Source organism: Cervus canadensis, chromosome 5, assembly GCF_019320065.1.
Source record: "Cervus canadensis isolate Bull #8, Minnesota chromosome 5, ASM1932006v1, whole genome shotgun sequence".
Taxonomy (NCBI): Eukaryota; Metazoa; Chordata; class Mammalia; order Artiodactyla; family Cervidae; genus Cervus; species Cervus canadensis.
Genome location: NC_057390.1, coordinates 59,796,926 through 59,869,014, shown reverse-complemented (window position 1 = coordinate 59,869,014; position 72,089 = coordinate 59,796,926). Strand labels below are relative to the sequence as shown.

The 72,089-nt window shown below is 46.4% G+C and overlaps 1 long non-coding RNA gene and 1 pseudogene across 1 annotated transcript; both read left to right on the top strand.

Moving 5' to 3' along the window:
* The first annotated feature begins 47,071 nt into the window (after positions 1 to 47,071).
* On the top strand, positions 47,072 to 47,585 carry LOC122442631 (annotated as a pseudogene).
* Positions 47,586 to 52,293: 4,708 nt separating this feature from the next.
* On the top strand, positions 52,294 to 54,314 carry LOC122442630. Its single transcript, XR_006269680.1, has 3 exons — positions 52,294 to 52,778; positions 53,447 to 53,522; positions 54,021 to 54,314. It is a non-coding gene; the product is annotated as an uncharacterized LOC122442630 (long non-coding RNA).
* Positions 54,315 to 72,089: the final 17,775 nt, after the last annotated feature.

The following is a 72,089-nucleotide window of genomic DNA, read 5'->3' as shown; positions in this document are numbered from 1 at the left end:
GTGAAGGAGAGAGATGAGAATGAAATGAGAGAACTGTTTGGGAGGCTATTTGTAATCATCTAAGCAAGACAGTCCATGGCTTCTAGGGTGCCCATGGTCCTGATTTGCCCAGAACCAAGAGAATTCCCAGGATGTTGGACTTGCAGTGCTAACAATGGGACAGAGTCAGGGAAATTGGGATGGTTGATCACCTGAAACTATAAAGGAAAAGACTGATAGATTTCATTGAGTAAAAATAATATATGAGCTAAAAGATAGGAAATAGTCTAGATACATCAAAATTTCAATGTTTCTCTATGGAAGAAAATTAAGTGAGACTTCTTGACTCCTACCATCCAGCTTCCCTGTGCCCTGGATACCTTCATTATCAGGTGATGAATTCCCAAATTTCCACATCCTACTTTAATCAAAGCCATTCTTCTCTTCAGCACTCTCTTGCTCTTTCAGAGCGCTCCAATATCTTCATCGCTCTTCTTTCTCCCTTCTGTCTTCACCTTCTTTATCTAGCAACCACTCCAACCAACTCAGTCCATGTCATACTTCTGGTTCTCTGCCCTTGGCAAAACTTTGGACTCTGGATCAGTTCCAGCCTCTATCCCCCTTCTACGCAAAGACTGTAGATAGACCTTGGATGAATGCTCAATGCCAACCATCAGTGTGTCTTTCTGTTCTTCTCTCCCACTTCCCCACATGACCCTTCAAGTGCTGCTCTACCACGGATATAGCTGTGTGACCCCGGGCCATTGTGAGGATTCTGTATCAACATGCAGAAAATGGTTAGCACAGTGCTTGGCATGTGGTAGGTACCCCCATGAGTGTTAGCTTTTACTCACACAAGGAGTTTGACTTCACCCTTAGGAGCATTGACTCATTGTCTCAAGTAGTCTAGGTCACAGCACTGTGGTGTTCAACAAATCAGTCACAGGACACAAAATCACTGTGCAAAATTCACCTTTGCAAAGATTTAAACAGACTTTTTGTCAAGTAAGATAGACATAAGCTCGTGAGAGGCTGCTCAACGTCACTAGTCATTAGGGAAATGCAAATTAAAACTGCAATGGTCTCCACTACACACATATGAGAATGTCTAAAAGTTTAAAAACCGATCTTACCAGGATGGGCAAGAATGTGGAGGAATTAGATCTCTTATACACTGCTGGTGGGAATGTAAAATGTTTAGAAAAACAGTTTCTATTTTCATTTTCTGCCAATTTCTTACAATGTTAAACAAATAACTACCATGAGACCTAGCCACTCCCTCCTAGGTATTTAGACAAGAGAAAAGGAACATTGTGCCCATCCAAAGATGTGTACAGAGATGACTAGAGCAGCTTTAACTGTAATAACCCAAAGCTGGAAACAGCACAAATGATCCTCAAAAGGGACATGGATGCACAAACAACTTGGGTATATCCATGCTGCGAATCTAATCTTCAGCGATATAAAAGAATAGACTACTGATACAACAATATGGATAATTCACAAAATTATTATGCTGAGTGAAAGAAGCTAAAAGATTACATACTGCATGATTCCATTTGTACAAATAGAAAATGCAAACTAACCTATAATGACAGAAAACAAGTCAATGGTTGTTGGTAAGTAAGGAGGGAGGTGAGGAGGGACCAGAGTAAGTAATTACAAATGGACTTGAGAATACTTTTGAAGGTGATGAATGCATTATCCTGATTGTGGTGGTGGTTTCATACATCTATATATCTGTCAAAACTTGTCAAATTACACACTTTAAATATATGCAGTTTGTGTGAGAATTATACCTTAACAAAGCTATTGAAAAATCACTTTTGCAGATGAAGAGTCTCAGCTTTTAGGAATACCAGTTGCACAAAGGGAACCTGGCTGCCTTGGATGTAAAATGAGTGCCACCTTGTTGCTTAAACACCCCAAACAAGTGAAATAAGGAGATCTGCCAAAAATCAACAAGAATGTAGAATTACTGTTTGAAAATATTTCTTATAGTTCTGATCTTATAATTGCATCCAGAATAAACCCCTAAGATACATATTTTGTAATGCTAAAATATTTGCCCTTTGAACAGGCTTGAATGGATTATTTTATTTCTAAATGATAATTATACATTAGTTTAACAATGTGAGTGCATGCTCAGTCGTGTCTGACTCTTTGTGATCCCGTGGACTATAACCTGCCAAGTTCCTCTGTCCATGGAATTTTCCAGGCAAGAATACTGGATTGCCATTTCCTCCTCCAGGGGATCTTCCTGACCCAGGGATCAAACTTGCATCTCTTGTATCTCCTGCATTGGCAGGCAGATTCTTTACCACTGAGCCACCTGGGAAGCCACAGTTTAGCAATAAACCTGGGATTAAGAGAAATATAAAATTCCCAGGTGGCTCAGTGGTAAAGAATCTGCCTGCAATGCAGGAGACCTGGGGTTCAATCCCTGGTTTGGAAAGATCCCCTAGAGAAGGGAATGGCAACCTACTTCAAAATTCTTGCCTGGAGAATTCCATGGACAGGGGAGCCTGGTGGGCTATAGTCCTTGGGGTCTCAAAGAGTTGGAGATGACTGAGCAACTAACACTTTCACTTCACTTTAAGAGAAATATATCTCAGAAAGAAAAAAAAATGAAACAAACGTTCACAATAGCAATGAGCATCAGTTTAGTAAAATGAAGATGAGGATAGTCGGTGACTCCTTGAATGGAAGCCATTTTCCTGTGGTTTCTTCCGTCACTTGAATGGTTGCCTCTATGGCAAACTCCTTTTCTGATTTAATTCAGCCTTTCACAAAGAGCAGCAGCTGCTAAGGAGCTCTTGGGCTCGTGAGACAAATTGTAAGTAGATGGCTGCTAAGAGGTTGTTTTTTCCCAATGGGGAAAGTGCGCCAAATCTGTTTAGAAGAGGGCGGTCAGCAGAGGACTGAGAGATCGCCACAGAGCAAGACAACCATAAGGGAAACATGCTTAGGCCTGAGTGTCCTCAGCAGACCCCAGAAACTGATACAAATGTTTCCCATAGAAGGACAGCGAGGGGCTGAGAGCGCAGTCACCGGCCAGCCCTGTGGTGTGGGTGAGCTGCAAGGCCCTTCCTGGCCTTGGTTTCCTTGCCCATCAAATGGGGATGCTGGCACCTACCTCACAGGGTTGACGAGATGCTCAAAATTGCTGAGAACTCTGAAAGTGTTTTTTTTAAGAAATATGTATGTGTCTGGCTGCGCAGGGTCTTAGTTGTGGCATGTGCGATCTTTAGATGTGACATGTGAACTCTTAGCTGCAAGCAGCATGTGGGATCTAGGTCCCTAAACAGGCATTGAACCTGGGCCCCCTGTATTAGGAGGGCAGAGTCTTAGCCACTGGACCACCAGGGAAGTCCTTGAAAGTGTTTTTTTAAAAACATTTTACAAATTAGCACCATTTGTGTACCTATCAGAAACCAGAGGGAACTTGGAGAAATTAAGTTGATATCGAGCTTCTCCATACTTTTTAAACAATATCCCACCAACCAAGAAAGCTGAGCCTTTATTTTCTGCCTGTAGCTTTATGTAAAGAAATAGATATTTGTCTTGTTTCACCGATCATACACACTCCTGCCCCTCTGGAGATCTCAATCCATTTCCCTGGCCCTAGCCCTCTGATGTGTCTGAGTAGATTCTAATCTAACTGAGCCTGGACTCAAGGACTGAACTGTGGTTGGTGTTGAGGTTTGTCCGGAAACTGGCAGTCCCACTTGAGCGCTTACCCCTTGTCTCATTTCCTCCCCAGAGCCTATGTGTCAGCCCCCACCTCTGGTCCCAGCCAATTGCAGCCCTTAGGCCATCCTGCCCCATCTCTCAGTCATGTCTGACTCTTGTGACCCCATGGACTATAACCTGCCTGGTTCCTCTGTCCATGGGATTTTCCAGGCAAGAATACTGGATTGGTTGCCATTTCCTTCTCCAAGGGATCTTCCCGACCCAGGGACTGAACAAGGGTCTCCTGCATTGCAGGTGGATGCTTAACCTACTGAGCCATCCCGTCTCTAGCAATCTGTCTATATATATCAGCAGCCTGTATTTTAAGTTAGCAAGCAAATTCCTTCCCAGTCTTGTTCCTGAGTCTCAGTCATCATAAATCATCCGGGAGCTCCCGGCTCTTAGGATGGGTGCTTTGCAACACTTTGATTTCCAGACGCTGTTCATTTCTCTGGCCTAGCCACCAGGGTGGAGTGAGCCTGACCCAGTGGCCAGGCTGTTGTCCTCTGTGAGCAGACGTGCCTGGTGAACTGATGTGAAGGTTGAGGAGCTCTGGATAAAGCAGGTTTCTCAATCTCGGCACTGTTGATATTTGGGTTCAGATAATTCTTTGTGTGTGTGTGTGTGTGTGTGTGTGTGTGTGTGTGGCGGGGGTGGGGGGTGATGGTGGAGCGGTTAGCATTGCAGGGTGTTTAGGAGCATCGCTGGCCTCTACCCACTAGATGCTCCCCTCCCCCGGGTTGTGACAACCTTCAGACATTGCCCGAATTGTCTCCAATTAGGAATCGAAGGGTAAAGCTCCCCTGACCTCCTCCTGGAGCCCCTGTGACTCTGGGTTGCAGCCCCCTGTTGCCCCATGAACACCTTCCACCTCCATTCAGTGAGAACAGCCCCAAAGACTGATTGGCTGGCTTTCCCATCTAAGAGAAATTTGTTGAATTTCTGGCCGCCCAGCCTCTGAACTCCCTTCCTGGGTTTGGGAAATCCCATCCAACATGAGGCGGAGGCAAAGACCACTGGGAGGAATGCAAAGACCACTGCTGAGGTCATGGCCTCCTCCAGCTTCTCTCACAGTGAGGACAGTGGTTGAGGCTCAAGCCTTTCCAGGTCCTTGGAGGATGGGAATGCCTTTTAACAGTCCCTATGAAAATGCTTTTAGAACATCGGCAGCTCCCAGCTTACAAACATGGCTTGTAAGGGAGCCTCCAGAGCATAGGCTGCCATGGAAACTTCTGGAGGAGGCATGTGGGTTAGTTTAGTGTGGTGTCGAGGACCTGTGGATCCAGGAAATTCCTCTCCTAGAAAAGAAGGAATAACTAACAATGCACTTAAACTTGCACGCTTGATTGGAGCACAGAAGCTAGAACCAGACTATATGTCGGTGAGCTCAGTCCCTTCAGCTGTGTCTGACTCTTTATGACCCTATGGACTGTGGTCTGCCAGGCTTCTCTGTCCACGAAATTCTCCAGGCAAGAATACTGGAGTAGGTTCCCACGCCCTCCTCCAGAGGAATCTTCCCTAACCAGGGATTGAACCCACGTCTGTTGCATCTCCTGCATTGCAGGCAGATTCTTTACCGCTGAGCCACTGGGGAAGCCCCAGAACCAGACTACCTGGTTCAAATTCTGTCTCTGCTGTTTGATGTCTCTGGGCCTCAATTTCCCCAGCTGTTTACACGGGGATTGTAAAACGTTTCAGGGCTGTTATCTAGATTAAATATTTGTTAATACTTGCAGAGCACTTACAACAGTGCCTGGCACGTAATGAGCACTGCGTATTGCTATAAATGCAGTGTTATGCAACCCACTCTGGTATTCTTGTCTGGAGAATCCCATGGACAGAGGAGCCTGGCGGGTTACAATCCACAGGATCGCAAAGAGTTGGACTGACTGAAGTGACTTAGCAGGCAGGCAGGTAGTGTTATCTATGATAACAACATACACATACAGAGGAAGTAAATTAAATATCCCATGTTAGGAAAACAAGTAAATCATAGAACATTTATAGCATTTTATGCAGGCACTGAAAGAGTATTTTAAAAGAGTATTTCAAGACATGGTGATGATGAAAATAAGCCTCCCCGCCATAATGAAAAGAACTTTATGTCAGATGTTAGAAAAGTTAAAAGCTTTGAATGAATATCATGATCTCCACTCCCTCCTTTTTTTAACAGACTTTATTTTAGAGCAGTTTCAGGTTTATAGCAAAATTGAGCAGAAAACACAGAGTTCCTATATACTCCCTGCTCCGACTCATGCATAGCCTTCTTCACTTTCAACATTCCCCAACAGAGTGATGCATTTGTTAACACACTGACATCACTATTACCCAAAGTCCATCGTTGACATTACAATTCAGTCTTGGTGCTGTACATCCAAAGGCTTTTGACAAATGTGTGACAACATGTATCTACCATTATAGGATCACACACAGCAGAGTAGTTTTGCTGCCCTAAAAATCCTCTCTGCTCCACCTATTCACCCTCACTTCCCCCTGACGCCTGGCAACCACTTTTACTTTTTTAAGAATGTCATATAGTTGTAGTCTTACACCATGTAGCACTTTCCAATTGGCTTCTTTTACTTAATAATATGCATTTAAGATTCTTTCATGTCTTCTCATGGTTTGCTAGCACAGTTCTCTTTGGAGCTGAATAATATTCCACTGACTGGATGTACCACAATTTTTTTTTTCACCTACTGAAGGACACCTTGGTTGCTTCCAATTGGGCAATTATGAATAAAGGTGCTATGAGTATCTGTGTGCACTTTTTGTGTAAATCTTATTATCAGCTAATTTGGGTAAATATCAAGGAACACAATTGCTGGATCATGTGGTAAGAGTATGTTTAGTTTTGCCAGAAACCTCCAAGCTGTCTTTCAAAGTGGCTGTATTGCTTTGCATTCCCATCAGCATGAGTGAGAGTTCTTGTTGCTCCACATCCTCACCAACATTTGGTGTTGTCAATGCTTTGGACTCTAAGAGATGTGTAGTAGTATCTTGGTTTAATTTGCTTATTTAATTGATTATTACCCCTTCTAAAAATTAAATTTATAGGGACTTCCCCAGCAGTCCAGGGGTTAAGATTTCACCTTCCAATGCAGGGGGCACGAGTTTGATCCCTGATGGGGGAACTAAGGTTCCACATGCTGTGGGGTGTGGCCAAATTTTTTAAAAAAGTTAAATTTAAACTTGTGTCTCTTAACTCTTTAGATGTTTGCTTTACCTTCTTTGGGGTTTCCCTGGTAGCTCAGATGGTAAAGAATCTGTCTGCAATGTGGGAGACCCAGGTTCGATCCCTGGGTTAGGAAGATCCCCTGGAGAAGGGAATGGCTACTCACACCAGAATTCTTGCCTGGAGAATTCCATGGACAGAAGAGCTTGGAGGGCTATGGTCCATGGGGTTGCAAAGAGTCAGACACAACTGAGCAACTAACACTTTCACTTTACCTTGTTTACTGAGATTCTCCTTGTTTCATTTAGAATTATTCCACCTAATTTCAAAATATCTATTGAAACTTGTCTTTAAAATGTCAAATAAAAGTTTATTTACTTATAAGTACAAGACTTCCAGGGCTTTCCTGGTGGTTCAGTGGTAAATAATCCGCCAGCAATGCAGGAGATCTGGGTTTGGTCCCTGGGTTGAGACGATTCCCTGGCGGAGGAAATGGCAACCCACTCTAGTACTCTTTCCTAGAGAATCCCACAGACAGAGGAGCCTGGCATGCTACAGTCCACAGGGTCCCAAAGAGGCAGACACAACTCAAGTAACTGAACACACATGCACACACAAGACTTCCCTCCTGTGTGAATCTCAGCATGACTTCTGGAAGTGGGTATGAGGGCTGGGGGTGTCTGTTTGGAGCCTTGTTGGGGGGGGGGCTTTTATATAAATGAGCATTCATAAAATGCTGAGTTAAAAACTGAGAAAAAGTAGTTAGTCCTTTTAGGTTGCTGACTCCTCCCTTCACTTTTGCCTGCAGAGTTTCATTGAACTGCTAAAGTCACATTTCAAAATAATTTGAAATTATTATAATATATTATATTATTATCCTGCCTCGCCTCAGTATATTTAGTTCTCAGAACTGGAGTTTGGAGATAAACACAAGACTGATCCCAGTAGCCCAGGGATCTGGGTTTCTTTCCAGAACCTCCTGCTCTCTTGGCCCTACTAGAGAGCTGAGCTACCAGAACTATCAAATGGTTTAGCTACAACAAGAGTTAAATTGTGTGCTAGGCTGGAAGAATTGACCTGGTTTAAATATTGGCAGAAAGGGTGATGGGGGCTCAGCTAAGGTTGTCTTCCCTTTGCTAACCGCTGAGCTAGCAAACAAACGGTGCTAGGCTGTGAATGTCCTGAGAACACCGGCTAGGGTTTTGCTCCCCACTTGCCCAGAGCAGGGATCATCAGTATTTGTTAGCTGATTGAAGGAACGTTAAGATAATTCACAGGTGTCTTGGCCATGTCCCTTGGCCATTATCTCTATAGCTGTTAAATAAATAACCCAGTGAAAGGGCTGAGCCTGAGACCTGGGAGCTCTGAGACAAAGGCAAGGCTGAGCCTGCAGGCCCAGGGGTCTGGGTTTCTTTCCAGAAGGTCATGAGTCTCTGGCAGTGGTTCAGGGAAGCTGCCACGTTTTGTAACTGGGCATTACAAAGAAGTCACAGAGGCTGCACCCACTTGAAAGGCTTGGAGAACAAAATAAAAAACGGGCCCTGTTAGCCAAGATTTCCCAGCAAGGTTCAGCTGTTTACTGATGCTGAACAGGAAAGAGTTGAGAGGGGCCCAGCTGCCTTGGGCAGGGTAGGGTAGGGGGAGGTTGTTGACAAAATACATTTAGTAACCATTCAGGGAAGCCCCCCAAGAGAGGGATTTAATTTTCCTTTGGTCTGAGGTCAATGGCCTCTACAGTAAGTAAGGGACAGGATTTAAATAGTAAAATTACTGATGGTCCTGAGTGGCTACAGATTATCAGGCATTGGCTTCTATAGTATTAATCTCCACAACAAGCCTGTGAATCCAATCGGGGGAGGTTGTGACTGGCCCAGGTTCAACCAGATGGTCAAGTTGGTAGCTGTGATTCCAGCCCACCTGCCCCGCTACAGAGCTTCATTCTTTTCACAATGCCAATGTCCAATGATGAGAACAAGATTTAGACTCTGTTATCAGACAAAGAGAGCTTTAAAAGATAAATGCATAAGAACAGATTTAAAACATTCTTCTCTGTTCATGACAATTCTCTTCCTTAACTTGGAAGACTGGCATTGGTTCTATCTTCCCTGACAGAGTCAGTGCCTGCCATGGCTCATCAGATTCCCCCAAAGAATAGTCTCGCACCCTCAATTCTGGGGGGAGGTTATGCCTCCCTCCCAATGGAGGACCAACCAAGGAAAATTCTAACAAATTAGGGAGCCGGGTTGTTAATTCTACGTTTTCCTAAGGGTTTCCTGATTTGACTCAGACTAACTTCTTCCAAAACCGGTACCACTGGTATAGCATAATTATTTGTGTAACCTTGAAAATGATGCAACAATTCTAAGTCACATCCAGTTGTGCTTTGGAGTTATGCTCTATTTCTTCAAGACTCTCACAACGTTGCACAAAGAAAGCAGTTGTTGAACCAATGTATGGTACAATACTGTTTCTATTTTTAAAAATCTCTATATAATTTCATGCACTTTCCTAGAAAATTGGCTGAGAGGATGCTTAGTAGACTGCACCCATGGTTAGCTTCAGGGAGCAGGTTCACGGCTCTGTTGTGTTTGCGTGAAGGCCCTTACACTTCTTCCTTCTCATACTTCTGTATCCTTCCATATTTTTATAACAATATAAATTATTTTAAAATTTATATACAGTAAAATTCACTCTTTTAGGTGTACAGTTCTATGAGTTTTAACAAATGTATAGATTAGTGTAATCACTGCCACCAAATAGAACATAGTTCCATCCCTGTCATATGATCCAGCATTTTCACTTCTGGGTATTTGCCTGAAGAAAACAAAAACACTAATTCAAAAAGTTATATACATCCCTATGTTCATTGCAGCATTATTTACAGCAGCCTAGATATAGAAGCAACCTAAGTGTGAATGGATAAAGAAGAGGTGGGATATATGTGTGTGTACACACACACATGTATTTATTTTGGGTAAATCCCTAGGAGTAGGATTGCTGGATCATATATTAAGTGTATGTTTAATTTGATGAGATATGAAATGGCTATACCATCTTGTACGGTACAGGTTCCCATCTGAATACCCATCTGAATGCAGAGTTCCAGAGAATAGCAAGGAGAGATAGAAAGCCTTCCTGATCAATACAAAGTCATCAATACAAAGAAATAGAGGAAAACAAAAGAATGGGTAAGACTAGAGATCCCTTCAAGAAAATTAGAGATACCAGGGGAACATTTCATGCAAAGATGGGCACAATGAAGGACAGAAATGGTATGGATCTAACAGAAGCAGAAGATATTAAGAAAAGATGCCTAGAATACACAGAAGAACTGTACAAAAAAGATCTTCATGACCCAGACAACTACGATGGTGTGATCACTCACCTAGGACCAGATATTCTGGAATCCAAAGTCAAGTGGGCCTTAGCATCACTACGAATAAAGCTAGTGGAGGTGATGGAATTTCAGTTGAGCTATTTCAAATCCTAAAAGATGATGCTGTGAAAGCATTGTACTCATTATGCCAGCAAATTTGGAAAACTCAGCAGTGGCCACTGGACTGGAAAAGGTCAGTTTTCATTCCAATCCCAAAGAAACGCAATGCCAAAGAATGTTCAAACTACTGCACAATTGCCCTCATCTCATATGTTAACAAACTAAAGCTCAAAATTCTCCAGGTGAGGCTTCAACAGTATGTGAATCGAGAACTTCCAAATGTTCAAGCTGGATTTAGAAAAGGCAGAGGAACCAGAGATCAAATTGCCAACATCCACTGGATCATCGAAAAAGCAAGAGAGTTCCAGAATAACATCTACTTTATTGACTATGCCAAAGCCTTTGACTGTGTGGATCACAACAAACTGGAAAATTCTTCAAGAGATGGGAATACCAGACCACCTGACCTGCCTCCTCAGAAATCTGTATGCAGATCAAGAAGCAACAATTAGAACTGGACATGGAACAATGGACTGGTTCCAAACTGGGAAAGGAGTATGTCAAGGCTGTATATTGTCACCCTGCTTATTTAACTTATATGCAGAGTACATCATACAAAATGCCAGGTTGGATGAAGCGCAAGCTGAATTCAAGATTGCAGGGAGAAATGTCAATAACCTCAGATATGCAGATGACACCACCCTTATGGTAGAAAGTGTAGAGGAACTAAAGAGCCTCTTGATGAAAGTGAAAGAGGAGAGTAAAAAAGTTGGCTTAAAACTCAACATTCAAAAAACTAAGATCATGGCATCTGGTCCCATCACTTCATGGCAAATAGATGGGGGAACAATGGAAACAGTGACAGATTTTATTTTCTTGGGTTCCAAAATCACTGCAGATGGTGACCGTAGCCATGAAATTAAAAGATGTTTGCTCCTTGGAAGAAAACCCATGACAAACCTAGACAGCATATTAAAAAACAGACAGTACTTTGCCAATAAAGGGCTGTCTAGTCAAAGCTATGGTTTTTCCAGTAGTTGTGTATGGATGTGAGAGTTGGACCATAAAGAAAGCTAAATGCTGAAGAATTGATGCTTTTGAACTGTGGTGTTTGAGAAGACTCTTGAGAGTCCTTTGGATTGCAAAGAGATCAAACCAGTCAGTCCTAAAGGAAATCAGTCCTGACTATTCACTGGAAGGACTGATGCTGAAGCTGAAGCTCCAATATTTTGGCCACCTGATGTGAAGAACTGACTCATTGGAAAAGACCCTGATGCTGGGAAAGATTGAAGGTGGGAGGAGAAGGGGATGACAGGATGAGATGGTTGGATGGCATCACTGACTCGACGAACATGAGTCTGAGCAAGCTCCGGGAGTTGGTGATGGACAGGGAGGCCTGGCTGCAGTCCATGGGGTTGCCAAGAGTCAAAACATGATTGAGTAGCTGAACTGAACTTACTGACCATCTTGCATAATGAAATAAAGAAATGTATGAGAGTTCCAGCAGCTCTGCATCCTCTCCAGAACTTGAACTTGATAAGTAAGTGTTGTTGATAGTAACCATTCTAGTAGGTATATGGTGAAAACCTCATTGTGGTTTTGATTTGCATTTCCCTGTTGAGTAGTGGTATTAAGGATTATTTCATGTACTTAATGTTTTTGCTCCTTTTCTTGGTAAAGTGTCTGTTCAAGCTTTTGCACACTTTTTTGGATTGTTTGTTTTGCTATAGTTGAGTGGCATTACTATTTTTAAGAGCTTTATTGATACTAACTGACATACTATATATTGTGCATGTTTAAAATGGATAGTTTGATAAATTTGTCATAAGCTTATATCCATGAAACCACTGCCACAATTAAGGTAATGGACATATCCATTGCCCCCAAAAGTTTCCTCACACCACTTAATAATCCTTTTTCCATTCCTCTTCCTGCCAACACCCACTCCCTAGGCAACCAGTAATCTGCTCACTATGAGTTAGTTAGCATTTTATAGAATTTTATATAAATGGAATCATACAGTAGGTACTTTTTAAATCTGGCTTCTTTCACTTAGCATAATTGCTCTGCCATCCATCCATGTATGCATCAACAGGTCATTCCTCTTTTAAAAAATTAAAATCAGATTAACTAAAATAAAAATTTTAAATAAAATAAATAAATTTAATAATTTATCATTATTATTTATATATTTATATATATAAATATATAAATATTTATATATATAATTAAAATAAATAAATAAATAAAAAATTTAAAATAAAATAAAAACTAAAATAAAAAATTAAAATCAGATTAACTAAAATAAAAATTTAGTTTCAAGTTATCAAGTTATTTTCCTCACTAACAGTTTCAACAAACATAATAAGGTCTTATTTGATCTTCAGCAAACCTAGGTACAACACAAGTACTACTTAACACTGATGATGCTGAAGACATGTCAATATTAGTCAAACCAACAAGCTCCAGCTAGCCTCAGTACCACTCAGTACTGAATATTTCCCAGATCACTTGAACCTGAAATTCATTCTGATCAGTTTCTTTTATATTCTGAGAATTCATATAAGCACTTAATTTCCCTTAAGCCAATTAAACAGCGCTCATTCACAAACCAATTTTGATAATGCCATTAGAAGGCAGAGACATCTCATATTTATAAGGTACAAACATACATTTATGGGGCTACCGTGGTGGCTTAGTGGTAAAGAATATACCTGCGATGCAGGAGATACAGGAGATGTGGGTTCAGTCCCTGGGTCAGGAAGATCCCCTGGAGGAGGGGCATGGCAACTCACTCTAGTATTCTTGCCTGGAGAATCCCATGGACAGAGGGGCCTGGCGGGCTATAGTCCATAGAGTTCCAAAGAGTCAGACATGACTGAAGTAACTAAGCATGCATGCATGCACATATATCTACATAGACATAGCAATCTTATACTTTTGCTCTGGTCACTCTTAGTTATTATGGACAAACAGGCTTCCAAAGTGGTCTGGCTCTTGAAAGAGAAAGGACCCAGAGTGGTTTGCAATAAGCAAAGCCTGAAAGGGTAGTGAGCCCAGATGAAGCAAGTAGAATTTTCCCATCCCATGCAAGACAGAGTGGTTCATCCCAAAATGATACATACAAAAACACAAACAACAAATAAAGTATGGTTGCACAAATAGAAGATCAGAAGAGGTGTAGTCTAAAAATTCCACTTCCTCTCCCAGATGGAGGCCTCCAAACAGATTGGCCCAGCTCTTTTTAAAAATTATTTATTTAATTGGAGCTTCCCTGATGGCTCAGTTGGTAAAGAATCCATCTGCAGTTCAGGAGACCCCAGTTTGATCCTGGGTTGGGAAGATCCTCTGGAGAAGGGATAGGCTACCCACTCCAGTATTCTTGTGGTATTCTTGTGGCTCAGTCTGCAATGAGGGAGACCTGGGTTTGATCCTTAGGTTGGGAAGGTCACCTGGAGAAGGGAAAGGCTACATTTTTGGCAGCACTGAATCTTTGTTGCTGCGTTCAGGCCCTCTCTAGTTGCACCGAGCAAGGCCCACTCTCAAGCTGTGGTGTGCGGGCTTCTCACTGCATTGGCTTCTCTTGTGGAGTGCAGGCTCTAGGGCCCACAGGCTTCAGTACTTGTGGGTGTACAGGCCCAGTTGCCCCACAGCATGTGGAATCCTCTTGGATCAGGGATCAAACCCACGTTCCCTGAACTGGCAGGAGGATTCTTAACCACTGGACTTCCAGGAAAATGCCGTCCCAGCTCTTGAAAGAGAATGGAAAAAAAAAAGGAGGAGAATGAACCCAGAGTGGCTGGCTTCCTGGAAGATAATGAACCTCTGCAGAGGCCCTAGTGCTAGAGGAACTCAGAGGAGGGACCCAGGCTTTTTTCCTATGACTCCTCCTCTAGTGACAAGAATTCCAGTCAGCCTATATCAACCACTGGAGGGGCCCAAAGGATTTCTCTGTACTTCCTCGGATATATCCAACACCTCCATGAAAATCCAGGCCCCTGACATTTCCACCTATTTTTAGGGGAAGTGACCCTGCCTTGATGGCACCAGGCAAGGAGTGTGGTCTCCATAGGTTTTGGGCTCAAAGTGGGTCTAAGCTTGCTTTGAGAGTCTGAATCACCCTTCCTGGGACAGAGCATGGATTATGAGTTATGAACCTGTAGCAGAAGAGGGAGGGGGGTGATCACCTGTGAAGAACTCTGGCTCCCAGGTCCCAGCCCGCCTTCCGGACCACACCAGGTTCTGACTAGCCAGTACCTGCCACAGCCTGAGGGTACTTTGAAAAGTTACTGCAGATGAATGGATAAGAAAGCTGTGGTACATATACACAATGGAATATTACTCAGCCATTAAAAAGAATACATTTGAATCAGTTCTAATGAGGTGGATGAAACTGAAGCCTATTATACAGAGTGAAGTAAGCCAGAAAGAAAAATACCAATACAGTATACTAACACATATATATGGAATTTAGAAAGATGGTAATGATAACCCTATATGCAAGACAGCAAAAGAGACACAAATGTGTAGAACAGTCTTTTGGACTCTGGGAGAAGGCAAGGGTGGGATGATTTGAGAGAATGTCATTGAAACATGTATATTATCATACGTGAAACAGATCACCAGTCCAGGTTCGATGCATGAGACAGGGTGCTCAGGGCTGGTGCACTGGGATGACCCTGAGGGATGGGATGTGGAGGGAGGTGGAAGGGGGGTTCAGGATGGGGAACACATGTACACCCGTGGCGGAGTCATGTCAATGTATGGCAAAACCACTACAATATTGCAAACTAATTAGCCTCTGATTAAAATAAATAAATTTATATATATATATATATATATTGTATATAAAGAAATGTTACTGAGACAGCTGAGGCCTCATCATGGGATGTGGTGGGGGCCATGAAGGAGGCACTGGGGGGAGGGCAGTGGGGATTTGGCCTAATTTCCTTTGAAGTCACAGTCCTTCTCTAGAACTGGCCTCAGATACTTTGTTGCACGTGAGCTTTTCAGAATTTTAGGGTCCGTGAGTGCTAACTAGCTTCAGTTGGGTCAGATTATTTGTGACCCTATGGACTGTAGTCCCCAGGCTCCTCTGTCCATGGCATTCTCCAGGCAAGAATACAGGAGTGAGTTGCCATTTCCTTCTCCAGGGGATCTTTCTGGCCCAGGGACTGAGGGCTGACTAGTTCTCAAAGGGCAGTCTGGGTCAGCAGTCTCCCAGCCACCTGGAAACTTGTTCGAAATGCAAACTGTCAGGCCACCCCAGATCTCTGAGGTGGAGGCCAGCATCTGCAAAACAAAAAGCCGTTTGGGTGATGGTGATGTAGGCTAAAGTTTGAGAAAGTTTAGAAAACGACTCCTTAAAAAAATCGCCCACCAGCCCACTCCTGATCACCTCATCCCTCCCTCCCTCGTTCTCTCTTCCTCTCTCTCTCTCTCACACACACATACACACTCGACTGGCAAAGAGCCAGCGCGTTCATCTGCGGACCGAGCAGCCGGTTCAGTCGGAAGCTGACTTGCACAATCAGAGCGCGTCCCTCCCCCTAGTTTCCAACAGGAACCCCCTTGCTTCCGCCACGACTTTCACACAATCCTCATTCAACTCTGTGCCGACCTTGCTTTTGCATTCCAACTTTGCACAAAGCTGAGGCCTGTTTCCCCATTATCTTTCAGATGAATGCTTGGATCGGCGTCCGGCGGCCCGAGCGTGCTTGGTAATCCGAAACAGAGACCTGGAAGTCTCAGGGCCCTGTTCCGGCTTCTCGCCGCGGAGCCAGCGGGAAGCCTGTTGGAGACGAAAGGACGTTGGGGTCACAGCGCCACCCTGTGGCGGCGAGGGAAAGAACCTCTCGGCCCCGCGGTCTGTGCGTTGAGCTTGGGGTTGGCAGGGACCTTAAACCTTGTCAAGTCCAAACACAACGAAATGCCCGTTTAAAGAGCATTTACTGAGTGTTGAGCACGGTGGTCACTGCTTTATCTTGCTATAGCTTCAGATTTACCTACGCGGTAGACAAGGTCACACAGCTGCTAAAAGAGAGTCTGGCGATGAGTCCTCGGAGTCTATACCGAGGCCACACAGCTAAGTACCAGTCTGTCCCTTTCAGATCCTAGTGTCTCTTTCAGATCCTAGTGAGGAGCGCTCTTTGTAGTCCTGCTCCTCAACCTCATGTGCAGGCAGCACCTGGGGATCCTGTTACAGTGCACACCCGGATTCAGCAGCTCTGGGTAGGCACCCAAGGCACCTGCCAGGCACCCTGCATTTCTAAGGGCTCTCAGATAATGCTCATGCGGGGCCATGGACCACACTAAAAGGCAAGACCCAGAGCAAGATCCAGGAGAACACAGAAAGGTCTAACTCTGTACTGCCCAACACACTGGCCACCAGCCCCCTGTGATCATCAAGCACTTGAAATACGGCCACTGCAAGTGAGAAACTAAAGTTTTTGTTAATCTCAGCTAATTCAAATAGTCCCTCTGTGGCTAGCATCTTCCATACTGGCCAGAGCAGGGTCCCTCATGAAGGGGGCTTCAAATAGCTTGTAATGGAAGAGCCAAAATTCCACAGTTAACCTGGTATTATTGATTAATAGACATTTAGAGTCACGGGAGATTCATATTTGTTGTTGTTTAGTTGCTAAGTCATATACGACTCTTTTGACCCCATGGACTGTAGCCCACCAGGCTCTCCTGTTCATGGGATTTCCCAGACAAGAATACTGGAGTGGGTTGCCATTTCCTTCTCTAAAGGATATTCCCGACCCAGGAATTGAACCCACATCTCTTTACCACTGAGCCACAGGGAAGTGGGGGAGATTAACATACTCCAACCCTTGAAGATGTGATATATATATATATATATATACATATATATATATACACATATATACACACACACAATGGAATATTACTAGATCAAAAAATGAAATGTCATTTGCAGCAACATGGATGGACTTAGAGATGATCATACTAAGTGAAGGAAGCCAGGTGAAGACAAATGTCACACGCTATCACTTATATGTGGAACCTAAAAAGTCCCACAAATGAACTTATGAACAAAACAGAAATAGGCACAGAAAATAAAGCAACTTAAGGCTACCAAAGGGAAAGGGGGAGAGGGATCAAATAGGACTTGGGATTAAAGTATACCACTGCTATATATAAAATAGACAACCAACAAAGACCTACTATATATAGCACAGCAAACTATATCAATATCTTGTAAAATCTAAAAGGGGAAGGATTCTGAAAAAGATAGACATAAGTATGTATAATTGAATCACTTGGCTGTATACCTGAAACTAAACATTGTAAACCAATTATACTTCTTTTTTTAAAAAAAAAAAGAGGGAAAATATATATACATATGTTTATATATACATACTCCAACATTACCACCTTACGCATGAGGAAATGGAGGACCTTGTCCCAGAGTCACAGAGCTGGTCCAGCATTTTTTCTACTGCTATAGTCCCAACTTTAGACACTTCTCTGTGGGTACAACAACATAAATAATATACTGAAATCAAATGTTATTTATTATTTTATACAACATCTTCCCTGGTGGCTCAGATGGTAAAGCATCTGCCTACAATGCGGGAGACTCAGGTTCAATCCCTGGGTCAGGAAGATCTCCTGGAGAAGGAAATGGCAACCCACTCCAGCATTCTTGCCTGGAAAATCCCATGGACAGAGGAGCCTGGTAGGCCACAGTCCGTGGGGTCGCAAAGAGTCGGACACGACTGAGCGACTTCACTATGAATCAGTTAACTAAGTTTAAAAGTTATCCAACTTCCCAAGTAAATTAACTGATTTTTTGCTATATTTATAAGACCTGGATCACACAAAAAGAATCATCCCCTTTTATGGGATATTTTGCAAGGCTGGGGTCCTTGGCCAAGTCAAAATTAAGGATAGCCCCTGTTCAGATGCCCTGGTGTAGCTGGTGTCTTTACACAGGTGATGTGGCTGTTTCAGATGGTACAGGTGTGCCAGGCACCAACTGGGTGACAAGATGACACCTTTATCACACTGGAATGAATGATTTAGTTGATTGTTCGTTCAAAAAATCTTCTTTTCTGATTGAAAAGGAATATATATCAATTATGTACAGTTTAAAACTTGCACCAAAAGTATTGTACAACTCACCTATTGCTGCATACAGGTAAGTTATCTATCTATCTATCTATCTATCTATCTATATCTAATTATTTGCAAAACCTAAGCAGCTTAAACCAACAAACACTTGTCATCTCACGGCTGCTGGAAGCGGCCTAGCCGGGTGGTCCTGACTCAGGGACTCTAGGGAGGTGACTGAGGGCCTGACTGAGGCTGGAGGATTTGCTTCCAAAGTCACACACATGACTGTTGGCAAGAGGCCATGGTGGGCCTCTCCATAGCACTGCTCATGACAAGGTTGCCCCCAAAAGCAAATGATGAGAGAGCAAAAAAGAGAGAGCCCAAGATGGAAACTGCAAACTTTTGTAACCTCCGCACAACATGCTGGACCATCCATTCTGCTGCAGTCTTTTGGTCACATAGAGTAACCCTGTTGCATCGTGAGACTTGCCCAGGTGTGAGCACCAGGTGAGGGCCACTGGGGGTCATTTTGGAGACTGCCCATCCAAATAGGAAAAAAGAAGATAAAATTCACCTGAACCCTCACTCTCCATAAATGGTCACTGTTGCACCGGGAGGTAATTCCTACCATATATATATATGGTAGATTTTTTTTTTCTGACTCTTAAAATATATGTTAGTCTCTGTATTTTCCCTCCAGCTTCCTTTCAGCTGGAAATCCAGGCTTTGTTTAACCTCCTTCCTGCATGGAAGATATACACTCAATTTTTATCATTTTACTGAATACCCTAAATTTTGAACATGCTTCTTTGATACGACAAAATATAAAGTGAATAAATTTCTTTATTCTCCTCCTAAACAATTCAATGACATTGAAACATTAAACCAGATCATTACACTTCCATTTTATATCTGACCATTTTCTAGTGTTTTAGTCTTGTCTCATTTTTGCATATCCTAAATTAGCTTTATAAAGTATTATTTTTAGATTTATCCCCTGGTTTACCCGTTTCTTTACTCATGGATGCTTCTTGCATCCCAAAGCAAGATAAAATCTTGGCTCTAGACTTGGTGCCTGAAGGTTTCTTTCTTTCTTTCTTTTTTTTTTTTGTTCTTGAAAGCTCAGCATTTCTAGGAGTTTGTAGTAAGAGGATTTTCAAATCATGTAATTCCCATGTTGCTGGTAATCCCTATATCCAAGTTTTGTAGCAGGGCTAATATACTTCTTCCTTTTGAAAAACTTAAACCCATTGATGAGATTATGTGTCCCAAAAAAGGAAGATGGGAGAGAGGTCTTGAGGTAGCAAGGAGTTAGAGATGAAGGGAGAAAGGAAAGGGAGGGATGTGAGGAAAGAAGTGGCAAGATCTCAGCAGTGATGCTTCAGAGGGTGGGTCTAAGGAAGACAGTCTCCAGGCTCTCTAAGATTCTTGCATCCAGATTGGGCGCTAAGGCTCACAGGGAGACTTCCCTGGTGGTCCAGTGGTTAAGAATCCACCTGCCAATGAAGGGGACGTGGGTTAGATTCCTGGTCCTTGAAGATCCCAGGTGCCGAGGGGCAGCTAAGCTGGTGCACCACAACTAAAGAGTCCGTGTCGTAATGAAAGATCCTGTGCGCCACAACTAAGACTCAAAGCAGCCAAATAAATACATATTTTAAAACACTTAAATAAAGCCCACAGGGACTGAGTGCACAGGGGAGAGAGGCTGCTCTGGTAAGTGTGATTACGAGGGGAGGTGAATATGTGCTCAGTCCTGTCTGACTCTTTGTGACTCCAGTCTCCTCTGGCCATGGGATTTTCCAGGCAAGAATACTGGGGTGGGTTGTCATTTTCTCCAGGCGGTCTTCCCAACCCAAGAATCGAACCCGCATCTCTTGCATCTCCTGCATTGGCAGGCAAGTTCTTTACCACTGCGCCACCTGGGACGCCCCGTATGGTCACAGATCACAGGAGCATGCTGGTGTTTTGCTGCTATGGTCCAGGGGACCCCAGCCACAACTGTGGTGAACAGGAGGCCTGAGAATCACTGAGGGTAAATTCCCACCAGGAGGAGCATGGGTTTGGAGGTAGAATCAACCGAGGAAACCAGATCTGAAAGAGACACGTGCACCCCAATGTTCATCGCAGCACTGTTTATAATAGCCAGGACACGGAAGCAACCTAGATGCCCCTCAGCAGACGAATGGATAAGAAAGCTATGGTACATATACACAATGGAATATTACTCAGCCATTAAAAAGAATGCATTTGAATCAGTTCTAATGAGATGGATGAAACTGGAGCCCATCATACAGAATGAAGTAAGCCAGAAAGATAAACACCAATACAGTATACTAACACATATATATGGAATTTAAAGAGATGATAACGATAACCCTATATGCAGGACAGAAAAAGAGACACAGATGTATAGAACAGATACATCTGGACTCTGTGGGAGAAGGCGAGGGTGGGATGATCTGAGAGAATAGCATTGAAACAAGTATATTATCAAGTGTGAAACAGATTGCCAGCCTAGGTTGGATGCATGAGACAAGTGCTCGGGGCTGGTGCACTGGGAAGACCCAGAAGGATGGGAAGGGGAGGGAGGTGGGAGGAGACATCAGGATGGGGAACACATGTAAATCCATGGCTGATTCATGTCAATGTATGGCAAAAACCACTACAATATTGTAAATTAGCCTCCAACTAATAAAAATAAATGAAAAAAAAGGACTTAAATATTTCTTGTTCATATAGCTTGCAGGCTGAGATTCACACCTGCTACACACACTTTTTAAACTGTAGTCTAGGGGACTTCCCTGGTGGTTGAGTGGCTAAAACTTGGAGCTCCCCACACAGGGTGGCCGGGTTTGATCTCTGGTCGGGGGGACTAGATCCCACATGCTGCAAGTAAAGATCCTGGATGCCACAACAAATATTTAAGATCCCTTGTGTGGCATCTGAGACCCAGTGCCGCCAAATAAAAATTTAATAAGTAAAATTTTAAAAAGTCGTCTAGGCATACCTCTGTATCCTGCTTTTCACTTGGCTTATATTATGAACCTGATTCAATAACATTATTGACGCTCCCGAAACATCCACAGATTTTCTGTGGAGAGGGCCACACAGCTCTGCGTGTTCTGCTTCACTTGCAAGGTGCAAGGCCATATTCCTTTCACTCGTCTTAAGACCCCTTGCCCCAGGGAATCCATCAGGGGAAGCCCTCTCTTCTCTCCCCAGGAGCCCTTGGCCCTATTTTAATCCATTGTAACTCCAACCCCTCAACCCTGTGCCTCTCGCCCAGCAGGCGGGACCAGTTCCCGTGACTCACCTGGAGGCAGGGACACCTGTTCCTCCCCCGGGAGGAGGTAGCTGCTTCCTGGCTACCGCAAGATGTCACCAGCAGCTTGGCAGGTCTGCTTCCTGGCTACCGCAAGATGTCACCAGCAGCTTGGCAGGTGGATGCGTTTCCTGTCCTCAGGGATGGCAGCGACCCAGGCTGTTTCCTCGACCCTGAAATGGAGCAATTAGTTACCGTTACAGGTTTTACGTGAATTCAATGGGGGAAAAAAAAAAAAGGCTGATACCCACGTTCTCATTCTCCCCCTGCTGGAAACGTGGTGGAACTGCACTTCCCCACCCTCTCGGTGAGGTCTCTCAAGGAGACTTGCGAGTCAAAGGAAGGTGGGTGGAAGTGACATGGGTCACGATCAGGCGGCAGACCCTGTGAGCCAGCCCGTAACTTACCACAGTTTCCTTCTTCTTGCTGCCGCTGCTGTCGCCGCTCCACACGGTGGCTAGTCCATCAGCTCGGGTCCCTGCGTAAGGCCCACGGAGGAGGCACGCAGCCACCCCAAGATGGACGATTGGAATGAATTAAAAAAAAAAAAAAACTTTGTCAGTTGTAGTGAGGTGGATGAACCTCGAGGCTGTCATACAGAGTGAAGTTAGTCAGAAAGAGAAAAACAAATATTGTATATGAACGCATATATATGGAATCTAGGAAAATAGCACTGATGAACCTATTTACAGAGAAGAAATGGAGATACAGACAAACAGGATGGACTTGAGGACACAGTGGGGGAGGGAGAGGCTAGGAGAAATTGAGAAAGTAGTTATCTAGCGGGAAGCGGCTGTGTCAACCTGGAGGGGTGGAATGGTGGCGGGGACAGTGGGGGGAGTGTCTCGAGAGGGAGAATATACATATATGTACATGTATGACTGATCCATGTTGATGTTCGCAGAGACCACATTGTAGAGCAGTTATCCTCCAATTAAAAAAAAAAAACAAAAACAAAACAGAAATGAAAACCCACAAATCTTTGATGTTCTGAGCACTGAGATCAGGACGTTGTTTGTTACCACAGCATACCCTAACTGGTTAATTTTTTTTTAAAGGATGAACCTACTCAAGGTTGCTGCTGCTGCTGCGAAGTCGCTTCAGTCGTGTCCGACTCTGTGAGATCCCATAGACGGCAGCCCACCAGGCTCCCCCGTCCCCGGGATTCTCCAGGCAAGAATACTGGAGTGGGTTGCCATTTCCTTCTCCAATGCATGAAAGTGAAAAATGAAAGTGAAGTCGCTCAGTCGTGTCCGACTCTTAGCGACCCTATGGACTGCACGCAGTCTACCAGGCTCCTCCGTCCATGGGATCTTCCAGGCAAGAGTACTGGAGTGGGGTGCCATTGCCTTCTCCGTACTCAAGGTTACAGAGGCTTAATAATGAAACAGGAGGGGCGATGATGCAGACAGTCTAGTCCATTTCAGGATTCTTACCCGCTGCTCACTCAGTGACAGGCACATTGACAGAATACTCTCTTTTCCACCCTTGGGTGAGTCCAGCCAATTATTTTGAGGACAACTCTGCCAGACCTCCTTGTTGCCTGTGAAATGTGTGGCCCTGGTAGAATTCTGTTTTCCCATTCTGCCCTCGGGCTTTACAAAGGCCTTGACAACCTGGGCAGTACACCCAAGGCCTTGGTGTTGTTGACCTACATCTTCTTCTGAGCTTTCTCATTGTGCTTCTTGGCAAAGCATGTGTTTCTCAGGAAACTGTGTCCAGCCCCTTAAGAGAGTCACATCTTTCTGATCAGGGTCACCTGATGCCATTTCTGTGCCATCTGACTGGTACATGATGTGGGTCCTGGCCTCAGCCATGGTTGAACTGGAAGTCCAAGATTCCTGAAGCGACTTGAACCAGAGGAGAAATTTCATTTCTTTTTTAAATTAGGAGGAAAACAGTGCATTTTCAAGTTGGACAAAATGTTTTAATATATAATATTAAAGCGGTCACCTTTATACCAACTCAGTAACATTGGTAGGACTGGTGTTGAAGCTGAAACTCCAATACTTTGGCCACCTGATGTGAAGAGCTGACTCATTTGAAAAGACCCTGATGCTGGGAAAGATTGAGGGCAGGAGGAGAAGGAGCCGACAGAGGATGAGATGGTTGGATGGCATCACCGACTCAATGGACATGGGTTTGGGTGGACTCCGGGAGCTGGTGATGGACAGGGAGACCTGGCGTGCTGCGATTCATGGGGTCGCAAAGAGTCGGACACAACTGAATGACTGAACTGAACTGAACTGAACCTCCTTTTCTATAGTCATAGAGCCTCTGTGTTGAATTGGGTACCAGAATAATGGCTCCATTTCCCAGCCTTCCTTGCAGCTAAGTGTTGCCGTGTCGCTAGTTCCTAGGCCATTGGGATGTGAGTAGAGGTTTATACTTTTATAAGAAAAAGCTTTCTGTGTTCTCTGACCCTCTTTCCCCACTCTGCCAGCAGGACTTTGCAGACAAGGACCACACCCTGGGGACAGTGGAGCAAGGAGACTGGAGAGGCTGACGTCCTGACACCTCTCCGGGTGAGGTTGCCCTGCCAGCCCTGGGTTGCTAAGGCCTGGACATTGACAGGACAGTTGAGTAAACTCTCATCTTATAAGCTTCCATAATTTGGTACCTTCATAGCAGTCAAGCCTATTTTCTAATAATAAAAGGGGAAGAGGAGTCTTCACTTTTTTGTGTTTAAAGAATTTTGAACATGTTCCAAGGTCAATCGGAAGAAACCAGGAGAAGGAGAGATTGAAAGCAAAGAGTGATCCAGGATGATGGTTAAGTGCAAGGGTCCCGAGAATGTAGGTGTGAAGAGGGTGCAGGGCCCGGCTGGAGGGGCTGGCCCTGATGGTGGGAGAGACACCACTCTACTCAGACGAGGGGAATGGCCGATGAGAGATCTGGGCGCAGGAGACCTGAGATCTGGGCGCAGAAAGTTGAGGCAGTCCCTTCCTAAGGGCTTCTGTTTTATCAGGGAAGCATGAGGGGAGGTCCTCTGTGGAGAGAGAAGTAAGAAAATCAAGCCAAGACAGATTATATAAGTGTTCAGGGTGGGAGAGTGGGAGGTGTTGTATTGTCTAAAAACATAAGAACTAAAACCCAGACACAGACAATTTAACTCGCTATCAGGTACCGTTCAAGGCCATCCCTGAATAGGACTAGAGAATAAAATGTTTTTTCTATGGTTTGAGCATTAAAATAAGACTATAGAACAGCTTTGCAGCCTATCCAAAGGATCCAATTTATCCAAAAGTTTCAAGCCAAAATGTATTCATTATCTGCAATCATCAAATGAAAATAGATAAAAATATCTTCTGATAAAAATATCAGGATAGCTGAGACCCAAATAAAACACATAAGTGTGGCCACTTCAGCTGTGAGTCAGACATGGCCAGACACCATGCTAAGCTTCTCACATGGCTTAGCTCTCGATCCTGTGAAATAAGTATTTTTGTCCTCGTTTTATAGATGAGAAAACTGAAGCCAGGAATGATTAAATAACTGCCCTAAATCACATAGCTACCAAAAGAGGAGGCCAGAATTTGAACCAAGGGAGAGCTGACTCCAAAACTCTGCTCTTAACCACGGCCCACTGCCTTCTCTTGGCCCAGGAGGAGTGTGCCATGACTGTCAGTCCCAGAGTTTTGCTGTCCTGCTAGAAATTTATGGAAACAAACTCCTTGAGGTCAGCCTGGTCAGAGTGGCCAGTTGAAAAATCAGGTTAGGCACACCCTCCACTCCCTCCCCAGCCCAACAGTTGTGCTACAGCAAAGGTCATCTAGATGGTCTGTAGCCCTGCCCTTTCTTTTTTAATTTTTTAATATTTATTTCTTTATTTGGTTGCACTGGGTCTTAGCTGAAGCATGCTCGATCTTCGTTGCATTGTATGGGATCTTTTCGTTGTGGCCCACAGACTCTAGTTATAGGGCCTAGGCTCAGTCGTTACGACTCAGGGGCTAAGTTGCTCCGTGGCATGTGGGATCTTAGTTCCCCAGCTGGGGAGCAAACCCACATCCCTTGCATTGCAAAGTGGATTCTTAACCACTGGATCACCAGGGAAGTACCCCCTGCACTTTCTTTATGCTAGTGATGTCATACCTGGTGACCAAATGAACATTAACAAGTCACATCTTCTGTCATGCCACTCTCTGGCTCCCCATTGACCCACAGGATAAAGTCCAGACTCCTTGGCCTGGCACTCAGTTATCCCCTGCCTTCCCCAATAACCTAGGCAGGCTACTGCAGTTAGGAACAAATTCAGCTGTGTGTGATAGGAAACCCCAAATAACCATGATGTAAACAAGATAGAAGTTTCTCCCTAGTACCGAAGTGAAAGTCAACAGACAGGCAGTCCGGGGAGGGTGTGGCAATTCCACAGTTACAGGGCCACAGGCTCATCACTACGTCATTTCTCATGTGTGGCTCTTGTAGTCACGGTCTCAGATGATGGATCAGCCATCACATACATATTCCAGACATTAAGATGGAGGAAGGGAGGAAGAAGAATTAAAAGGGAACTTTTTCTATTTTAAGAGGTTTTGCCCAGAAGTCTCTGCAAAACATTTCTGCTTATATTTCATTGGCTACATGAAAGCACAAAGCTGAAAGGGAGACTGGGACAAGTAAGTGTTATTCTGGGAAGCCTTTAACTAAGGAACTGGGTAGGACGAATATAGGGATTGGCGGCAACAACCTCCGGCACTTCCAGAGCTGCCGCATCACAAGGCGTTTCCTTGGGAACCCTCTTCGGCTGTCTGGTTTGTTCCTATCTCTTAAATAGGAGTCATGCAAGGACTCCCCACTCTAGTTCCCTGGGAGAATCTCAGTCCCTATTTCTGTCCCTGTTTCTTTCCTGACCACCCTGACTTCTGGTGACCTTCCTTTCTCCTTCTACAGAACCTACTAGGAAAGGAAGCAGAACCGTTGGAAATGTCCAGACTTCAGGGTCTCATCGTGGTTCTTCTCCCACCCTCTGTGTGATCTTGGGCAGTTTTTTTTTTTTTTTTTTGGTCTTCCATGAGTCTCAATGGTCTTTTTTTAATTTCAACAACCTGGAATAGGGAGCATAGTGAGGGGAGGTCTGAGTTAATTTTTAAGAAGTTACCAATTCCTTCTCTGGATAGTTAGAAGGAGAGAATCATGCTGGATCAAGCCTTTTTGTTGTGAAAGGAGCTGCTATTTGCGCCTTTTAGTTAAAAAAAAAAATCATTGTTATTATTTTTTGTAAATAATGCCATACTGCCCTGGGTATAAGATTTTTTTAAAAGGAGGAACATGGATTTCCCAGCTGGTGCAGTGGATAGGAATCCACTTGCCAATGCAGGGGACACAGGTTTGATCCCTGGTCTAGGAAGATCCCACATGCTTGGGACAAACAGCCTGTGTGCCACAACTACTGAGCCTGCATGCAACAAAAGAATCCACCGCGGTGAGAAGCCCTTAAACCACAAGGAGTAGCTGCTGCTTGCTGCAACTAGAGAAAAAACCAGTGCTCAGCAACAAAGACTTAGTGCAACCAAAACTAAATAAGTAAATAAGGAATAACAGGACTTTTTGTTTGATTTAGCAAGGCAGCCCTTCACTAAGACCCCTTGTTAGGCAGAGTTCTGAAAAGGGAGGGACACATTTGCAGAATCATCTCAAAATCTTAAGGGAGGAAAGGAACTAAGAGACCTTTAACCCAAGCTCTGTGAAATTTAAACTTACAAAAGCCCATTGGGACATCATTGACTAAAATCTAACTGCAGGAAAGGACACCCAGGACCACAAAGGGGATGTCTGCTGGAGGTTATGGGGATTCTTTTGGGTTGCCTGGTGGCTCGGTGGTAAAGAATCTGCCTGCAATGCGGAAGACACAGGTTCAATCCCTGGGTCTGGAAGATCCCCTGAAGAAGAAAATGGCAAACCACTCTGGTACTCTTGCCTGAGAATCCCATGGACAGAGGAGTCTGGTGAGCTGCAGTCCATGGGGTCACAAAGAGGCAGACACTACTGAAGCACACACAGCACATACATGGGATTCTGGGGTGGTGACCTCCAAACAAGCACGTGAAGGTGATCCAGAGGCAGCTGTCCTGGTGCAGTGTCAGGTTTGGGGAATACCTAGTGTATTAATGAGAACAGACTTGTAGCTCAGTTGGTAAAGAATCTGCCTGCAATGCAGGAGACCTGAGTTCGATTCCTGGGTCAGGAAAATCATCTGCAGAAGGAAATGGCAACCCATTCTAGTATTCGTGCCTGGAGAATCCCATGGATAGAGGAGCCTGGCAGGCTACAGTCCATGGGGTCTCAAGAGTTGGACACGACTTAGCGACTAGCGACTAAACCACCATGTGTATCAATAAAGGTATTGCCACCTTAAAACCTGTCATGTGGCACTACCTTGGGCTGGCACGGATGGGTGCTGGCAAGGGCATCGCCTAAGTAAGGAGCATGTGAGTGCTGCTTGCTGGCCTGCATAAAATCAGTCTTCCACAGCGCCACCATGTGGCAGCGACTGAAACAACAGTGCAGGCGAACCGGTTGGAGGTGACAAACCCAGTGTGTCGAAAAGCAGAGACATTACTCTTCCGACAAAGGTCCGTACAGTCAAGACTATGGTCTTTCCGGTGGTCATATACGGTTGTGAAAGGTGGACTGTAAAGAAGGCAGAATGCCAAAGAATTGATGCCTTTGAACCTCAGTGCTGGAGAAGACTTCCTGAGAGTCCCTTGGACAGGAGATCACATTAGGCAATTATAAGGGAGATCAACCCTGAATAGTCATTGGAAAGACTGCTGCTGAAGCTGAAGTTCCAGTATTTTGGTCATCTGATGCGAACAGAAAACTCACTGGAAAAGTCCCTGATGCTGGGAAAGATTGAGGGCAGAAGAAGAGGGTGTCAGAGGATGAGATGGCTGGACAGCATCACCGATGAACATGAACTTGGGCAAACTCTGGGAGATGGTGAGGGACAGGTAGGCCTGGCGTGCTGCAGTCCATGGGGTCACAAAGAGTCAGACACGACAGGGTGACTGAACAAAAACAAGAACAACTGACCTCTTTGTACTAAAATTATGGGATTCTTGGAAAGTTTAAAGGGATGGTTCAATGGAAGGATGATTAGATTTTTCTGCTAATAAAGGTAGATGGGAGTTATTAACAGTAAAAATAAGAAATGTGACTGTATATGTACCCCCAAAGAGACATAAATCATCCTTGTGTAGAATGTCACCTTGAGTCATCCCCAGAACAGGACACAGAACTTGGAGAGAAGGGTTTCAGCTGGCTTCTCTCCTGGGCTGCCTGCCTTGTTGTGTGCTGTCTCCCAGAACTTCTCCAGCTCCACTTACAGCCTGGCTCCTGGACCTTCCTTTTATTATTATTTATTTTTATTTGTCTATTTTGGCTTTGCTGGTTCTCAGTTACAGCAAGTGAGATCTTCTAGGTGCAGCGTGTGAGATCTAGTTCCCCGATCAGGGATCGAACTTGAGCTCCCTGCATAGGGTGTAAGGAATCTTAGCTACTGGACCACCAGGGAAGCCTGTTCCTGGACCTTCTGATGCCAGCAGTGACTGGGCAGGGAATGTAGGATGGCCCCAGAAGCTGACACTAAGTTTCCAACTGATGGAATCCTTCTCAGGGTAATGAAATTGCAGTTAATGCAACTTGTTGGTTAGTTCCTCTAATAGTGTATGGCTCAGTCCGTTTGTGGCTTCTTCTTATACCCCTGGCAGGAAAGGCCATTTCTCTGTAATCAGATTGTAGAGCCATGGGGCCTCTTCTGAAACAGGAAGCAAGTTCTTTTTAGAGTGTTCATTTTATTTGTTGTACATTTTAGGCAGATTAAGCACTTAGGGTTGGGATTTTTGAAAATATTTATTCCTTGAGCTAAAGGAGCATTTTAATAAAGCTAAGTTCTTTGCATAAAGCTTCTCCAAGCCCTGACTCATTAATTCCTAAAAAGCAGCTTGTGGCCCCTGATGACTGACAGCCCCTCTTTCTACCAGAGAATACCAGGGAGAGTGCCAACAACAGCGCAGGGGGCCCAGATGGTGACCCTTGTACTGAACTGGTCCACAGATGTGTTTTGTTAGGGACATTTAGTGATAGCTCAGTTGGTAAAGAATCCGCCTGCAATGCAGGAGACCTGGGTTCGATCCCTGGGTTGGGAAGATCCCCTGGAGAAGGGAAAGGCTACCCACTCTAGTATTCTGGCCTGGAGAATTCCATGGACTACAGTCCATGGGGTCACAAATAGTCAGACATGACTGAGTGATTTTTCACTTTCATTTCACAAGAAAATTCAGATTTTGACCAAGTGGACCTGAATTCTCAGAAGGCAATAAAGAGCAGCTGTCCTTCTGGGGGTGCAGTGGGTGTCCCATTCTGCCAAGTTGCTGACACCCCTATTGTTTTATCCTTGCCCAGGTACATGGACCTGCCTGGCTGCCATGGTGGTTTGCATTTGCTCTCCCTTGGGTGGTATCAGCTGTACACAAGCTTCTCTTAAGCCTGGAAGACAAGAGGCATGTGCATCTCACTTTCTGCTCTATCGATAGCACTGAGCATATATGTGTCCGATTCTTTGCAACCCCATGGACTGTAGCCCACTGGGCTCCTCTGTCCATGGAATTTTTCAGGCGAGAATACTGGAGTGGGTTGCCATTTCCTACTCCAGGGGATCTTCCTCACCCAGGGATCGAAACTGCCTCTCTTGTGTCTCCTGCATTGGCAGGCAGAGTCTTTACCACTGTGCACCCGGGGAGCCCCAGCGCCAAGTATGGGTTCCCAATAAATGTTGAATAAAGAAATAAAGGAGTAAATGGGCAGGTACTCCTTGTGTGCCTGGGGTGTGCCAGTTATGGAGCTAGGCACCAAAGGGCCACAAAGGTATTATAAACCATAAAGGAGTTTATAGCATAAAGCAATAAAAGGATTGTGTAGGATGTGTTGTGTGTCCAATATTTTAAACAAATGCAGTGCATAAACAATCAAAAGGACAACTTTGCCAGCCCCGATGAAAACTCCAGCAAGGCTCTAGTGGTGTTACAGCCTCAGCCCCTTTAAGGCACGACCACAGTCACCCGTGGGTAGAATGTTCATCCTATGCAATCATACTCTGAACTTGATTTGGCCTTACATTTCCTTCCATCTTCCTGATGACCTGGGAAGGGAAGTGAGGTGGCTTTTCTCCTTCCCCCACCTCCTTTCCTACCAGCAGGCCGGCAGGGTCCCTGCCCACTGGGAGAAAGGGCAGAATCTAAGATGGTGTCCTTGTCTCCAGACACCAGGGACCTCTGAATGGCAGGTGGGGCAGGGTAACTCTAGAGCTCATGGGTACTCTGGGAATTCCTCAAGATCCCCCAAACCAGGGGCTTCCCCACAGTTTCCAGAACTCTGTCACTGCAGAACGTGGACTCTGGAGGTTTCCACTTTCTTCTGGCTATTCTATACCATCCTAACCATATTGGATGGGATTTAAGATGTTTCCACAACGGCTTTCTCGGAGACTTTCCTTGGTCCATAGGAAAGCCACACTCCCCTTGCTGTGCCCTGGGAGAAGGGCAGTTCCCCCCACCTCTGCCTGGCCTCAGGCTGCTTCAGTTTTCTCAGACAGACGTGAATCTGGCCCTGGACCACAAAGACCCCAACTGCAGAGACCTCACATCAAGCTCTCAAGCAGCCATCAAAGTTTAATCTCTCTGGACATAAAAGGAAAGATATAACACTCCCATTTGATCTCACTTTTCCCTCTCCATGTTTACAGCATAGCCCTCTCCTAAGAAATTCTCAAAAAATCCTACTGAAACAAGAGGGAAGGGAGCAGGGCACAGCATTTAAAACAATGAGCTAGCCCAAGGACATGACATATACTGATTAGAACCAAGTGGGTCAAAGATGGTAGGCAAGGCGACTTCCACTAGACCTGAGCCTCGGTATGCACTCATGTAACACATCAGCAAGCTAGATGACACACCCGCAGGCGCGAAGACAGGTCCAAGGCCGACCACTGGGGTCAAAAAGTGGGCGGTGGCCCAATTTCTGGAAATCCCCGCCCCTTCCCCAAAATAACTGCAATACTTCTTTCACTCATTAGCCTGTGAAATCACCCACCCCTATAAAAAATGACAACCCCACACTCTGGGGGCCTCCCAGGTGGCTCAGGGGTAAAGACTCAGCCTGCCAATGCAGGAGACACAGGTTCGACCCCTGGATCAGGAAGATCCCCTGGAGGAGGTAATGACAACCTGTTACAGTATTCTTGCCTGGAAAAACCCCATGGATAGAGGAGCCTGGCGGGCTATAGTCTATGGGGTCGCAAAGAGTCAGACACAACCGAGCGACTGAGGACAGCACCGCAGCATAAAACTGGCAACCCCCACCCTGGTGCCACTCTCGTCTTCTGAGATGGTCCACACTCTGTCTGTAGAGTGTATTTCCATCTAAACAAATCCACTTCTTACCCACCACTTTGTCTCTCACTGAATTCTTCCTGCAATGAGACATCAAGAACCTGAGCTTCATTAAGTCCTGAGACCAGCTGTGTGATCTCAGTTAAAAGACCGTGGGTTCAGTCCCTGTCGGGGTTTTGGCTGGGTTCAAGTCCCAACACATGGGTTCAGGTCTCAATATTAGTTACACAGTTTCACTATCAACCATTTTGTAGCCCGAAGGTAACTAGGGAAAGCTCAAAGGTCTTGAAACTTAAATTCTGCATTTAAAGATCTCTCAAACTCACTTTAGGATCTGATATCTCTTTAACAAAATTTTAAAACCAAAGCAGGAAAAGTCCCATTTAACATACACTTCTAATAAACAACAGATGCCCTTGGAAGGCTACAGGTGAACACTCCTCTGAGAGCTTAAAGAAGTAGAAGATTCCTTCCATATAGGGAAAGAATCAAGAAAGACTGTCTGGAGGAAATAGATGTTGAACTGGGCCTAGGATGAGTGGAGGTTGGAGGGGAGAGCAGTCCAGGTGAAGAAACTGGCATAGAGAAGGCCCACAGGCAGGAATTGTGTCAGATCAATAGTGTCTTAAGGGACGTTTCCATTGCCAGGAACATATCCTCAAATTACTAGATAAAAATGGGTTAAGTGTCAAATGTTCCTATGAACACTTTCAGAACAGCGATTCTCAGAGTGCGGCCCTGGGACCAGTAGCACCAGCGTTACCAGAGAATTTGTTAGAAGCGCCAAATCTCAGACCCTGGTCAGAGCATGTGAGTCAGAAAAGAAAGTCAGGGGTCAGTTAGCATTCTTTGTTTTAACACACTTTCCAGGTGATTCTCCTCCACAGGGGAATCTGAGAACCTTTGCCATGGAAAATTTCTGGAAGGATATGCCAAGAACTAATAAGAGGGACTATGTCCAAGGAAAAATAATGGGGTTCTAGAGACCAAAGGTAGGGGATGAGGGAGATTTTTAATTGTGTCCCTTGTGCTTCTGTGGGGTTCCCCGGGTGGTGCTGTTATAGCCACGCGTTCCGGGAAACAAACTCAGATAGGACAATGCAGATAGTGGAGTGCAGTTTATTACACCGGCGGGCCCAAGGCAGAGTCTCCTCTTAGCCAAGGACCCCGACCAGCATTTGTGAAAATCTTTTATACCCCATGTGTACGTGTCCAAACCCACCACCCCAAATTCCTTGAAACTTACATAAACAAAGGAAGGGTAAATACAACTACAATAACCCCATTATTCACGTGTTATGTGTTCAAACAGTTAATAATCAATAAGCCCGTGGTCACGTTCCAACCAGTTAATAATCGATAAGCCTGTGATTACATCCTGATAGATATGGGAAAAAAATTTATGACCTGTCCGGAGGCAGGGATGATTACGGTATGTTTCCTCTTAGGCAATGAGTAACCTGGATGTGATCTTCAAGATTCCCCTGCCCAGAGGGGGTCTTATCCTTCCATTGTCATTCCCACAGGCGCTAAGCACAGAGTTCAGAGTCCACTGGAGAGGTGGCCGCGCACAACCAGCACGGACAGGCCTGAGATGGAATCCAGGCCCTATGAATTCCTTCTTCAGTGCAGTTGGTAAAGAATCCACCAGCCAGGGCAGGAGATACAAGAGATGAGGGTGGGATCTCTGGGCCGGGTAGATCCACTGGAATAGGAAATGGCAATCCACTCCAATAATTTTGCCTGGAAAATCCCATGGACAGAGGAGCCTGGCGGGGACTACAGCCCATGGGGTCGAAGAGAGTGGGACATGACTGAGCATGCACTGGCTGGCTGTGCATCTATTACCTAGTCACATAATCAAACAGGCATAAGACTCCCACTTTTCTGGGCTTCCCTGATGGCGCAGTGGGTAAGGCATCCGGCTGCAAAGCAGGAGACCCCGGTTCAATTCCTGGGTCAGGAAGATCTCTTGAAGAAGGGATAGGCTATCCACTCCAATATTCTTGGGCTTCTCTTATGGCTCAGCTGGTGAAGGATCCGCCTGCAGTGCAAGAGACCTGGGCTCGATCCCTGGGTTGGGAAGATCCCCTGGAGAGGGGAAAGGCTACCCACTCCAGTATCCTGGCCTGGAGAATTCCACGGGCTGTATAGTCCATGGAGTCACAGAGGAGGACACGACTGAGCAACTTTCACTTCACTTTCTGCCTCCCCACCCCATCTGTGTCCTCCTCCCCCATAGCTGCCCCAGCGCCTCCCTCCTCACACTGCCTTCTCCCCCTAGGCAGGATGGCTTTCTATTCTCCTCTTCCCATTCACTCGTCTTTGGTCTTTATTACTATATCTTCTAAGCCTCCTAAGGAGAGCTGAGGGAAGGAGTAGAGAAACTGGGCTAACACGTATTGAACTCTCATCAGGGAGTTGGAGGGGCAGGAAGTCTGTGCATCCAACCATGCTAATCATCTCAGTTGGGTCCCCTTCTACTAAAGGAGTTAAGAGGAAGCCTGTCTCATCCTCTTTCCAGTAGTCAAATAGGCACTGTTTTTTTATTTTTGTGCTGTTGTTTCTGTTCCACTCTCATCCTGACTCAGTCCTCAGAAGGGTGAGCTCTTAGGGTAACTCTGGCCCCATAGAAACCACAGAGAGACCATGGAAAGGGTTGTCCAGCGTCTGGAAGATGTCTTGCAGCTGAAACATGTTGACCAAGGAACGCAGATGGCTGCGAATTAGAAGAGGGTTTCTTGGGGGTTTTAGGAATTGTAACTAAGGAGACGTCAGTTCAGGAAAACCAAGAGTGTTCCAGGGAAGAGAAAGAGTCAGGGGCTTATAAAGGTAAAAGCCACAAGGTTGTTAAGTTATCTGTCAAGAACTAGGATTGACCGTGAGACAAGAAAGGAAATATTTGTCCTTAAGGGATCGGTTGTCATGGGTTATTTTAGGCTAAGGGTCGGATAAGTATCTTGAGTTTCTGGAACATAGGGCAGATATTCTGGATGCCTGAGCTAAGACAGTAAGAGGTCAGAGGCCAGATTTCCTCCTGGCCAAGGCGTGTGTAGGTCACACTTCCTCCACTGCCTCCCAGCTCCATTTTAAAAAATGCTGTTAGCAATGTTGACTCCATGTTGACTTTCATTTCACAAATAGGAGCAAGAAGAATCTTCTAGTAGGTCACCCACACCTCAAAGACAGACATATGGAAATGAACAATGTTGCAAGAATATGTATCCAGGGAAGTAAGGCAAACAACACAGTTCCCAAACCTTCCAGGGAGTGGCCCTTGGCTTGTGTCCTGGGGCTGAGTTTACAGGCACCACCTCTACCCCAGGAACTCAGAATCTCTGATGCAGTGATAAGCTAATAAGTTAACTTTTTAAAAAAGTCCTGATTTATGGTGTTTGCCAATTCCCATTGTGTAAACACCCAAAGTGTGAAAGTGTTATTTGCTCAGTCATGTCCAACTCTTTGTGACCCCATGGACTATAGCCTGCCAGGCTCCTCTGTCCATGGAATTCTCCAGGCAAGAATATTGGAGTGGGTTTCTATTCCCTTCTCCAGGGCATCTTCTGGACCCAGGATCGAACTCGGGTCTCCTGCATTGAAGGCAGACTATTTACCATCTGAGCCAACATACCTCAGCCAATGTGAAATTGCAGAGCCCAGCATTGGGAAGAGATCCACACAACAGAGTGGGCAGAGTTAGTGGGCTTCAGAGGAGTGGCTGAACCACCTGCACCCCTGGGGCCCAGAAATCAGGGCAGAAATGACCTGAAAGGTGCCGGGTGAGTGTCCCCTGGGAGGCAGCCAACAGCTGTGTCACCTTCCAGCGTGGCAAATAGCACACAGCAAGACTCTTCCTCAAGAGTCTTCGACTAACATTTTTTAAATGTTGTATTCATTGGGCCAGCTAATGTTATTGATTTTTTTCTTGAGATCTATAAAAGAAATTAGCATTAGTTATGTTTTTTCCCTCTTCCAGGATTAGTCCTTCAGTGAAGAATCAGAAGAGCGGTCAGTCGCTGAGTGCCAGGCAAACATTTCATGTGTCTTAACACGAGTTAAATAGGTACCTTGTTATTAATAACACTCTTAACCATCAATATTGATCACAGGACTGCTCACTGCCAAGCTTTGTGGTAAATGTTGCACTCACGGTGTCCCATCAGGTTCTCTCAACAGCTTCTTACCATGGGAAGTAGGTATCTGTATTTCATCAGTAATTGTAACCTGTGTCATAATTTTATGGTTGCCTAAGACAGAAAAAAAAAGTCAATTAGTTGACACAAAGGTTTCTTCAGTTCAGTTCAGTCGCTCAGTCATGTCCGACTCTTTGCAACCCCATGGACTGCAGCATGCCAGGCCTCCCTGTCCATCACCAACTCCAGAGTTTACTCAAACTCATGTCCATCAAGTCGGTGATGCCATCCAAACATCTCATCCTCTGTTGTCCCCTTCTCCTCCTGCCTTCAATCTTTTCCAGCATCAGAGTCTTTTCCAATGAGTCAGCTCTTCGCATCAGGTGGCCAAAGAGTTGAAGTTTCAGCTTCAGCATCAGCCCTTCCAATGAATATTCAGGACTGATTTCCTTTAGGGTCTCCTTACAGTTCAAGGGACTCTCAAGAGTTTTCCCCAATACCACAGTTCAAAAGCATCAATTCTTTAGCACTCAGCCTTCCTTACAGTCCTCTTAGGACTTTTACTTTGGACTTGGTGAAAGAGCTCTTTCAGGTTTACTTAAAGATGTTTGCCCTACATCATTCCGGTGCATAGATAAAAAGCAAAATACAAGTGAAATAAATTGGTTACGGTATCCTCAAACTTCTTCACATTTGGGGTCCACTCTTCTCATTATCTTTTGACTCAGAATCACAGCAGCCCATGTTTATCCCCCACACTGTTGTCCTGGGTACCAAGATCTTGGGGATGTAGCGTCACTAAAATGAGGCTCCACTACCAGTCTCTGGGGTTTTCTCCCTGGCAGCTGACATCTGATCAGCAAGACTTTGTTTTTAATATTTATTTATTTATTTGGCTGCACTGTATCTTAATTGCAGCATGTGGGATCTAGTTCCCAGACCAGGGATTGAACCTGGGTCCACTGCATTGGGACCATGGAGTCTTAGCCACTGGGCTACCAGAAATGTCCCCCGGTCAGCAAGTTTTGACGTCCAGGCAGTGACAACTATGTCCCGGCTACAGCCTGCCTGATATACAGGTTAAGACATGTCCTGATTTCAGAGATGGTAAGGTATGAAAGACGTGTTTCTTGGAGTCCTCAAAAAGGACCAGCTCCACTTAAATGATTCCCACCTTAGAGGTAAGGTGCAGGAAAGTTTAGTAATAGCCCCCAGTCATTCTAGGTAAGACATGGCAGAACCGGGATTGGGACTCCATCCAGCTGGCTCCTACTTGCCACCACAGTGTCCTGGGTCGTGAGTGTCTCCAGGCCAGTTCCAGATGGAGGGAACAGGAAAACAGGACCATAGACCATCTCCTGTCAGCCTAACACAGGGAGAATCTATGTGGTTCACCACAAAGAGCAAAGGCACAGGATGGCAATCTTCATGGTTAAAGGATAGATGAACCACCACGAAATACCTCTTCTCACCTTAAGGAGAGCAGTGAAAAAAAAAAATCTGATAGGGACTTCCTTGATGGTTCAGTGGTTAAGAATCCACCTGTCAATGCAGGAGACACAGGTTCAATCTCTGGTCCATGAGGACCCCACATGCCTCAGAGCAACTAAACCCGTGGGCCACAGCTACTGAGCCCAAACTCTAGAGCCCATGCTCCACAACAGAAGCCATTGCAATGAGAAGCCCACACGCTGCAACTAGAAAGCAGCCCTCACTCGCTGCAACTAGAGGAAGCCTGTGTGCAGCAACATAGTGAAAAATAAATAAATTTAAAAAAAAAAACTAAGGGACAGTAAAAAGTGTTGGTGAGGATATGGAAAAATTAAAGACCTCATACATTGCTTTTAGGACTATAAAATGGTTGCCAGTGCTGTAGAAGATAGCCTGGCAGCTCTGCAAAAGGTTAAACACCTTTTAAAAAAAGATTTACTATGTGCACGCATGCTCAGTTGCTTCTGCCGTGTCTGACTTTGTGACCCTGTGGACTGTAGCCCACTGGGCTCCTCTGTCCATGGGGATTCTCCAGGCAAGAGTACTGGAGTGGGTTGCCATGTCCTCCTCCAGGGGATCTTCCTGACCCAGGGATTGAACCCACAACTCTTACATCTCCTGCACTGGCAGGTGGGTTCTTTACTACTAGTGCCACCTGGGAAACCCTGTACAACATTCTGAATATACTGAAAGCCACTCGATTGTACACTGTAAAGTTGTAATTTTACGTTATGAGAATTATATCACAATAAAAATCGTTTTAATAAAAGAACTGATTTACTTCTCCACCTACGCTCCTGTGAGATAGTAAAAATGTAACTGGTTGCCCATCACATGGAAAACACTGATGTGGACAAGACCCCTCTGGCAGGGGCGGTACGAAGGCTGAGCTTTTAAAATTCACACTCTGTGTGATCTCCCAGGACCTTAGGCAAGTGGTGTTCGTTTCCATTTTCTTACCTCCAGTCACTTGCCATATTTTGATAATGCTCTAAATTACAGGACCCAGAACTGGTCTTTAATTACAGAGTGCTTTAATAGGGCTTGCTGGCAAATACCATGGAATTAAGGGAGCCACTAATGAAATAGAGCATCGTTTTAGCCTGTTCTCCAGTGGCAGCTTTTAAAAAGCAATTAGTACCATGCAAGATATTTATTTAGGATTTTATCTCATTTATTCATTCCATCTCCAAAGGAGTGTTGTGCTTGCAGCTGCTTTTTACCCCTTCACACGGAGTATTTTCTCAACTTTTTAATCCACTCCTTTCTTCCCTAAGGAAGCCAGCATGTCAGCGGCCTAGGGGCTCATCAGGTAAAGCCAACATCTTAAAGATTTTCACCCATTCCATCCCCTGCTCTACCCTGGCACAGAGGGAGGGAGGAATGGACACAGGAATTAAACTAAAACACTTGCTGGGTGCCAACCATCACCTCCAGGACAGCAGCACAGCTCTGGTGAGAGGGGACAAGGCATGCCTAGCCTGGCTCCTCTCCTCTACCCCAGCTCCAAGCGCACTTCCTGTGCTGACATGCCCCGCTTCCTCACCTCCCCACTATGCTTCAGATGCCCATCATTGTGTCAGATCCTCACCTTCCCACCCTAATCACTCAGCCTGCCTTCCCACCCCAGACAGAATCCATTCCTTCTAGATCCTAGAGTCCAGGAGCCCCAGTCAATCTCCAGCATCTAATGCCTGATAGTCTGAGGTGGACATGAGATACCAATAACAGAAATAAAGCCCACAATAAATGTAATGCACTTCAGTTCAGTTCAGTCACTCAGTCGTGTCTGACACTTTGGGACTCCCATGGACTGCAGCATGCCAGGCCTCCCTGTCCATCACCAACTCCTGGAGCTTGCTCACACTCATGTCCATGGAGTCAGTGATGCCATCCAACCATCTCATCCTCTGTTGTCCCCTTCTCCTCCTGCCTTCAATCTTTCTTAGCATCAGGGTCTTTTCCAATGAGTCAGTTCTTTGCATCAGGTGGCCAAAGTATTGGAGTTTCAGCTTCAGCTTCAGTCCTCCTAATGAATATTTAGGACTGATTTCCTTTAGGATGGACTGGTTGGATCTCCTTGCAGTCTAAGGGCCTCTCAAGAGTCTTCTCCAACATCACAGTTGAAAAGCATCAATTCTTCAGTGCTCAGCTGATGTTAGAAATGTCCAACTTTCACATCTAAACGTGACTACTGGAAAAACCATAGCTTTGACTAGACAGACCTTTGTGGCAAAGTAAAGTCTGCTTTTTAATATGCTATCTAGGTTGGTCATAGCTTTTCTTCCAAAGAGCAAGTGTCTTTTCATTTCATGGCTGCAGTCACCATCTGCAGTGACTTTGGAGCCCTCCCAAATAAAGTCTGTCACTGTTTCCATTGTTTCCCCATCTATTTGCCATGAAGTGATGGGACCAGATGCCTTGATCTTAGTTTTCTGAATGCTGAGTTTTAACCCAACTTTTTCACTCTCCTCTTTTACTTTCATCAAGCAGCTCTTTAGTTCTTCGATTTCTGCCTTAAGTGTGCTGTCATCTACATATATGAGGTTATTGATATTTCTCCCTGCAATCTTGATTCCAGCTTGTGCTTCCTCCAGCCCAGCATTTCTCATGATGTACTCTGCATATAAATTAAATAAGCAGGGTGACAATATACAGCCTTGATGTACTCATTTCCCGATTTGGAACCAATCTGTTGTTCCATGCCTAGTTCTAATTGTTGCTTCCTAACCTGCATACAGCACTTGAATCATCCTGAAACCATTCCCCACCTCCACCTCCGGTCCGTGGAAAAATTTTCTTCCATGAAACTGGTCCCTGGTGCCAAAAAACTTGGAGACCACTGCTATGGTCCATATCCAGTAACTCTGGCTTTGGCTTCCTAAAGGGCAGTCAGCAATATCTTCCCCTCCAAGGTGAGTCCCTCACGGGCAGGGAGATGATTTCATCTTTGTATGCCCAGCACCACGTGATACCACATGCTGCATGGAGGAAATACCCAACAAGTATTTGCTCCATGGAATCATTTCAGGGTTTTCCTGAGCACAGGAGCTCTCAATCAACCAGTGTCTCATTTAACCTCTTGCCCTCCTGAAGATCCTAGGTTGATCTGGTGATGGCCTGTGGCTTGGCTGCTTCGGAACAAGAAGAGTTTGACCAGTTTCACATGTGTCTGCAGTGGGCAGTGGACATCACAGAGGCTAGGTCAACACGGTCTGCCTACACGGAATTCATAACCCAGTCATGGAAGACAAGCAGCCAGACCTTGAGGATGACAACAGGGGAAAGCTGGCTCTTTAGAACCCACCTGCCTTGTAAGGTGAGCAGCCGACTGTGCACGATGGGGGCCCTTTGTTCTTCTGAACTCTGAAGCCAGATGTGCGAGTTTGAGGGAAGGAGACGGGAAACCTCAATTTTCACCACCATAAAGGAAGAGAAATTGGAGCTCCCCAAGGAACCCACAAGGGAGGGGATCAAGTAGATTTGGGAGGGGGAAAAGGAAAGCAATGAGGCAAAGTGACAGAAGACTGGAGCATAAGCCTGCTTCACCAGGACTGTCTACACGGGGGCTGTAGAAACCAGTGAAGGACTGAGGTTCACACCAGCCATGACTTGACAGAACAGCAAAACTGCTCCTAGAAGTGGAAGCCCGTAAGGCAGAAATGTCCATAAGAAATGAAAACCTCTTCCCTGCTTCCCTAACTCAGTAGAAATGGAGCAGGGGCTTTGGATAGTCAGTGGCATTGGAATCCATGTGTCTGTGTGTGTGTGGAGGTGGGGGGCGGTCAGTGTGATTTCATATAGAAAACTTACTTCCTCCAAACTTACCTAACTTCTTTAAAATCTCCCAGATCTGTCCCCCTGTCTCCTCAATAACCTCTCACCAGAACTAGTCCAGGAGCACCTCTATAACTGTAACCACCCCAGCTCCCCACAAACCCATTTCCACCCTGCAGCCAGAGTTCAGGGTGACCATGGGATACAGACAAGGCCTTGTCACCCTCTCCCTGGAGTCTCCCTGCCTATTTATACCTTGTAATGACTTTCCACTTTTCTTGAGGCAAAGAAACAGGATGTTTTTGGTCCTGAGGGTCAGAAAACCCTACCAAAATAAACTTGAAATACAAGGCAATTTATTAGCTTCCTAACAGGTAGCTGGAGTAGAGTAAGCTTCAGGCATTGCATGATCAAGACGCTAGTACCATATTCTGCTAGACTCTTAGCTCTGCCTTCTCCCTAGGTGTCAGCTTTATCCACATCCAGCTTCCTTTCAATAAGCACCCTCAGAAAAAAAAAACAAAAAACAACAAAAAAAGAACATCTTGCCCAGCCGTGAAATAAAATTCCTTCTCTTCAGCCAAGTGAGCCAACTGAGGCCATGTGCTCATTCCCAACCAAGAAAATCTCTAGTGGTATGCCTATCCTGCTTCTGGTGGGAAATGGGTCCTTTAGTACAAAAACACATTGAAACGATGCTAAAAGACACGATATTAAACCTAGGAAGTTTTACTTCAATGATGCTCACCTATAAAAATATGAAAGAATAATCAACCTTAAAGTTCTCCACCATCCTTGGGGTAGTGAGCAGTAAGGGCAAAGGGCTGGAACCTGGAAGATGGAGGACAACAGGGGACCAGGGGCTGCTGGCCTCATAAGAGATGGATTCTAAATGGATGGGATGGAAAAGGAATGAAAATACTGCTGTAACATCTTTTGCATCCTGGGTGGGACCCCAACCAGCTTATATTTTTCTTTCTGAAAATGAACTTAGTCAACAAAAGAATTGAGATTAGGGACTCAAAACAGCTATCTGTACATACACTGAAATTCATAGCAACATTATTCACAGTAGCCAAGAGGTGGAAACAAACCAAGCCCATTGATGGATGAATGGATACACAAAATGTATATATACACACAATGGAATATTATTCAACCTTTAAAAGAAATGCAATTCTGACACATGGATGAACTTTAAAGATACGCTAAGTGAAATAAGTCAAATACCAAAGAACAAATACTATACAATTCCATTTATATAAGATTCCTAGAATAGCCAAATTCACAAAGACAGAAAGTAGAAAAGTGGTTGCCAGGGGCTGGGGGCAGGTGGTGATGCGTACAGAAGGAAGTATTATGTGTGGAGTTTCAGAATATGGGAAGATGAAAAGATGGTGATAGTTGTACAAAATAAATATATTTAATGCTACTGAGGTGTAAGCTACAAATTGGTTAGAATGGTTAATTTTATGTTGCATATATTTAACCACACACACACACACACACACACACACACACGGACTTAGTTCACCTTTCCAGGCACTGGAAACACAACAAAGGGGTAACAGGAGATTCTCAAAGAACAATTGTTGGCTGATTGTTCTATCTGGATAAACGTTTAGTTTATATATCTGGATATCATGTTTAGTGATACATTTTCATTTTGGTCCCATGATGATGACTATGATGACGAAGATGATGATGGGGCTTGGGCCTCCCATGGAGGAAGGCTTGAGGCAGCCCCTGTGAGTGCGAGCTCCTCCCACCTCTGCACAACTAACTCCCAGCACACACAATCCCTCTGGATCAGTGCGGGCTCTTTGTAAGATGGGCATGTTTCCCACTTTGGTTTTCTGCAGGGAGGAGGCTGCAGGGTGGCGGGAGGGAGCAGAGGTGGTGAGGGGAATTTCCTTCTGTCAGGCAGGAAAACAGCACGAGGAGACATAGCTACCCTACTCTTTGAATGGAAAATGTCTCTTTCAGACCTTTTAGAGTCCCTCCCACCGTATTACAGGGAGGGATGACGGAACAGCTGTCACCAGTTGGGTCTGACTCATTCATTTATCATCTCTCCCTAACCCCCTCCCTCCAAACCTACCCACCCCGAAAATGCCTGAGCACAGTTGACTATTTTAAGAACTGAATTCCCTGTCGGCATGGCAACTTCGGCTGTACCTCTTGTTACTGCTGCCTGGATGGAAGAAAAGCCACCTTTCACCAGGGTTCCAGCAGCCAACAGGAGAAGAGATGCTTCACAGATCAGAAATGGCCAGAGGGTGGACATCCAGTTTCTGTCACATACTCTTCTTGATGTGTTTGCTTGTTTTACAGCCCTTTAAGATTGTAAAAACTGTTCTTAGCTGACTGGCCATACAAAAACAGGCCCTGGGCTAGAACTGGCCCAAGGACCATAGTCTACCCAACCTTTATTTAGGACAAGAACAGCAGGTGTTCTCACTGGCTGAGTTTCTCTCTGTGGAAGTTTGAAAGGTTGTGAAGGATCAGGAGGCTGATGGGTAGGCACTGTGGAAGGACATCGTGATTAATTGATTTTTAAAAATTTCCTCCATCTCTCTATATTTTTTTATCATACTTTAAACGTTTGTTTATATTCTTCTTAAGTTTTAAGGCTAAAATCTTAGGCTATGCCATCTTCACCACACCCTTAACAAGGATTGAGGCTTACAACCTGTGTTCCTTTTGTAGAGACTGTTATTTATTTCATAACCTCTTGTCGTTCTTCACAAAGACCAGATTTTCTTCAAACCTATTGAAAGAAGAATATTTTGAAGGTTTCTTTTTTGTTTGAAAATTTTTCAGGAAAATAGTTTTAAAAATTTTAATTTAAAATGAATGAGTACACAAATAATATTAGTAATAATAATAAACCTCTGTGTACCTGATGGGCATTTCTGTATAAATTAAACAGCTTTTACTTTCTTAGAACAGGGAATGAAAGGAGGAAACCACACCTTTGCAAACAGTATCTGTATGGAATCCCGTTCTAGGTCATAGCTGAAAGTGAATGTTGCACGGAGGGGTGGGAGAAATATCTGTAGAAAAGAAAAGGGGCTCATTCTTTGATGGTTACCATGGAAACCACTAGGTTAAGACAGTTGAGTTTGCTAATGGGGCAGCAGGTTCCTGCTAATGGGCTCCGGGTCAGAACTGTAGGGGAGCCCTTAGGCTGGTCCCCAAGGATACCCTGCTGTCTCCGAAACTCCCTCCCAACCCCCAGCACTGTTCAGTTTGAGGATATTCTCATTCTTAATTTCTAGGGTTTGATGAAAAGAAAAGATGGTCTTCCCCGGTGGCTCAGATAGTTAAGAATCCACCTGCAATGCAGGAGACCTTGGTTCGATTCCTGGGTTGGGAAGATCCCCTGGATGAGGGTACAGCAACCCACTCCAGTATTCTTGCCTGGAGAATCCCATGGACAGAGGAGCATAGGGGGCTACAGTCCATGGAGTCGAAAAAGAGGTGGACACAACTGACTGACTAACCTTTGGTGCTTCCTTCCTTGATTTTAGAGCTTTATTTTGTATTGAGCAAACCAGGGTCAAAGTGCTCACTTGCGTGTACCCGCTTTGAGGTGTTTCAGAATTTTACAGTAGACCACTCAAGTTCTGTTTTCAATAGCAGAGCCCCTGTATTCCTGGGAAAAAAAAGTCCTAGAAGGTAAAGGTCTTGGGGGTTTTGATGCTCACTGTAGAATGCAGAAAGTACAACCATGAGCTTCAGAGGAGCAAGGAATCCAGCCTAAGCCAATGAGATTCAGAGGATCCAGACTCATTTTCCCCCTCCTGAAAGAACTTGACCCCAGTGTAGAATACCCTTCAATTGTCAATATCCAGAGCTGCTTTAGACATCAGGTAATTTGCCCTTAGGCATATCAATAAGTGGAACTTTGGCAACGGACTCTTTGGACTTGGATCCAACCTGCACCACACATTATTTCTACCATGGGATATTCTGACTTCTACTAATGGCATTGTTGTGGGGGGATCCATAAGATGCCTAGCACCCATAAATGGCTAGCACAGAGGCAGAATCGGCCTGGAATTAGTCACCGAGGAGGTGAACGTGTTCGGAGTGACAGACAAGAGGCCGTGCAGGACCCAGGCAGAACCTCGATGATGGGGCCCCCACGGGGCTATCCCCAAACTTGAGGTCTTACCCAAAGTGGGCTCCTGCAGCTCCAGAGGGAAAAGGCTGAGCAGACGAGGCACGGCCACCAGGGGGCGCGCCGGTCCTGGGATCTCGGAATCGAATCTGGGGCTGGGAGACGCAAAGCCGCTGGAGGCAGGGCTGGCGCAGGACCTACCTGCTTTCGCCCCCGGGTGTTACTGGTGAACAGCAGTGGCCGGTATCTCCCGGGTAGCTGCTTATCCGTCTGTATCTCCCACAAAAGCAGAAGTCCCGTGAAGGCGGTGACGTTTTCCATTCCCTTACTCCCCCGTCTGCACGTGACTTCCCTCGTCCCACCCTGGAAGGGGGCGCGAGGCGTGGGGGTGCTCAGGCTGTGGGGAGCTTTGAGGCCCTTGTATGAGATGTCAGATCTTCACCGCGGTGGAACCCAACCGCTGGCGAAGCTTGTACGCTTGAGAACTTTGGGGAAGACAATCTACGATTTGGGCGAGAAGTAAGACTGGGTCTCAAACTTCTTAATCTCAGGACCCCTTTATGCTCTTAACATTACTGAGAACCTCAAAGAGTGTTCTGTTTACCATATTAGAAATTAAACTGAAATTTTAAAAGTATTTACTTTAAATTGCAATAATAAATCCACTACATTAACATATATTTTAAGGAAACACCTGTATTTTCCAAAAGAAAGAAAAGTGAGAAGTATGGCACCATTTTACATTCCTGCAGTTTTTAAAAATGTTTAGCGTAATAAAAGACAGATGGTGTCTCTTATCTGCTTCTGGACTCACTATCAAGCTGAGTTTTCCCAAAGCACATAGCTTCATATGTTCATGAGAAAATGAGAGTGAAAAGGGCAAATAACTTCTTACTGTGAAAATTTTTCATCTTGCAGACCTCCCATTTTGATATTAAATATAAATTAACTACAGTGTAATTTTTGGATAAGAATTGAGAGGCTTTTTGTAAAAGAAACGTTGTCTTAAGTGCAGGCTGACGGCTAACGGCCAGGTTGCCTTAAAGTTCACCCACTGGAAAGATGTGGCCTGTGGTACCAGAAAGCAGAGTCTTAGTCGGTGTAGACAATCGTGTGTCACGTGAGAGTCAGAACTCTGTTGCAGCTGGCTATTCACTGTCTGCTGTTCTCAATTGCAGGGGGGCAGAATGGTGGCCAGATTTCCTCTGTGAGGTCAAAAGCATATGAGAAAACTGATCGTTTTCCTGATTCAGATACTCTGCTAACTCTGAACCCATTTGGGGGTTCTTATCAATCCAAAAACATTTCAAATATTTTTGGTCCCACTCACATCATATGTTAGAATCTCTATAGTCAAAAAGATAAGAGATGGCTGCGGGTTTCTGCGCCTGCCTAGTTCACCCACTTCCCCTTCTGCCTCCCCTGCCATCATGGTGCCTGTAAAAAAGCTTGTTGGGGGCGGGGGCGGGGGGGTGGCAAAAAATAAAAAAGAAGCAGGTCCTGCAGTTTACTCTGGACTGTACTCTTCCTGCAGAAGATGGAATCATAGATGCCGCCAATTTTGAGCAGTTTCTTCAGGAGAGAATCAAAGTGAATGGAAAAGCTGGCAATCTGGGCAGCAATCATATCAATCGAAAGAAGCAAAAGCAAGATCACTGTGACTTATGAAGTGCCTTTTCCCAAAAGGTATTTGAAATATCTTGAAAGTGAAAGTGTTAGTCCATCAGTCGTGTCTGACTCTTTGCGACCCCATGGACTGTAGTCCACCAGGCTCTTCTGTCCATGGAATTCTTCACCAAAAAATATTTGAAGAAGAATAGTCTTTTTTTTTTTGAAGAAGAATCTAAGTGATTGCTACACACAGTTGCTAACAGCAAAGAAAGCTACGATTTGTGTTACTTCCAGATTACTCAAGATGAAGATGAGGAGGAAGATGAGAATTAAAACTCAGTATCTAGAATATTTTGTGTAAGTATTTAAACAAAAAAGGAAACCCTTGTGTGTTGTGGATGGGAATGCAGATTGGTGTAGTCACTATGGAAGACAGTATGGATGCTCCTCAAAAAATTAAAAATAAAACTACCATATGATCCAGCAGTCCTACTTCTGAGATATATCCAAAGAATATGAAAATAGGATCTTGAAGAAATGCCTGAATTCCCATGTTCATTATGGCCTTGCTCACAACAGCCAAGATATGGAAATACCCCATGTGTTTGTCAACCAGCAAACGAATAATGCGGCATATATAGACAATGGAATACTACGCAGCCATTGGCAACAACATGGATGGACCTTGAGGGCATTAGACAGAGAAAGACAAATATCAGATATTATCACTTAAATATGTGGAATCTAAAAAATGCAGATGTCTAGAAACAGAGGGTAAAATGGTAATTTCCAGGGGCTGGGGTTGGAAGGTAGGGGATATGGGGTGATGTTGATCCAAGGGGACAAACTTCCAGTTTAAGATGAATAAGTTCTGGGGATTCTAATGTATAGCATATAATCTTATGTATAGATTATATTTAATAATACCATATTATATACTTGAAAGTTGCTAAGAGAGTAGATCCTAAACGTTCTCACCACAAAAGAAGAAATGCTAATTATGAGATATGATCGAAATATTAACTAATGCTCTGATGGTAACGGTTTTGTACTATGTAAGTATCAAATCAGCATGTTGAACACCTTAAACTTCCACAATGTTATTTGTCATTTATATCTCAATAAAGCTGGGGAGGGGGGAACACCACCACAGTGGCCCCAACATCTCCATGCCCTAGGCCTGCCCTGGGGTCAGTGTGGAATGCCCCTGTCTCAATGAAGAAGTTATGTGGGGAGACTTCTGGAATCAAGGAACAGATGAGGAAAGCTCCTTTCAGTTAATTCCCTGCAGGGACACCTAACCAGTGTGATGACCATAATAATCTGAGGAATGGCAAAGGAATACTGATTCCCAGGCCCACCTCACATCATCCGGGGGGAGGCTAGCTCTTAAAGCTCCAGGTGCACTCTTGAGCTGCCAGGTTTGGGAGCCGCTGCCCTCCTCTATCGCCATCTACTTACCCTACAGAAGCCCTCCGTCCTTAGGCACCTTGGGATCACTTGGGGCATTTATTCATTTATTTAGGAACCTCATAGCCTACAGTCCATGGGGTCACAAAGAGTTGGACACAACTGAGCAACTTCACTTTAGCTCTGCTGGGTCTTAGTTGCAGCATGTGGGATCCAGTTCCTTGACCAAGGATTGAACCTGGGCGCCCTGCATTGGGAGTGTGGCAGGGTCTTAGCCAGTGGACCACAAGGGCATTTCCCAGCTCAATCCCTAGAGAGTCCAGTAACTGGAGATTAGTTAGACCTGGGATGGGCCCTGGAATAAGTTCTGAACAAGCAACTCAGTTCACACTGCTGTAAGTGGCCCCAGACCACCCTTTGTCTCGAGGGCTTTTGCCGCCTGTGTGTTACTGTCTGAGTGTCAGAAAGAGATTTTAGGGCCCAACTCAGAATCAGCACCACCTTTGCCTTACTTCCCTTATCCTTTGAACAATCAGATCCCTTCTTGGGAATGAAAATTTATAATCTAATCCAGAGTTTATAAATCATTTGATTTGAAGGTGACAGTCTCCACCACCCCAGTCCCAGAATGGTGCATCCCAAGAAGATCCTAGTCTCAAACTCCTCGCGGGCTCCAAGCACCACCGGCTCCCTTCACCACACTGGACAACCACCCTTCTACTCTGCACCTGTCTATATGTATACACATCCATCTTTCCAAAGAGCCAGGCTAAAGGTGCAACAGGCAGGAAAAATGGGGGGACAGATTTGTGAACTCAGCTTTCTTCATACGATGGGCCCCACTCCCACCTTCTCCAGCTCTGTAGAGGATATTTTAGACCCATCACCACAGAAGGAGCTGTTGTTCTCTCTCTGCTCACGGCCTTCCCCAGGCCACTGGTGAGAATGGCTGCCTGCCTGCCTGCCTGGCTCACTGATTTCCTAACAGGACTCCTGGACCCTGGCTCCCTCGGACTGTCCGTGGACCGTCCATGGCCCAGGGTCTGATCTGCAGCCAACCTCATCTTCATCCTCATCCTCTCATCCTTGGTCCCTGGCTTTCACACTGACTCTGCCCAGAGCACGTCAGTGAATATTAATTAACTCATTTCATCAATCACTTAAAGCATCAGGTTGCAATGAGTGACCCCCCGCTTCCCCCCACGGTTGTGTCTAGGCACACACAAACACACATTTAGGAATGGAATTGGGTTTATGGTGTCCACTTTAACCTCTGGGCAGCCTCATTCATTTTCTGCTGTGGTCTGAACTCTGTGGGAACCATCAGCAGGATCTGGGGCTCTTCACCCAGAGCTTGGGAAGACTCAGTCTTGGGAGAGACCTGATGGAAATGATGAACCTGCACAAGTCAGGGTTAACTCCCAATTCCTGACACCAAGGCGGGTCCCATACGAATTGCACCCACATCCCTGGGTGGGCCTGAGCCTCCTCAGGGATAGCAGCCACATTGAGGAGCGCCACCTCAATCCCACTTCTTGGGAACATCGTCCCTTCTGCCCTAGTGGGTTGACTTGGCTTGGAAGGCATCCGAAAATGGTGGTTTCATCCAAGGAAAAGATAAACTGTCAAAAGTCGTCGAAGTGAAATTCAAAGATGCCACTTTGTTATTTTGATTATGTTGAGCTGAAGGCACTTAAACAACAGCAAAGGCAGGGAGAAGCTTTCTCCAAACTCCCCTGTATGTGCCTATGACAGACCCTCCAGAAGGAACTTAACAGTCATAAATCCCTTCCCGGGGAGTTTCACCAACCAGGGAAGATGGTCACAGGAGAGGACACCAGAAATCCACCCCACACTGAGACAAACACTGTCAGAAACTATCACATCTCCCATCTACTCTTCAAAGTCCCATCCACCTTTCTCCTAAATTGCCCCTTCCCTATCAAGAAGGTAGATAAACTCAAACCTCATCTCCTTTCTAGGTACTCACTTTTCTTTTTTCCTGTGATGTCCCTGTCCATGTTATGTTAAAAGTCAAGAAATGTGTATACCGTTCCTCTTGTTGCGCTTCCTTGTAAGTCATTGCAAGAATTCGTCTGCAACGTGGGAGACCTGGGTTCGATCCCTGGCTTGGGATGATCCCCCTGGAGAAGGGAATGCCTGCCCACTCCAATATTCTGGCCTGGAGAATTTCATAGACAGAGGAGCCTGGCAGGCTACAGTCCTTGGGGTCGAGAAAAGTTGACAGAATTGAGCGACTTTCACTTCCTCTTGTTAATCTGCCTGTTGTAAATTGATCTCATAGACCCAGCTGTTGAACCTAGGAGAGTAGAGGGAAAAGTCTTTCCTCTCCTACCTCCTCCTCCATGTCGTCTTTCTTTCTTTTCTTTGTGACCCCGTGGACTGTAGCCCGCCAGGCTCCTCTATCCATGGAAATCTCTAGGAAAGAATACTGGAGTGGGTAGCCATTCCCTGCTCCAGGGGATCTTCCCGACCCAGGGATTGAACCCAGGTCTTATGCTTTACAGGCAGATTCTTTACCATCTGAGCCATCAGGGAAGCCCCTTTCTTTCAACAGACCATGCCGAGTTGTCTGCTAGGTGTTAGAGATACTAAACTGAAAGTGGAACATGGGTCAGGCCTCAGGAAGTGGAGAGGAGGGACCTGATGCTAAACCAGCAGCTTTGGGGAGAGCTCGGCCTGCTCCCCAGGATGCTGGCCCATCTCCATGCACTGAGTAGGGGAGGGTGCGAGGAGTGACTAAGGATATTTCTGGGAAAAAGGATTCACCCGTGGCAACTTCTCAGCACCTACGGGAGGGGCAATTTCAAGGACAACACGCTTCTGTGTCCCGGAGTGCCAGCATCTTTGTGAGCACGGGCACTTCTGTTCTTCGTCTTATGCCCCGCATGCTCTGTAGGAGGCAGTACTGTTGTCTCCATTTTACAGACGAAGAAACTGAAACTCAGAGAGATGAATCAGCTTGCTAAAAGCCTCAGGAAGAGGCGCTGGAAGCAAACCGCAGCTCTGTCTGACTTCAGAGCCCTTTTTGTAACAGCTCTAGAGAGACAGGCTTCACTGAAGGAGCTGGTAAAAACGGACAGGGCCATTTCCCTGGCACCTCAGTGGAGCCCTGAAAACACCAGGTGTCGTCAGCAGAGCTGGCAGCTGGGGGCCCCCCTGGTGTTGGCCATATTGGGAGGGGCTTTGGGGCAGCTGTGGAAGACGGCTCTGGTGGCCTCAGCAGTCCTGGTGGGCAGCCAGCCGTCCCCTCATGGCATGATAACTGATATTTATTGGACACTTACCGTGTGCCAGACACCGTGTAAGTACTTAACGTGGATTAACTTATTTAATATTTACAACAACTCCCACTTTTACGGATTAGGACACCGAGGTAAGGCAACTTTCTCGGGTCAGCCTCTGATAAATGTGGAGCCAAGATCTGAACCCAGGCACGTCGACGGCTGCCTTATGTGCTTCAGCTGTGCTCTGTTGAATGTCCTGGGGGCGGAGAAGGGATTTAGTATCTTGACGTGTTTACTTACGGGTAGTGTGCCCAGGGAAGAAGAGGGCCAGTGTGTGCAGAAATGACGACAATACTTTGCACTCCCTCCACCAAGAGCTGAAGTCCATTTCCCACTTCTCGAGTTAGGCCCGGCCTCCTGACTCACTTTGACCAAGAGAATGTGGCCACAGGAGTCGGCCAGTTCCCAGCCCAGGCCTCGAGAAGCCTCATGGCTTCTGCTCTCCCCATTTGTGGAACCTCGCCGGGACGGCAAGAAGCCTGGGGTAGGCTCTCCTGCTGGGTGACAGGTACTTGGCCCGTCACCCTGTCATCCTTTCACCCCAGCTGACAGCCTGCTAACCACCTGAGGTGCGGATGAGGCTGTCCTACACCATCCAGTGACCTGCCAGCTCACCACAGACACAGGCCCGGGCCCAGCAGAGCCAGGCTGGACACTGCCCCCGCTGACCCACAGAGGCAGGAGCTAATAAGTACATGTTTCTTGTTTTCAGCCACTGGGTGGCTTGTGTGTGGCAATAGATACAGCAGAAAATACCCCAAAGGGAAGGAAGGTATGAAGTTGGAGGAATTCCCACCAGACAGTATGGGTAAGTGGAAACCCCTCAGGCAGGGAAAAGAGATTCAGAGGAAAGGGAAGGAGGCAGGGGAGCACCTGCCTGGCTCCTCAGAAACCCAGCACCCTCACTTCTTCTGGCTTCCACCAGGTGGGGGAGGGGCCAAACTCTCCGGAGAGACACTCCACTGAGACAGGAAGCTGAAACAGCAGTCTGCTCGTGTGTGTGTGTGTGTGTGTGTGTGTGTGCAGTCTGCTCCTGTGTGTGTGTGTGTGTGTGTGTGTGTGTGTGTGTGTGTGTACCTGGGATTCTGGGCACCACCAATGCCAAGCTCTGGCGGTTCGCACGAAAGTAGCTCCGATCCAGACAATAAGCTGTGTGAGCCTAACCACAAGCAGCAGATATAAGAATAAGAAAAAGCAGGAAAAGGGGAGAAACATTTAGGATATATTCATATAAGGAACAAGAAAACTTGAAGCAAATTGAAACAGAGGGACTGGCCACTGGTGGGGGAGGGGGGCGGGAGACAGTTAAAATAACACTGCTGTTCAGACTACCAAGGGATGGCCCTGGGATTAAAATAGAGGAAACAGGATTTAATGATATTTAGTAAATGTCACCAGCATGTAAAATCTACATATTATGGTGTAATCACGCTTTTTGGTGATGATATTGGTGATTTTCTTTTTTTTTTTACATAGCCTGCCACTTGCCCACGTTTTGAAAATCACCCTTCTCAAACGCCTTGAGGATTTTAAAAAGAATCAAAGCTTTCAGGTAAGGGATGGTGCTGTATCCATACAATTTCAAGCAGCCTTTGAGAATGGGACAAGAACTTTTCTTTTAAGTTGGACCTTCCCGGGGCTCTGGGCCTGGGCCCGAGCCTGAAACCACAAAAAGCATTTCCCAGCACCCTGGCGACGCCCACCTTGAATTCCCTTCCTCCCAAGTTGCCCCAGTGTCTCTCAGACTTGGGGAAGCCGCTCTCCCCCGCCCGCCTCCGGAGCCTGGGAGTGGGGGCGGCCGATCCCCCCAACCGCGCGGCCGCCAGAGGGCGCTGCTCTGTAGCTGGGAGCGCCGCGGCCGCCTGGGCGTGCGGCCTGGCGAGGGCATTTTTGTGTTGTTTAAATGCCAGCATTGATTGCTCACTCCTTTCCCAAACATGTTTCCAATTTACCCGGTATCTCTTCTACGTGAAAAACTCAAGAACAACAACAACAAAAAATGCATACTTTAGTTCCAGAATGAGCAAAAGGGGTTTAACACGAAATGCAGTTTTGTTCCAGACGCCTCTGGGACCAGGGTAGAGCAGCCAGCAGGGGCTCTCCGGACGCTGCTCGCCGGTTAGGGCAGAGGCACGTGGACACAAACCCACCGAACCTCGGCCCTGGAAATGCTCTCGCCAGCAACCCACCAGCCCGCAGCTTTCCGCTCCAGAGGACGGGTTCGTTTCCGGCCAAGTTCAGAAGCTGGTGGCCGAAGAGGGTGCCGCGCGGGACAGAGGAGGCGCCAGCCGGGGTCCGGAGCAGGCAGCTGGCCCCGGCTTCCCGCCCCGCGGCGCCCCGGGGGCGGAGGCTCGCAGGCGGGGATGGGGATGGACTGGGGGCACGGGGGTGGGGACGACCCGGGCGCGCGGGGCATATGTACCCCCACTGGGTGAAGGCGGGGAAGCAGCGGTAGGAGGACGAGGAGGGGCGCAGAGGGAGAGTACGGACAATCTCCAATGGGGGTGGCGGGGATGTCCCCGCCGGTTTGGGTGGGAGCCTGACAGCCACAAACACAAGTCCTAGGCAAGAGACTTGAAGATGCGTTTGGCTGAGGGGAGGTGTCTAGGAGAGAAAGCTCCTAATCCTGGGGTGGGGGCCGGGGCTGCAGGCGAGCGGGGAAGGTGTCTGATTGACAGCTAGATTCTGTTTTTGAGACCAGAGGGGGCGGGGGGGGGGGGAAACCCTGTCCCCTGGGGAGATTTCTCAGTCACTTTTCTCCTGCAGGAAACTGCTTCTTGTTGGAGCCTCCTGGGGCTGGCAGAGTTAAAATCCTTTAACCCAGGATGCCTTGGGCCTTTTGTTCCGCTCTGACAATGGAATTGGGTGGAGGGGGCTGGGAAGGCAAGGGGCTGGATCTAGGGTGTATCCGTGGGGTGGAGGGTCTGGTGAAGCTGTGTTCAATCACAGGGTGAAAAAAAGCGATTTGGTCGTATGTGTGTGCGTTTTCGGCGAAGGTGTAAGGAAGCCAAAGGCAGGGGGCACCAGCTCGTTAACACATGTGGCTGAGTGCCTGCAGTGTAGCTCAGCAAACCTTTAATTACTCAGGGAGATCTTCCAAAACTAGAAACTCAATTTTGGTCCCTGAAAGGTTGGATAATGGGTTTTTCTTGCATCTCAATCCAAGGGGACAGATCTCCCACTCCCCTGGGCTCCCAGATTCTTCTAGATGTTTTGGCTTCTAAAACTGTCCTCCCTTGAGACAGTGCTTAGTTAAGGACACTCAGACACGTAAACCCTTCAAGCATATTAATCATTTGAAATCATTGCTTTGAACCTATCATGTCCTTGAGTCATCATCATCGGCAGCACCCACTAACTCAAAGGACTTGGAGCGAGGCATTCAAGGCCTCTCACCATGCTAACTTTTCTCCTCCCACTGCCCACCTGCTTCCTCCCCTGTAGCCAGCCTGGCCTCTCACTACCCCTTGGTATATCTTGGCTCCTCCAGCCTCCCTTGGAGAAGGCAATGGCGACCCACTCCAGTACTCTTACCTAGAAAATCCCATGGACGGAGGAGCCTGGTAGGCTGCAGTCCATGGGGTCGCTAAGAGTTGAACATGACTGAGCGACTTCACTTTCACTTTTCACTTTCACGCATTGGAGAAGGAAATGGCAACCCACTCCAGTGTTCTTGCCTGGAGAATCCCAGGGACAGGGGAGCCTGGTGGGCTGCCATCTAGGGGGTCACACAGAGCCGGACACGACTGAAGCGACTTAGCAGCAGCAGCCAGCCTCCCTATCTCTGGCCCTGCAGTTGCCTTCCTGGCCATCTAGCTGGTCACTCCCTTCTCCATTTAGTTCTGGCTGCAGTCAGTCAATATACATTTATGGAGAGGCCCCCCCCGCCCCATGTGCAAGGCATGTTCTGGCCCTGGAAATCTATCAGAGACCAAGACAGATGCCTGCCCTTAAAGATTTTTTGCCTTAATGGAAGAGAATAAGGCCAGACAATTTCACATGTTGATAAGTAGCTAATCAATGGAATAGAGTAGGGATGGGGGTGGGGTTAGTTAGTGCTGCTTTATTTAGCCAGGAAAGACCTCTTTAAGACCTTCTGGGCAGGAAGAGAGCTCCAGGAAGAAGGGATAGTGATGCAAAAGCCCTGAGGCAGGAATGCACTCCATTAAGTTCAGGAGATACCTTTGAAGGCCATTGTCACTGGAGCAATGTGAACAAGGAGATTTCCAGGGCTCTTGAAATATAGGCAAAGACTAGACCATCATGTCCTCATGGATCAAAATAAGGAGTGTGGATTTTATTTTGGTTGCAGTGGGAAACCTTTGGAGGATTTTAAGCCAGGAGAAAAAGATTCCACTTACTCTTTAGAAAGATGGCTCTGGCTGCTTGGTAGAGCAGGGACTAGAAGCAGAGAACAGCAAAGATGTGGTTGCAGATGTCCTGGCAAGAGTAGGTAACAGCAGGGTTGTGGCTATGGAGATGGTGAGGTCTCTGGAGCTATCACAAGGATGACAGTTTCATTTTTAGGAAAACAGGATGGACAGGATGCCCATGTTGGGGGGAGGGGAAGATCAGCAGTTCCGTTTTGGCCATGCCAATACCTATCAGGTGTCAGGGGGATATGTGTAGACAGGTTTGAGTCTGGAATTCAGGGGCATCTCTCCTTCAGGTTTAAATTTGACATCTAGCATATGGATAGTATTCAAAACTGTGGGTCTGGATCATTCTGTTTAGAGACAATGTAAAGCTGGAAGTGAGAGGAATGAGACTGAAGCCACTGCAACATTTAGAGATCTGGTAGAGGAAGAGCAAGCAAGCGAGACAGACAAATGACCTGTGAAGTTGGAAGAAAACCAGAAGATGGTGATTCTAAGGAAGCTGAGCAAAGGAAGTATTTCAAGAAGAGGGATATATCAGTCAGTTGTTGCTAAGTAACAAACAATCACAAAAATCTCTATGGCATATAACAAATATTTTTAATAATTTTATTTATTTATTCTGGCTGTGCTGGGTCTTCAGTGCTTCATGGGCTTTTCTCTAGTTGCAGTGTGCGGGGTTCTCTTGTGAAGCATGGGCTCCAGGGCACACAGGCTTCAGTGGTGTGGCTCCCAGGCCCTAGAGCACGGGCCCAGTAGTTGTGGCACATGGGCTTAGCTGCTCCACAGCATGTAGGACCTTCCCAGACCATGGATCGAATCCACGTCTCCTGCACTGGCAGGTGGATTCTTTACCACTGAGCCATGTGTTATTTTATGCGCACATCTGGAGTCAGCTGGAGGTCAGCCAGGTGAGGCTGACCTTGACTGGGTCTAAGTGTGCTCTGGATACATGTCCCTCATCATCCTTGTATGGGCAGGTCAGCTATGGCAAATTATCCCCTGGTGATGACACTGGCACAGATAGGCAGGTGGAAATGACTCCTGAGGCCTAGGCTTAGAATTGTACCATGTCACTTCCTCTTTCATTCTGTTAGCCAAAATGGGTCATATAACTATGTTCAAAAGTCAAGGGGCAAGAACATATATTCTACCTTTAGTGCAAAAAGGGACAGCGAAGTCACATAGGATAAGAACACAGGGAGGAGTGACAGGAATTAGGACCAATAATTCAATCGACCACAGAGTGGTCAAAGATGTTCAGTACCACTGGGAGACCAGATGAAATGGGGACGTGAACTGGCCACTAATCTAGCCAAGATGTCAGTCACTGGTGTCCTCATAAGAGCTATGACAAGGGAATGGCAAGAGAAAGGCCTGACTGGAATAGATGGAGGTGAGAGGGAGGCGAGGAAGAGAAGTGTGAGTGTGTAGACAACTCTCCCAGGAATATTTGCTCTGCAGAGGGGCAGGAAAATGGTGCAGCAGGAAATTGGCTAAGACTAATATGTTTTTAAATTGAGGGATATTAAGTCCTGTTCGACTGCAATGGGAAGGTTAGAGTAGAGAGGAAGAAATACTGGGTTGACTAAAAAGTTCCTTTGGGTTTTTCCATACCATCTTGGGGAAAAATCCAAAGGAATTTTTTGGCTAACCCTATAGCTGAAAGGAAGGGAAGATGTGAGCTGGTGAAAGGGGAAGGGGCCCAGGGCACAGATGGAGGGGTTGGCCACAGATGGGCGGAGGGAACCCAGAGCTGCGGACATTCTGGTGGCTTTGGTGGGAGGAAGTGCAGGCAGTTGGTCTGTTTGTACCTATTTTCTCTTTGAAGGATAGTCAGAGGCCAGATTGAGAGTGAAAGAGGAAGGAGTGTTGACAGTCTGCAGAAGAGGAGAAAGTGTAAAATTGTTGCCTCAAGGAGAGGGAAAAGGAATATTTCTAAGAAATGGTGGTAGGATTGTCAAATACCCATCAGAAATTTATGGCCAGAAATTTGATATGAGCCCATTCAGAGTAGCTGGGTAGTTTCTTCAGCAGTGTACAACTTCTCTGTTGCAGGTATGAAGTAAGCAGTTTGATTTAACCACAGCTGGGTTTTCACCAGGTGAATGCAATGGAGAGAGACTGCTGTAAGAAGTTCAGAGTGTTTGTAAGGAAGATTTCCCAGGCCAGATCATAGAACCTCAGCTGGCTGATAAGACCTGAGGGAAGATAAATGGTGAAAAAACAGTACAGCAATGGACTGGAGGTCTCAGGTGGGAAAGATGGTGGAGTGGAAAGACCAGAGTGAGAGAGCTGGCAGGCTGGCAGGAAGTGGGATCTTTGAATCTGAGATTTAAGAGATGGTCCCCAGTGGCTCAGCGGTCAAGAATCCTCCTGCAATGCAGGAGACCTGGGTTCAATCCCTGGGTTGGGAAGATCCCTTGGAGAAGGGCAACCCACTGCAGTATTCATGCCTGGAGAATCCCATGGACAGAGGAGTCTGGTGGGCTACAGTCCATGGGGTTGCAAATAGTCAGACACAACTGAACACGCACGCACATAGACATTCATGGTCTAGGGTATGACCAGGAGACCAGGGTGGGGCAGGAGATGTATCACTAGGACTAAGGTAGTGAGGAGAGTTAGGGGCTAAGGTTGTGGGGCAGGTCATCAGCCTTGATATCGAGGTCACCAAGAATAGTGATAGTGGAGGAGAAAGAGCCCAGTGCTGAAATCGTCAAGGAACAGAGGAAGTGGCCAGAAGGATAATAAGGTGACACTAACTAGAAGCGGTAGATAGCAAGCTCTGTTGACATGTATTCCAAAGGAGACAGGTTTTTGAAGGAAAAATAAGATCCAGATTGGGAAGCTTCAATGGTGAGTGAGGAGACATCTCCAGGCCCAGAAGCATGGCCTGAGGAGACAGAAGCCACTGTTGGACAGTCTTCAGGAGGAAGGAAGAGAGGGTCCCAGGCTTGCAGGAGGTGGCATGAGAAGGCAGAGAGGGCTGGGTGAGGGTGATAGGGGGAGGGGGCATTCATCAGTGTCTGCTGCGCCCCCCCCACCCCGCCCCCAACTCCGGCGCGTGATGGATAAGGGCCGCTGAATCGGGCCCCTTGGGGAAAGCTTCCCAGGTTACCCTGGCCTAGAGGGGAGGCTTCCTTTTCCAGGAACCCCTATAACTCTGGTTTCTCACGTTTCTCAGTTGGGCCTGGTCCCCTGCTTCCCGGTGTCCTCAGCGTTCTTCTTCCGTGTGGATTTCTTATATCCTCAATTAGAGGCAAGTTTGGGCAGAACCCCGTCTAGGCCATTTTTGCACGCGCGCTCCAGTCCAGCACAGCACCTGACACGCAATGGGCCTTCACAAGTGTTTGCTGCTGGAGTTGGATGCAAATACGGTAATGGTTTCCCTTTAAGGCCAAGAAAGGGGCCCGTCCGGGGGTTGGAGGGAGGGGGGCGTCCTTCTGCCCGAGGCTCCCGCCGCCACCCCCTCCCGGGCCAGCTGCTGCGGCCGCCCCTCCCCCGTTCCCCCGCAGCCGCTCGATCTGAGTAACCCGACGCCTGGGCCCGCTCCCCCGCCCGACCCAGGGCCCGGCGGCCAATGGCCGTGGCCCGAGCCTCCGCCGGGAGCCGCAGGGGCCCTCCCGGCGCCACCCGGCCGGGCTGGGGCACCGGTTAAGAGCCGGCCTCCAGCTCCTGCTCCTGCTCTCCGTGCCCTGCGTGCGCCGCCGTCCGCCAGGCCCAGCCCAGACACGCCCGCTCCCTGCCCCGAGGCTGTGCCAGGGGCCTGGGCGATGGGCGCAGACCGGGCACCAAGACGGCCAAGGCGGGAGCCATTCCCAGCCCGGGGAGCCAGGACACTTGAGCTCTGGGGCGTTTGACAGGCTGAGAGACCTTGGACAGTCGCGGAATCGTCTGTGGTTGAGAGCAGTCCCTGTCCACCATGAGTGGGGCTTGTGAGGGCCCAAGCAGGCAAAGGCTGTGCAAGTCCCCCTGAATTAGCCAGTGTGTGTGTGTGCTCAGTCGCTCTGTCAAGCCGACTCTGCGACCCCATAGACTCTAGCTCGCCAGGATCCTCTGTCCATGGAATTTTCCAGGCAAGAATACTGGAGTGGGTTGCCATTTCCTTCTTCAGGGGTTCTTCCCCACCCAGGGATCGAACCCACATCTCTTTAAGTCTCCTGCATCGAGGGCAGATTCTTTACCCCTGTGCTGCCTGACATTAGCCAGAGGGCAGGCCAAACCCAAGTCACTGGGACCTGTCATCACCGGTCCTGTCTACAGCTCCTCCTCCCCTCCATCCCGGTCCCACCACCCACCATCCTGGGAATTCCCTAGGTTCAAGGGGAAGAGCCTGACACAACTGTCCTGAACACCTCAGTCTGGGCATTTCCGGTACCTCCTCACTCCCAAGGCAGAGGTGGGCTGATGGGGTTAGCAACCCCCCCAGAGGAAGGGAGCAGGAAATATATGCTGGGCTGGAAGGGTGAGCACAGGCAGGGCGCCTTTCCAACTACCTAGTTTATCTCCAGGGCACTTACTAGAGTGGAAAAAGTATAAAGAAGAACCTCTGACCAACAATACCTTTTTCCTCCTTCAATGGTTACAAATACACACTCCCCACAGTTTGCCGCTGTAGGCTACAAATACTTGAGTATTTTTCTGTTTACACTAGCTTTGATCCCCGTACCTTAAGAAAAGCAAAGGAGAGCTCAGGAAATACACTGTAGTCTGAAAGAAACAGAAGAGAAGAAATCTTTGTCAAGGATGCGTTATTTTAACATTCACAGCTTTCCTATACCGGAGCAGGGCCTGGGTCACGTATAGTGATGAGGACACATCTGGGTCCCTTGAACCTTTGCTTCTACGTCCAGGTCCCAAACAGGTTCCCAAATAGGTTCTGGAACCTGCAATCTTGCCTCACACCCTTCCCCCGAGCTGGACTGGCAACCTTCGGGCACCTTGCCCGGGGCACAGTATTACATGGTACACGGCTCGGCTCTCTCTCTTCCCTGACAGTTGGACTCCAGGGTCTGACACCCCATCAGGCCCTCTGCCCCAGGTGAATCCGAAGGCAGGATGTGGCGTTTCAGGGAGCCTGAGAGGGAGTCCTAAAGCAGGGAGGAGGAGAGTGCCCCCCAGCCCAGGCCTGGTGTTCTGCAGGCTTCCTGAAATTCATTTGCTTCTAGACCTTTTCAGCCTTGCCAGGCTCTGTGTGAAAGATCAGAACAGCTGGAAATTTCTAGCGGGAGAGTGCCAGGTGCTGAATAGGTCCCAGTCTGACTTAGAAACAGTGAGGGGCCGGGGCTCTTTGGGGTTGGCATTCTTCCCTTTGCCAGACGGGCAGGAACTGCTTGCTCTTGGAAGGCATGCCACCCCCAAGCCTGGGCCAGAGCCGCTGTAAACCCCGGACGCCAGGCTGGGGACAGAAACTAGGAGCCTCCTCCCTCCTAAGCCCCAGGATGACGACACAAAGGGCCTCCTCTGCTGGCCAAGCAGAAGGGGATGGGCTGACTGGGGAGGGCCGAACCGTCACCCAGTCAGAGCCAGGCAGCTGCAAATGAAACACAGGCCTAGGAAGGCTCCGACAGGCACTCAGTCTTTCCCAGGGCCAAGAAATCCTGGCTAGAAACTTGACTACAGAGCAAGGCAAGGCACTGGGAAATACTTGAAACCAGGCAAGACCCCTGGTAATGTTGGACTCCTGACAAACAACAGACTGAGCCAAATGCTTTTTCCCCACCTGGCCCAGACACAAAAATTGAGCTGGCCAGAGGGGACCCAAGGGAGGTGGCAAGAGGAGCCAGGGAGGGACCCAGCAGGAAAAGGAAAGCTGGCAATAAGGTGATTTTTACCCTGCTCAGAGAGCAGAGTTCTGCAGAGGGGAGAGTTCCTGCTTGGCTTGACAAAAGGCCAAGGTCACTCAGGCTCTCTGGAGCCTCTCACAAGGGGCTCTGGGACCGACACGGTGGCTAGGCCACAGGGGTTACCTTCTGTTTGAAGAAGGGTAGGTGGTAGGGGCAGCTGCTGAGGGAGGCCGGCGCCCCGCCCCCAACCCCAGGCTGTGACAAGACTGACCTTCATTCTCAGGGCTGCCTCAGTCCTTCCATGGCAGGCTCTGCTTGCTTTATTTATTTGCCGCGCCATGCAGCTTGCAGGATCTTAGCTCCCTGACCAGGGATTGAACCTGGGCCCTTGGCGGTGAAAGCACCAAGTTCTAACCACTGTAGGGCAAGGGAATTCCCATCAGCCTGCTTTAAATTTTTTTTCCCCAAGATTTTGTTTTGTGACATGGACCATTATTAAAGTCTTTATTGAATTTGTTATAATGTTGCTTCTGTTTTACGTTTTGGTCTTTTGGCCAGGAGGCTTGTGAGATCTTAGCTCTTCACCCAGGGATCAAACTCGCACCCTCTGCATCAGAAGATGGTGTCTTAACCTTTGGACAGCCAGGGAAGCCCCCAGGCTGCTTTATTTTAAATTCATGTTATGGATAACATTTATAAACCTACTAAGGAATATTCTTTTATTCATATTTCTCCTAATATGTGAAAGGAGGGTTACTTTTTAAAAGTTCCAAAATTAAACAGAAAAAGAGATGTCATCATGTGTTGAGAATGGATTGGGGGTCTTAATTTTCTTTATCCTTTGCTGGATCTTGGAAAAAAAAAAAATAGAAAGACACATGCCGCGGCATGAGGCTTCTTTAAAAAAGAAAAGCTTTCTGAATTTAAAACTAGAGCATGCTCTATAAAAAGAAATTCAGACAAAAAGTATAAAGAGCAAAAAATCACCTATTAATCCCACTACCCACTGATAGCCCTGATATCATTATTGTGTATTTTTCCCACACTATTTTCTATGCATGCAGATCCATGTTTTTACATGAGATATAATTATTAACTTCAGAGTGTCTTCTTCCTGCCCCTGCCCACTGAAGAAAATTCCAAACTTGCCTGTTTGGTTTCTCTTCACTTCACTCTTCCACAGAGAGGAAGAATGATCACTTGCTGAGAAAAGCTAAACTGATCTACATAATAAAGGAATGCAGTGAGATGGGATGAGGTCCAGGGTAGGGAAAAGCCTTCTGAACTAGAGTTCAGTATAGAGTTCAGTTTGTAGCACATTAGAAACTCAGGAGAAGCGACAGGGTATAGAGAACTGGGCTTGGAAGATGGGGCTTTGGAGATGGGCTGATGTGGTTATTTTTCTGGAGCTCTTTTAATGTTCTTCTAGAGATGTAATTAAATAATGGAATTTATTTCGTATTAATTTGGGCCATTAAGTCCATACAGTGACTGAAATTATGGTCTCCCTGCTCATTTACAAGGGTTATGTTTTTAAAACATGGAGTCGCAGTATATTTCCTTTTTATATCCTTTTTTGAAAATTAAATTTCAGGACTTCCCTGTTGGCTCAGTGCTATAGAATCCGCCTGCTGATGCAGGAGACGTGGGTTCAATCCCTTATCTGGGAAGATCCCACATGCCGAGGAGCACCTAAGCCTGTGCATCCATAACTATTAAGCCTGTGCTCTAGAACCTGGGAGCTTCAACAAGAGAAGCCACTGCAATGAAAGCCTGCACACCGCAATTAGAGAGTAGCCCCTGCTCACTGCAACTAGAGAAAAGCCGGAGCAGCAACAAAGACTCAGCGCAGCCAAAACTGAATAAATAAATAACACTATTTTAAAAAATTAAATTTCATGGTCAAGTCAATAAATGGAGATTTTTTTTATCCTTTTAAACAGCTGCTTGGCTATCCATTCATCTTCACCGTAATTTATTTAATCCATCCCCCGTTGATGATCATTTATGTTATTCTAGGTTCACTATTGTCAGTAATTACCCAGAGGCTATCCATATGCACATATATCTTTGCACTCCAGCTGAAATTTTCCTTAGGATGCATTCCTGTATGACTGCAGGACCAAAAGAAAAGGACATTCAGACTTTAGTGCACAGTGCCAAGTTGCTCTCTGTAAAGACTGAACAAATTAAAACCACCACCTACAGGGCTGGATTCTGCTCTTGAGTGTAGTACTGCTGGCTAGGGAGGTCCCAGTGGGTCAAGCAGACAGAGAGGCTTTGGGAAGGAGCTGAGCTGTGGCACAGGGTTTGGGGGGGGGGGTGGTGGGGGTAAGGAAGGGTCTCCCAGGGAAGTTGGTAAGAGAGCCAGTGAAGGCTCTATGGAAATTACTTTTACTACTCAGCATCCTCTCCCTGGGGGAATCACCTTCTCCTCCACAGTAGCCCATTCAGCCTATGGATGAGCTTTGGGTGGGGCTGAACTCCCCCTTTCTCCAAGACCCCCATCCTCGGTTGGCCAGAGGGGTGACCAGATGACTGGAGCCAGATTAGTCAGAGGTCTCATACCCTGGTGAGAATGATGGCTCCAGCCAGGAAGAAGTCTTTCTTGCTCACTGAACACCACATGACACCAGAACTGGCAGTGGTCCTTTCCTGCCATCCTGTGAGGGCTGCCCAGATGAACATGGAGCTGAGAGATGGAGACACAACCTTGGTAGATTTGCAGAGCCCCAGGACCTAGCCATGTCTGAAGCCATCAGGGTCCATCCTGGGCATTCTATTTACAACAAAGAAGTCTTGACTCCCACTCAAATTGTCATTAGATTTTTTTTTTTTAATTCAGGTAAATTTCACGTAACATAAAATTAACCGTTAACTATGTTCAAGTGTGTGCTTCAGTGGCATTTCATACATTCACAATGTTGGGCAACCATTGCCTCTTTCCAGTTTCTAAGACATTTACATCACCACAAAAGAAAACCCTGTCCCCATCAAGCCATCACTTCCTACTCCCTCTTTTTCTCAATAAGTTTCAGATAAGTGCAATCATAAAACACGTGACCTCTTGCATCTGGTTTCTTTCACTTAGCATGATGTTCTCAAGGTTTACCCATATTGTAGAATGTTTAAGTACTTCATTCATTTTTAAGGCCGAATAGTATTCCGCTGTAAGGAATATACCACAGTTTGTTTGTCTATTCTGACGGACATTTGAGTTGCTTCTACCTTCGAGCTATTATGAATAATGGTGCTGTGGACATTCATGTGTAAGTATTTGTTTGCATGCCTGTTTTCAAGTCTTTGGGAATGTATACATAAGAGTGGAATTGTTGGGTCATAATGGTAATTCTAAGTCCAGACATTCTACATTCTTTTTCTAGTTTAAGCCAGGGTGAAGTGGGTTGCCTTCCTGGGCAGTCAAAGGAATCCTGACTTACTCAGGTCTTGAAAGACAAACCAGCCTGGCCAGAGTAGGGAGCAGGGAGGAGAGGGTTAGTCCTGGAGCGAGTGGGCAAGTAGTGGTGGAGACATGGAAACAGACCCTGGAGGAAGTGCATTCTCGAGTGGGACTGCCACATGAGAAAGGGCTACTAGCCTTCTGGACTATTAGCAGGGCCACACTGTCTGGGAGACCCACAGAGAAAAGGAATCTTAGACCAGTTGCTTTGGCAACCCAGTCTAGGAGAGGAAATGCCCTCCTTCCTCTTTTCCTTCCTCCCCCCTTCCTGTCAACGCCTGAGCAGGATGCACCAACAGGGAGTAGCCCGAGTGGGAAAACACATTTTCCTTCTTAAAGGAGAAAGGTTTGTTTCACCCTGTGCCTCCCGCAGCCCTGGCAGGGATCCATTTCTCCACTGTGCTGGGCCACCAGTCAGGCCTCAGGACCACGTTTGAGGGTGGCCAGCCACCTTCAAACCTGCCCACTCTTGCCTGAGACTCCGGGCAGAGTGAAACCCCTGATTCAGCTTAGAAAAGAAATCATTGAGGTCTCTGCTCCTGTTCCCTCATTCCCACCCACCACTCTCGGCACCCCAGTTCCTTTGGGGGATCAAATCGGGATGATGGAGATCTGTGTTTCTGCTCGTTCTCATTGAACATGGGTTGAGAGTCTCCGCTGAGTCAGTGTCTTCCCTACAGGTCATTCCCTACAGGCCTTCCCTGAAGGCCATTCAATTGACTTTGTGTTGAACACCCTCTGTGTGGGGCATAGCGGGTAAACTCCTGGGCAGCAGAGGAAGAGGAGCAGGGCAGCGGCCTGGGGTCAGGGGACGGGGCACTGGAGATATTGATACCCAGGCCCCTGATCCCGAGGCACACACAGCTCAGTAGGGGGAGACCAGGGGCAGCGTAAAGCAGAGCAGGCATAATTACGGCAGTAGGGAAGTTTGGTAGATCATCCCGACTCAGGGATCAAACCCAGGTCTCCTGCACTGGAGGTGGACTGTTTACTGTCTGAGCTACCAGGGAGGCCCCTTAGGTCCCTCCTAGTGAATATCTGTTTACTCAGTTTACTATGTATTTTAAAAATTTAATCAAAGTAATCCTTTCACATAGTTAAGGAGTTGAGCCATCCTGCCAACAGCAGCACCAAGTTGCCAGCCAGGTAAGGAAGCCAGCTGTCCTGGAAGTGGATCCTTCAGCCCCAGTCAAGCCTTCAGATGACAGCATCCTCTGCTGACATTGTGACTCAAACCTTACTGTAAGAGACCTTGAACTGGAACTGCCAAGTTAAGGAGAATTTCTGACCCAAAGAAACTGTGAGGCATTAAATGGTTATTGTTTGAAGCAGTTAAGTTTGGAGGTGATTCATTACATGGCAACAGAGAACAAATACACTTTGCTTTTTTTTTTTTTTTTTTTTAAACTCAGTTGCACTGGGTCTTCATGGCTGTACAGAAGGTTTCTCTAGTTGCAGAGAGTGGGGGCTGCTCTTTGTTCCAACGCTCGGGCTCTGGATAGCACAAGGGTTTAGTTGCCCCATGGCTTGTGGGATCTCCCTGGACCATGAATGAAACCCATGTCCCCTACATTGGTGGGCAGATTCTTAACCACTGGACCACCAGGGAAGTCTTGTGTTTGTTATTATATTATTTTCTTGGGTCAGAACTCTGAGCAAAGAGGCTGGGGAATGCTCTAACACAGACTGCTGTGAGCAGTAATAACTGAGGATACTTTGCTTGTAGGCTGTGTATAATGAAACAGTCTAAGGACCATCCGGACAGGTTACAAAGCTTTTCTTTTGAAATGATAAGTTTCTCACTAACTCAGAAGCCTGTGGTCTCTGGGAGGAGATGCCTGGCTGACAGACTTTGTTCACAGATGACAAGTACTGGGGTGACAGGCATCCACGTGAGAGTTACGGGGCTAGGGATCTAACGCAGTTCCCACAGTTAGGAACTGATTGAGCACTTCCATTAGAAAAAGCCGTCCCAGCCACAGGTTCGTTTGAGTCTGGCCCCTGTTTCCAGCATGCAGAAGCTCGTCTCTTCCCTTGAAAACATGGTGAAAACCTCTGCAGTATTTCCCAGTGAAACTGGCTTCCTTCCCTGTCACCGGGAGCTGGCTGGAGCTGAGGGCGCATGACAACGGCATTTCATCAGCTAATGTGAGCTCATGTCTAAGAAGTCCCCATGCCTCTCTGCTCTTGGTACCTGAGATTCTGGGAAATTCGCTCTATTTTCAGCCTCTAGGTTTCCTTGTCATTACGAGAACTGAGCTCCTCGGAAACAGGTGGCCACGGGGGAGCTGAAAAAAAGAGGAAGATGAAGCAAGCCCCACACAACCTTGCAAGGAGATTGTTCTCAGCCTGAAGACCCTGGAAGCCTTTGTGGAAAACCCTCTCGGCAGTTGCCCCTTGTAGACATCTACTGTTTGGGGAAATACGTTTGGTAAGGCATCTCTCAGCGACCAAATGGTCAGCCCATTTGAACCCCTTTCCTTGAAAGATATTTTGCAATAAAACATGTTTTAACACTTATTAATTTTTTTGTTGCTTTTTCCTTTCTTTCCTGGTTTTGTGGCTTAGAGACAGGCCTTAAATCCAGCCATCTCGCCCTCCCCTAGCCAAAAGGAAAAGCAGTTGAGAAATGACCGCTTTTCAATTTGTCCACATCCCTTGGGGAAAAAAGTATACACCCCTTGGGAAAAAACTCAAGTCTGAACCTTTTGAGGACCAAAGTGCTTATAAGTCTTCCTCCAGCAGAGACCCAGAGATGGTAAAGAAGAGACAAATCTAGCAATTGGTTATTTAAAAGCCGTCAGTTAAAAAAAAAAAAAAAAGCCGTCAGTTAGCATTTGATGAAGGATGCCTTTTGGATTAACTATTAAAATTGACCTCCAATTCCCAGTGGAAACTGAACATGTCCAGGCACTGCCCAGAGGGTAAATGAAGAAACCAACGTTGAAAAGGTCAAGTCTGGGTTTCTTAGAAATAACCCCAGTTTGTGTGGGCAAAGGGACTCTTCCATGGTCCGCTTGGCCTCCATGCACATCTTCTCCAGAGTGCAATATCAGGCCATAGCTGAAGGATAAACTGTGTGTGAATAAGGTATCCCTAGCAGCAACTTTAGTCAATGCTGGCAATGAAAGAAAAGCAAAAATGAAATCAAAGTAAAACACTGCCAATGCTTCTCTAGCAATTTGCATCGCATTACCCATAATGATTTGTAATTTTACACTTAAAGCTATTATCTTTTGGCAGACACCTTGACTTTAAATAAATGTCTGTCACCCCAAAGGACTGTGATAAGTCGTGCCTTGAATCCCACGGTAAGATCCAGAGTGAGGTTGTGTGCACCGGAGTGGGGCCATCCCGGGAGGAACATTTACCAGCCTCAGACCACACCCTGCTTCTTGGCCTGAGGCTGTGCCCTACATTGGCACTTACCACGGCCACTGCTTTGGTGACTGTCATCCTGCCAAGAGCTTTAAGCTACCACCATCCATCGACTCCCACTTCTCTCTGAATAGAAAGAATTGAGTAGCTTGCTTTCTCCCTTTGGTTTCCCTAGGACTGTCTGATCATCTCTCAGTCCCCGACATCTAGGAACTACATATGCCTGAAAACAGACAGAAGCCCCCAAGGAGCTGCTGGCAGAATGAGAAGTTGAATGGATGCCAATTGGAGTGCCACTTCTGTCACCCCACACACCTTTAAGTGACAGGAGACTAAGCAAGATCACAGAATACTCAGATCTTCTTGTCAGAGACTGAAAGCTCCTTGGAGCCAATGACTACCCCGAAATTCAATCAGAATTTCAGACAGAAGCAAACTGAGGGCCTGGCTGGGGGCTATTTCTTCCCAGAACACGTATTCTACACGCTAATAGGTACTGATAAAGTTTAAAGAAATAGGACAACTACACAAAGTACACAGCCAGTGTCTGGCATACAGTAAGCCTATCCAGTTAACTCGTTCTGTTTAACTGATGACTTAAAACAACAGGAGTTATTTAGCTCATGGCTCTGCACTTGGGCATCTTAGGCTGTGCTCACTCATGCGCTGCTGTCTGCTGCCCCACTGGCTGGGAGCCCGCTGGTCTGCAGTGGCCTCAGTTGGGGCAGCCCTCCCTGCTCCACGTGGACTATCATTCTCTGGCAGTCTAGCCTGGCCGTTCACCTGAGTTCCAGAGAGAGGAGAAGCAGGCATGTTCCTTCATGGCCTAGGCTCAGAACTGTACAAATAACACCCACTGCATTCTTCTGGGCCAAGCAAGTTACTGGGGCAGCCTGAATTCAAGGAGTGGAGAAACAGCCTGCAGCTCTTTCTGGGAGGGGCTGCAAAGCCTGCTTGCAGAGCAGTAAGCATAGGGAGGAGAGAACAGTTGTGGCCATTTTTGCAATCTACCACTGTAGGTAGCAATAAACTCTGAGTGCGTGTAATTTTCAAGCATTTCCAAGAGGAATTACATGACTGTGTTAGTTGACAAGGGCTTCCCAGATGGCGCCAGTGGTCAAGAACCCGCGTGCCAATGCAGGAGACATGAGACACAGTTCGATCCCTGGGTCAGGAAGATACCCTGGCAACCCACTCCAATATTCTTGCCTAGAGAATCCCTCGGAGAGATGAGCCTGGTAGGCTATGGTTCATAGGATTGCCAAGAGTCAGACAGGACTGAAGCAACTTAACATATTAGTTAACAAGCTAGGGTGAAAAGATATATGGAAAAGCAAGCCCATCAGACTGGAATTATGCACTTTAGCATAAGTCACTATTGGCTGGATTTTCTCTTATTTGCAGCCAAACAAATGCTTTACTGATGCAGGCAGGATCGTCAGAGACCCTGTTTGCCTTGCTTTCTGCTGAGTCCTCCACACCTAAAATTGGGCCTGGCACACAGCGGGCTCTGCAGATACTTGCTATTGAATGAATCAGGGGTCTAGTCCCCACCTTTCCAATAACTTGCCATACCACCCTGGCTGACCAAAGCATTAACCTTTCTCTGTGCCTCTTTTCTCCATAATGTAGCTCAGCTGAACCTCACCAGAACTGAAGAAATACAAAGCCCCACATAAATGCAAAGTGGACCCACACTCTGCATCACCACAGAGATGCCTCCCAGTGTCTCAGATGGTTGCAGGAAAGCGTTATTCTCTACTATCCTTAGAAACCTCTCTTTTCCCAGAGCGCAGTTCCTTTCAAGGCTCTGGGATTAACCCTTTCCAGCCATGCCTCTTCCAACACTCTGTTAAGGTTACTAAATGTGCTCCCTGCAAAAGGACGAGACTTGAGGAAATAGGCAAGATCCTTCAAGGAAATAGATGGCATTTTGTAACTAGGAAGATGACATGCCTATGTGCCATTGCCACAGAATATTTTTAAGTAAATCAGCTTGCATGTCTCCAGGTGATAGTCTTTACTAATCAAAATCTTGAGCTGGTGCGAGGATCTGTGAACCCTCTCCTGTTGAACACCTTATTCAGAAATAATGAAGATAATAATAACTCACATATAGTAAGTAACAAACACTTTGCATATGTTCCCTCATTTAAACTTCAGCAAAAATGTATAAAATTGGAAGTATCATTATTCCCTTTTTACAGGTAGGGAAACTGAGGCATGAAGTTGCTAACTCATAGTAGATAGTAGAGCCTGGCTTTCAACCCAGGTAGGATAGCACTAGTGAATCATTATGCTTCACTGCCTTGCAACTACCTTACACTGAAAATCTAGTTGATGCCACACTCTGGGCTTTGCACAGACAAGAATAAAGTCCAGTCCCTGCCTTGAAAGAGTTCCAACTCTGGTAGGCAGACCTGCTGGCAGAGATGGGTAAACAAAGCATCACAGAAACACAAATGAAAGAAAAAAGGCCTGTGTCTGTGGGTGATCAAGGAAGGCTTCACAGAGGAGGTGGCTTTGAAGAGAAAGTAGGAGTTTTCTAGGTAGGCAAAGAGTGGACAAGGCATATCAGGGAGCAGAAGCTTCTTGGAGGTTAGATCTGGGGCAAGGGAGGAGGCAAAAGGCAAAACTGAAAATAAGGACATGGTGCCAGGGGGAGGGAGTCTCCCTGCCTGGGTCAGGGAGACTGAAAAGGATTTACACAGTGAAGGGGTGGGCTTGCTTTGCATTTTAGAAAAGGTTCTCAGGTGTGAAACATCACACATAAGGAGTGATTGTGGTGGGAAAAAAGAGAACACACTTCAGCACCGGGGGAGACATTATGAAGTGAAGGAGAGGAGGGGTAGGCAGATATGTAGACCAACTCTGGCTTCAAGTGTATGAGGGAACGGACAGCCACACCTACAAAACACACTAACTGAATAGGCCTTCCACATACTCATGTGGGATGAAGGATGACAAGGGTCCCTGGCAATGTCTCTACTGCCACTTCTAAGATACCATCTCTCTGCAAATTCTGTGGTGGTTAAGACTCCATACTTTCACTGCTGAGGGCCCAGTTTCAATCCCTGGTTGGGGAACTAAGATCCTGCAAGCTGCGTGGTGTGACC